At 39.3% G+C, this 72,089-nt stretch overlaps 1 protein-coding gene across 2 annotated transcripts in view; it reads left to right on the top strand.

Annotated features, from left to right (window-relative positions):
* The first annotated feature begins 70,193 nt into the window (after positions 1 to 70,193).
* ARMCX2 (armadillo repeat containing X-linked 2) overlaps positions 70,194 to 72,089 on the top strand; it is a 10,043-nt gene continuing 8,147 nt past the window's right edge. The window contains exons 1-2 of one of the 2 annotated variants that reach the window (XM_032620644.1): positions 70,462 to 70,584; positions 70,930 to 71,031. The gene's annotated coding sequence lies outside the window, so the exon portion shown is untranslated. Of the gene's footprint in view, positions 71,032 to 72,089 lie in introns of both variants that reach the window. The other variant, XM_032620643.1, reaches the window with a different exon arrangement.

The following is a 72,089-nucleotide window of genomic DNA, read 5'->3' as shown; positions in this document are numbered from 1 at the left end:
AAGTTTATCCATTTCTTCCAGGTTGTCTATTTTATTCGCATATAGTTGCTTGTAGTAGTACTTCATGATCTTTTGTATTTCTAGGGTGTCAGTTGTTACTTCTCCTTTTTCATTTCTAATTTTGTTGATTTGAGTCTTCTCCCTTGTTTTCCTGATGTGCCTTGCTAAAGGATTATCAATTCTGTTTATCGTCTAAAAGAACCAGCTTTTAGTTTTATTGATCTTTACTGTCGTTTCCTTCATTTCTTTTTCATTTATTTCTGATCTGATCTTTATGATTTCTTTCCTTCTGCTCTCTTTGGGGGCTTTTTGTTCTTCTTTCTCTAATTGCTTTAGGTGTAAGGTTAGGTTGCTTATTTGAGATGTTTCTTGTTTCTTGAAGTAGGATTGTATTGCTTTAAATTTCCCTCTTAGAACTTTGTTTGCTGCATCCCATAGGTTTTGGGCCATCGTGCTTTATTGTCATTTGTTTCTAGGTATTTTTTGATTCCTTCTTTGATTTCTTCAGTGATCTCTTGGTTATTAAGTAATGTATTGTTTAGCATCCCTGTGTTTGTATTTTTATAGTTTTTTCCCCTGTAATTGATATCTAGTCTCAAAGGGTTGTCATCAGAAAAGATACTTCATATGATTTCAATTTTCTTACATTTACCAAGGCTTGATTTGTGACCCAAGATATGATCTATCCTGGAGAATGTTCCATGAGCACTTGAGAAGAAAGTGTATTCTGTTGTTTTTGGATGGAATGTCCTATAAATATCAATTAAGTCCATCTTGTTTAATGTATCACTTAAAGTTTGTGTTTCCTTATTTATTCTCATTTTGAATGATCCACCCATTGTTGCAAGTGGGCTGTTAATGTCCCATACTATTATTGTGTTACTGTCATATTCCCCTTTTATGGCTGTTAGCATTTGCCTTATGTATTGAGGTGCTCCTATATTGGGTGTATAAATATTTTAAACTGTTATATCGTCTTCTTGGATTGATCCCTTGATCATTATGTAGTGTCCTACTTTGTCTCTTGTAATAGTCTTTTTTTAAGTCTATTTTGTCTGTTATGAGAATTGCTACTCCAGCTTTGTTTTGATTTCTATTTGCATGGAATATATTTTTCCATCCCCTCACTTTCAGTCTGTATGTGTCCCAAGGTCTGAAGTGGGTCTCTTGTAGACAGCATATATACAGGTCTTGTTTTTGTATCCATTCAGCCAATCTATGTATCTTGGTAGGAGCATTTAATCCATTTACATTTAAGGTAATTATCAATATATATGTTGCTATTACAATTTTCTTAATTGTTTTAGGTTCATTATTATAGATCATTTCCTTCTCTTGTGTTTCCTACCTAGAGAAGTTCCTTTAGCTTATGTTCTAAAGCTGGTTTGGTGGTGCTGAATTCTCTTATCTTTTGCTTGTCTGTAAAAGTTTTAATTTCTCCATCGTATCTGAATAAGATCCTCACTGGGTAGAGTAATCTTGGTGGTAGGTTTTACCCTTTCATCACTTTAAATGTGCCCTGCCACTCCCTTCTGGCTTGCAGAGTTTCTGCTGAATGATCAGCTGTTAACCTTATTGGGATTCACTTGTATGTTATTTGTTGAATTTCCCTTGCTGCTTTTAATATTTTTTTCTTTGTATTTAGTTTTTGATAGTTTGATTAATATGTGTCTTGGCGTGTTTCTCCTTGGATTTATTCTGTATGGGACTCTCTGCACTTACTGGACTTTACTATTTCCTTTCCCATATTAAGGAATTTTTCAACTATAATCTCTTCAAATATTTTCTCAGTCCCTTTCTTTACCTCTTCTTCTTCTGGGTCCCCTATGATTCGAATGTTGGTGCATTTATTGTTGTCCCAGAGGTCTCTGAAACTGTTCCTCAATTATTTTCATTCTTTTTTCTTTATTCTGTTCTGTGGTAGTTATTTCCACTATTTTATCTTCCCAGTTGCTTATTCGTTCTTCTGCCTCAGTTCTTCCGCTATTGATACCTTCTAGAGAATTTTAAATTTTATTTAGTGTGTTTTTCACCATTGTTTGTTTACTCTTAATTCTTCTAGGTCCTTTTTAAATGTTACTTGTATTTTGTCCATTTTATATCCAAGATTTTGCATCATCTATGCTATCATTACTCTGAATTCTTTTCCAGGTAGAATGCCTATTTCCTCTTCATTTGTTTGGTCTTGTGAGTTTTTACCTTGCTCCTTCATCTGCTGTGCATTTTTCTGTCTACTCATTTTGCTTGACTTACTGTCATTTGGGGTCTCCTTTTCACAGCCTGCTGGTTCATGATTCCCATTGTTTTTGGTGTCTGCCTCCAGTGGGTAAGGTTGGTTCAGTGGGTTGTGTAGGCTTCCTGGTGGAGGGGACCGGTTCCTGTGTTTTGGTGAACGAGGCTGGATCTTGTCTTTCTGGTGCACAGGATCACATCCAGCGGTGTGTTTTGGGGTGTCTGTTACCTTATTATGATTTTACATAATAAGGTGCGTCGGGTGTGTTCCTGTCTTGCTAGTTGTTTGGCGTAGGGTGTCCATCACTGTAGCTTGCTGGTTATTGAGTGGAGCTGGATCTTAGTGTTGAGATGGAGATCTCTGGGAGAGCTGTCACTGTTTGATATTACATGGAGCAAGAAGGTCTCTGGTGGACCAATGTCCTGAACTTGGCTCTCCCACCTCAGAGGCTCAAGCCTGACACCAGGCTGGAGCACCAAGACCCTTTCAGCCATACGGCACAGAAGAAAAGGGAGAAAAAAAAGAAATATTCGAAAAAATAATAAAATAAAATAAAGTTGTTAAAATAAAAAATTAGGGGCTTCCCTGGTGGCGCAGTGGTTGACAGTCCGCCTGCCGATGCAGGGGACACGGGTTCGTGCCCCGGTCCGGGAAGATCCCACATGCCGCGGAGCGGCTGGGCCCGTGAGCCATGGCCGCTGAGCCTGCGCATCCATAGCCTGTGCTCCGCAACGGGAGAGGCCACAACAGTGAGAGGCCCGCGTACCGCAAAAAAACAAAATAAAAAAAAAAAATAAATAAAAAATTAGAAATATATTAAAATGAAAATTAAAAATATTAATAAAAAAGAAGAGAGCAACAAAACGAAAAAACAAATCCACCAATGATAACAACCACTAAAAACTATAGTTAAAAGAAAGAACCCTAGGACAAATGGTAAAAGCAAAGCTATACAGACAAATCACACAAAGAAGCATACACATACACACTCACAAAAAGAGCAAAAGGAAAGAAAATAACTAAATATATATATATATATATATATATATATATATATATGGAAGAGAGCAACCAAATCAATAAACAAATCTACAAATGATAATAAGCTCTAAATACTAAACTAAGATAAACATAAAACGAGAAACAAATTAGATGCAGAAAGCAAAACACAAGTCTACAGTTGCTCCCAAAGTCCACCGCCTCAATTTTGGGATGATTCATTGTCTATTCAGGTATTCCATAGATGCAGGGTACATCAAGTTGATTGTGGAGATTTAATCCACTGCTCCTGAGGTTGCTGGGAGAAATTTCCCTTTCTCTTCTTTGTTCGCACAGCTCCTGGGGTTCAGCTTTGGATATGGCCCCTCCTCTCCATGTAGGTCACCTTATGGCATCTTTTCCCCACCCTGACAGGACGGGCTTAAAGTAGCAGCTGATTAGGGGGCTCTGGCTCACTCAGGTTGGGGTACGGAGGGGTACATAATGCGGGGCAAGCCTGCGGCAGCAGTGCCTAGTGTAACATTGCACCAGCCTGAGGCATGCCATGTGTTCTCCCAGATAAGTTGTCCCTGGATCACAGGACCCTGGCAGTGGCAGGCTGCACAGGCTCCCGGGAGAGGAAGTGTGGATAGTGACTTCGGCTTGCACACAGGCTTCTTAGTGCCTGCAGCAGCAGCCTTAGAGTCTCATGCCCATCTCTGCTGTCCGCGCTGATAGCCGTGGCTCGCGCTTGTCTCTGGAGCTCTAAATCCCCTTTCCTCATGCACCCTGAAACAATGGTCTCTTGCCTCTTAGGCAGTTCCAGGCTTTTTCCTGGACTCCCTCCCGGCTAGCTGTGGTGCACTAGCCCCTTCTGGCTGTGTTCATGCAGCCAACCCCAGTCCTCTCCCTGGGATCTGATCTCCAAAGCCCGAACCTCAGCTCCCAGCCCCCGCCCGCCCCAGGGGGTGAGCAGACAAGCCTCTCAGGCTGTTGCGTGATGGTCAGCACCGATTCTCTGTGCAGGAATCTCTCCGATTGGCCCTCCGTACCCTTGTTGCTGCACTCTCCTCTGTGGCTCCGAAGCTTACCCCTCACCCACCCCCCATCCCCACCAGTGAAGGTGCTTCCTAGTGTGTGGAAACTTTTCCTCCTTCACAACGCCCTCCCAGAGGTGTTAGGTCCCATCCCTATTCTTTTGCCTCTGTTTTTTCTTTTGCCCTACCCAGGTACTTGGGGATTTTCTTGCCTTTTGGGAAATCTGAGGTTTTCTGCCAGCGTTCAGTAGGTGTTCTGTAGGAGCTGTTCCACGTGTAGATGTATTTCTGATGTATTTGTGGGGAGGAAGGTGATCTCCACATTTTATTCCTCTGCCATTTGAAGGTCCCTCAGACAAAATACTCTTAAACATTCATAAATGTTGTGGAGATCAATGAGATTCCCATTTTTGCAAGCAGTCTGAGTTCTCATAATGGAAGGAAGAAGTTCTCTTATGTACAAGGAATCAATTTGAGAAGAATTATCTGTAAGAAAATTGAAACTCTAAAGAGTTGTCACCCAATAAATGTCTTCTATTAATTTTATATTTTAAATGCCTCTTGTGTTTGGCAAGGAGTCTGGTAGAATTCGGAGACCACTCAAAACACATGAAACCTGCCCATTAGGGAACAAGCTAAAGGAACTATCATTATGATAAATTCTTTACATTGCCAACTCATTTAATTATGTCAGCAAGCCTCTCAGATAAATTGTTCTGGAAGGAGGATTGTTTGGAGACAGTAGTGTTCTATAAGGACACATATACAAATATACATGTGTTGTTTGTATCTCTTCTCCTGTCTATAGCTATTTTCTACATGCCTTTCTGAACTTTCATTGCTGCCCTCTTGTTGGGGATTCTCTTTTTATCTCTAAATGTGAGCTTTTATCAAATGGTTTAAGCTCACTTTTAGATGAATGTGAACTGGGTTCTCTGACAGTTCTGGCTACACTGACCCTGATGCCAGACCTTTGCTAACAGAGGAGTGGATCTGCTGAATGTTAATGGATGTTATTGCGACTGTCTGGAACAACTGTACATTCCATTCTAGATATGTAATCACGACAAAAAGGTGTTCAAACAACCAATATTCAGAATCCTTCCTGTCTATTAAAATGATATGGTATATTTTTCTTATTTTAAGATTTATTTCCTTTTCTTCTGCCTCCCTTCTTTCCTGTAACAAATTGAATTGTATCAGTAGCTCAAGTAAAGCCTTTTTCACTGGATTTTGTAGTGAGGGTCTGTTGGTGATTATGGAATACTTCAGCACCCCTTAGACATTGATCAAATTCTCCCTTCCAAAATGAAAGAAATCAATCCAGGATATGAAATAATCAGAGAGAAAGAGACCATTTTATTCCTTTCTGTTTCAAAATAAAGGGACAATTCTTACCACTCTTCATAAAAATACAAACACAAACAAAAAGCAATCAGAAGGCACTGTGTGCATACGTTAGGCTCTAAAAGTCATTAACTATGTGGTAGCATCTCTATGCAACCCCCTGTTTTAAAATTTTTTGAATTATAGTTTGAAGCTTGTGTCTCTCTTTTCTGAGAGACCACTGTATAGGAAAGGCCCTTTCATGGGGTGGGCCAGAGAGTCACGGTTAATCAGATCTTGAGCCTTCAAAAACATATAATCTCATTAGCACTTCTGAATGCTTCAGAGAGGAAGACTCCAGGAATCTGTCTCTTAGTGTCCTGCATTGGAAAGCTCCATTTTTCTACCTGCCAGAATCATTCTTTCAGGATGAGTCCACCCTTCTACCCATCCTAGACTTCATCCATCCAGCCGTCCCTGAGCTGGGTCATTGTGTTGTGGATAAAGAGGTGAATAAGGTAGACCCATGTGTTTGAGGAATGTATTTTCATAGTTAAGAAAATTAAAGAAGTAAACACACCTTCACAGTAAGGTGAGGCTTATATAGAGACCATTATTAATTTCTGTGGGGTCTCCGAAAATAATACCTAACCCAACCAGAGACGGGAGTAGAAAGTCACTGAAGGCGAGGAGAACACATGGCACACCTCAGGCTGTTGCAACGTGACACTGGCCTCTGCTGCCACAGTCTCACCCTGCATTGCATACCCTTCCCTCCCCACGACCTGTGTAGGAGAGAGCCACCTAATAAGTCGATATTTTAACCCCCTCCTGTCTGGGTGAAGAACAGATGCCAGAGGGCAACCTACATGCAGGGGGGGCCAAATCCAAAGCTGAACCCCAGGAGCTGTGCGGAAAAGGAAGAAAAAGGGAAATTTCTCTGTGCAGCCTCAGGAGCAGTGGATTAAATCTGCACAATCAACTTGATGTACCCTGCATCTGTGGAATACCTGAATAGACAACGAATCATCCCAAAACTGATGCAGTGGCCTTTGGGAGCAACTGTAGACTTGGGGTTTGCTGTATGCAAGTGACTAGTTTCTGATATATATATATATATATATATATATATATATATATATATCTTAGTTTAGCGTTTAGTGATTGCTATCATGGGTGGATTTGTTTCTTGATTTGGTTGCTCTCTTCTTCATTTTTTATTAATATTTTTATTTTTTATTTTAGTAATTTTTTTAAGTTTTTACTTTAATAACTTTATTTTATTTTTTTTCTATTCTTTCTTTTTTTCTCCCTTTTCTTCTGAGCTGTGTGGCTGAAAGGGTCTTGGTGCTCCAGCCAGGTGTCAGGCCTGAGCCTCTGAGGTGGGAGAGTCAAGTTCAGGACACTGGCCCACCAGAGACCTCCTGGCTCCACATAATATCAAACGGTGAAAGCTCTCCCAAATATTTCCATCTCAATGCTAAGACCCAGCTCCACTCAATGACCAGCAAGCTACAGTGCTGGACACCCTATGCCAAACAACTAATAAGACAGGAGCACAAGCCCACCCATTAGGAGAGAGGCTATGTAAAATCATAATAAGGTCACAGACACCCCAAAACACACCACTGGATGTGATTCTGCCTGCCAGAAATACAAGATCCAGCCTCATTAACCAAAGCACAGGCACCACAGCCCTCCACCAGGAAGCCTACACAACCCACTGAACCAACCTTTCCCCCTGGAGGCAGACACCAAAAACAAGGAAATTATGAAGCTGCAGCCTGCAAAAAGGAGACCCCAAACACAGTAAGTCAAGCAAAATAGGAAGACAGAAAAATGCACAGCAGATGAAGGAGAAAGGTAAAAACGCACAAGACCAAACAAATGAAGAAGAAATAGGCAGTCTACCTGAAAAAAAATTCAGAGTAATGATAGTAAAGATGATCCAAAATCTTGGATATGGAATGGAGAAAATAAAAGAAACGTTTAAAAAGGACCTAGAAGAATTAAGAGCAAACAAACAATGATAAACAGCACAATAAATAAAATTTAAAATTCTCTAGAAGGAGTCAATAGCAGAATAACTGAGGCAGAAGAACAAATAAGTGACCTGGAAGATAAAATAGTGGAAATAACTAACACAGAGCAGAATAAAGGAAAAAGAATGAAAAGAATTGAGGACATTTGGTAGTGTATATATGACCACGCCACTCTCTCACTATGTTCCAGCTTACACATTCCCTTCCCTGTGTCCTCAAGTCCATTCTCCAGTAGGTCTGCATCTTTATTCCCATCCTACCCCTAGGTTCTTCATGACTTTTTTTTTTTAGATTCCATATATATGTGTTAACATACGGTAATTATTTTCCTCTTTCTGACTTACTTCACACTGTATGACAGACTCTACCTCCATCCACCTCATTGCAAATAACTCAATTTCGTTTCTTTTTAGGGCTGAGTAATATTCCACTGTATATATGTGCCACATCTGCTTTATTCATTCATCTGTCGATGGACACTTAGCTTTTCTCCATGTCCTGGCTATAGGAAATAGACTGCAGTGAACATTGTCATACATGACTCTTTTTGAATTATGGTTTTCTCAGGGTATATGCCCAGTAGTGGGATTAATGGGTCGATAGCTAGAGGGAAGCAGCCGCATAGCACAGGGAGATCAACTCAGTGCTTTGTGACCCCCTAGAGGTTTGGACTGGGGGGGTGGGAGGGAGACATAAGAAGGAGGAGACATGGGGACATATGTATATATAAGGCTGATTCACTTTGTTATAAAGCAGAAACTAACACACTATTGTAATGCACTTATACTCCAATAGAGATGGTAAAAAGAAAGAAAGAAAATACATGGTATTTAAAAAAATAATAATAAAAAAAGATTAAAAAAAAAAAGAATTCAGGACAGTCTCAGAGACCTCTGCATCAACATTAAAAGCACCAACATTCGAATCATAGGGGTTTCAGAAGAAGAAGAGGGAAAGAAAAGGGACTGAGAAAATATTTGAAGAGATTATAGTTGAAAACTTCCCTAATATGGGAAAGGAAATAGTCAATAAAGTCCAGTAAGTGCAGAGAGTCCCATACAGGATAAATCCAAGGAGAAACACGCCAAAACACATATTAATCAAACTACAAAAAATTAAATATAAAGAAAAAATATATATAAATAAAAAAGAAAAAATATTAAAAGCAGCAAGGGAAAAGCAGCACATAACATACAAGGAAATCCCCAGAAGGTTAACAGCTGTTCTTTCAGCAGAAACTCTGCAAGCCAGAAGGGACTGGCAGGACATATTTAAAGTTATGAAGGAGAAAAACCTGCAACCAAGATTACACTACCCAGCAAGGATCACATTCAGATTTGATGGAGAAATTAAAACCTTTACAGATAATCAAAAGCTAAGTGAATTCAGCACCACAAAAACGAGCATCAGAACCTATGCTAAAGGAACTTCTTTAGGCAGGAAACACAAGAGAAGGAAAAGACCTACAATAACAATCCTGAAGCAATTAACAAAATGGTAAGAGGAACATACATATTGATAATTACCTTAAATGTAAATGGATTAAATGCTCCAGCCAAGAGACATAGACTCGCTGAATGGATACAAAAACAAGACCCATATATATGCTATCTGTAAGAGACCCACTTCAGACCTAGGGACACATACAGACTGAAAGAGAGAGGATGGAAACAGATATTCCATGCAATGGAAATCAAAAGAAAGCTGGATTAACAATTCCCATATCAGACAAAAGAGACTTTAAAACAAAGACTATTACAAGTGACAAAGTAGGACACTACATAATGATCAAGGGATCAATCCAAGAACAAGATATAACAATTGTAAATATTTATGCACCCAACATAGGATCACTTCAATACATAAGGTAAATACTAACAGCCATAAAAGGGGAAATCGACAGTAACACAATCATAGTATGGGACTTTAACACCCCACTTTCACCAATGGACAGATCATCCAAAATTAAAATAAATAAGGAAACACAAGCTTTAAATGATACATTAAACAAGATGGACTTAATTGATATTTATAGGACATTCCATCCAAAAACAACAGAATACACTTTCTTCTCAAGTGCTCATGGAACATTCTCCAGGATAGATTATATCTTGGGTCACAAATCAAGCCTTGGTAAATGTAAGAAAATTCAAATCGTATCAAGTATCTTTTCCACCACAACACTATGAGACTAGATATCAATTAAAGGGAAAAAATCTGTAAAAACACAAACACATGGAGGCTAAACAATACACTACTAAATAACCAAGAGATCACTGAAGAAATCAAAGAGCAAATCAAAAAATACCTTAAAAAAAATGACAATGAAAACACCACGACCCAAAACCTATGGGATGCAGCAAAAGCAGTTCAAAGAGGGAGGTTTACTGTAATACAATCCACCCTCAAAAAACAAGAGACTTCTCAAATAAACAACCTAACCTTACACCTAAAGCAATTAGAGAAAGAAGAACCAAAAAAAAAAACCCAAAATTAGCAGAAGGAAAGAAAACATAAAGATCAGATCAGAAATAAATGAAAAAGAAATAAAGGAAATGATAGCAAATATCAATAAAACTAAAAGCTGGTTCTTTTAGAAGGTAAACTAATTTGATAAACCTTTAGTCAGACTCATCAGGAAAAAAAGGGAGTAGAATCAAATCAACAGAATTAGAAATGAAAATGGAGAAGTAACAACTGACACTGCAGAAATACAAAGCATCATGAGAGATTACTACAAGCAGCTATATGGGAATAAAATGGACAATGTTGAAGAAATGGACAAATTCTTAAAAAAGCACAACCTTCCAAGACTGCACCAGGAAGAATAGAAAATATAAACAGACCAATCACAAGCACTGAAATTGAAGCTGTGATTAAAAATCTTCCAACAAACAGAAGTCCAGGACTAGATGGCTTTACAGGCGAATTCTATCAATCTTTTAGAGAAGATTTAACACCTATCCTTCTCAAACTCTTCCAAAATATAGCAGAGGGAGGAACACTCCCAAACTCATTCTACGAGGCAACTCTCACCCTAATACCAAAACCAGACAAAGATGTCACAAAAAAAGAAAACTACAGGCCAATATCACTGATGAACATAGATGCAAAAATCCTCAACAAAATACTAGCAAACAGAATCCAACAGCACATTAATATGATCATACACCATGATCAAGTGAAGTTTATTCCAGGAATGCAAGGATTCTTCAATGTACACAAATCAATCAATGTGATAGACCATATTAACAAACTGAAGGATAAAAACCATATGATCATCTCAATAGATGCAGAAAAAGCTTTCGACAAAATTCAACACCCATTTATGATAAAAACCCTCCAGAAAGTAGGCATAGAGGGAACTTTTCTCAACATAATAAAGGCCATATATGAGAAACCCACAGCCAGCATCGTTCTCAATGGTGAAAAACTGAAACCATTTCCTCTAAGATCAGGAACAAGACAAGGTTATCCACTCTCACCACTATCATTCACATAGTTTTGGAAGTTTTATCTACAGGAATCAGAAGAAAAAGAAAGAAAGGAATCCATATTGGAAAAGAAGAAGTAAAGCTGTCACTGTTTGCAGATGACATGATACGATACATAGAGGATCCTAAAGATATTACCAGAAAACTACTAGAGCTAATCAATGAATTTGATAAAGTAGCAGGATACAAAATTAATGCACAGAAATCTCTTGCATTCCTATATACTAATGATGGAAATTCTGAAACAAAAATTAAGGAAACACTCCCATTTACCATTGCAACAAGAAGAATAAAATACCTAGGAATAAACCTACCTACAGAGACAAAATACCTATATGCAGAAAACTATAAGACATGGATGAAAGCAATTAAAATTGATGGGGAGATATACCATATTTTTGGATTGGAAGAATCAACATTGTGAAAATGACTGTACTACACAAAGCAATCTACAGATTCAATGCAATCCCTATCAAATTAACAATGGCATTTTTCACAGAACTAGAACAAAAAATTTCACAATTTTTATGAAAACACAAAAGACTCCGAAGAGCCAAAGCAATCTTGAGAAAGAAAAATGGAGCTGGAGGAATAAGGCTCCCTGACTTCAGACTATACTACAAAGCTGCAGTAATCAAGACTCTATGGTACTGGCACAAAAACAGAAATATAGATCAATGGAACAGGATAGAAAGCCAAGAGATTAACCCACGCACATATGGTCACCTTATCTTTGATAAAGGAGGCAAGAATATACAATGGAGAAAAGACAGTCTCTTCAATAAGAGGTGCTAGGAAAACTGGACAGCTACATGTAAAAGAATGAAATTAGAACACTCCCTAATGCCATACACAAAAATAAACTCAAAATGGATTAAAGACCTAAAAATAAGGACAGACACTATAAAACTCGTAGAGGAAAACATAGGCCGAACACTGTATGACATAAATCACAGCAAGATCCTTTTCAACCCACATCCTAGAAAAATCGAAATAAAACCAAAAATAAACAAATGGAACCTAATGAAACGTAAAAACTTTTGCACAGCAAAGGAAAGCATAAGAGAATAAGACAATCCTCAGAATGGGAGAAAATATTTGCTAAAAAAGCAACTGACAAAGGATTAATCTTCACAATTTACAAACAGCTCATGTAGCTCAATATTGAAAAACAAACAGCCCAATCCAGAAATGGGCAGGAGACCTAAATAGACATTCATCCAAAGGAGATATACAGATTGCCAACAAACACAGGAAACGATGCTCAGCATCACTAATAATTAGAGAAATGCAAATCAAATCTACAATGGGGCTTCCCTGGTGGCACAGTGGTTGAGAGTCTGCCTGCTGATGCAGGGGACATGGGTTCATGCCCGGTCCGGAAGATCCCACATGCCAGAGAGCGGCTGGGCCTATAAGCCATGGTCACTGAGCCTGCAAATCCGGAGCCTGTGCTCCACAACGGGAGAGGCCACAACAGTGAGAGACCCGCGTACCGCCAAAAAAAAAAAAAACAAAAAACAAACAAAAATAACTACAATGAAGTATCACCTCACACCAGTCAGAATGGCCATCATCAAAAAATCTACAAATAGAACTACCATATGACCCAGCAATCCCACTACTGGGAATATACCCTGAGAAAACCATAGTTCAAAAAGAGTCATGTACCAAAATGTTCATTGCAGCTCTATTTACATTAGGCAGGAGATGGAAACAACCTAAGTGTCCATCAACGGATGAATGGATAAAGAAGTTGTGGCACATATATACAATGGAATATTACTCAGACATAAAAATAAATGAAATTGAGCTATTTATAATGAGGTGGATGGACCTCGAGTCTGTCATGCAGAGTGAAGTAAGTCCGAAAGAGAAAGACAAATACCATATGCTAACACATATATATGGAATTTAAGAAAAAAAATATCATGAAGAACCTAGGGGTAAGACAGGAATAAAGACACAGACCTACTAGAGAATGGACTTGAGGATATGGGGAGCAGGAAGGGTAAGCTGTGAGAAAGTGAGAGAGTGGCATGGACATATATACACTACCAAATGTAAAATAGATAGCTAGTGGGAAGCAGCCACATAGCACAGGGAGATCAGCTTGGTGCTTTGGGACCACATAGAGGGGTGGAATAGGGAGGATGGGAGGGAGGGAGACGCAAGAGGGAAGAGATATGGGAACATATGTATATGTATAACTGATTCACTTTGTTATAAGGCAGAAACTAACACACCATTGTAAAGCAATTATATTCCAATAAAGAGGTAAAAAAAAAACTAAAAATAGAACTACCGTATGACCCAGCAATCCAACTACTGTGCATATACCCCGAGAAAACCATAATTTAAATAGAGTCATGTACCACAATGTTCATTGCAGCTCTATTTACAATAGTCATCCATGGAAGTAACCTAAGTTTACATCGACAGATGAATGGATAAAGAAGATGTGGCACATATATACAATGGATATTACTCAGCCATAAAAAGAAACGAAATTGAGTTATTTGTAGTGAGGTGGATGGACCTAGAGTCTGTCATACAGAGTGAAGTAAGTCAGAAAGAGAAAAACAAATACTGTATGCTAACACATATATATGGAGCCAAAAAAAAAAAAGTTTATGAAGAACCTAGCAGCAGGACAGGAATAAAGACGCAGACATAGGGAATGGACTTGAGGACACAGGGAGGGGTACAGGTAAGCTGGGACGAAGTGAGAGAGTGGCATGGACTTATATATACTACCAAATGTAAAATAGATAGCTAGTGGGAAGTAGCCTCATAACACAGGGAGATCAGCTCAGTGCTTTGTGACCACCTAGAGGAGTGGGATGGGAGGGTGGGAGGGAGATGCAAGAGGGAGGAGATATGGGGATGTATGTATATGTATAGCTGATTCACTTTGTTATAAAGCAGAAACTAACACACCATTGTAAAGCAATTTTACTCCAATAAAGATGTTTTAAAAAATAGAAGGAAAGAAAGCACATAAAATTGGTGTCTCTGCTATACTAAAAGGTCCAGAAAGACTATGGGAGCAGAAAGCTACAGTGATAGCTCTGCCAGGCAGGATGCTGGAGAGAGGGTCAGGAGAGCTGCCTGGGTCCCATGACTGGAAGCATCATGATGAGAGGACCTTGGCTGAGTCACTTCCCCTTTGCCAGCTTAGACTGATCACTAGATACTGCTGATTAGACAAGACACCAGTAGATACTGATCACCAGAATAAAATTGAGGAACCTACCCAGACATTGTGGAGTGTTGTGGAATCCTATGAATCCTAAGCTGGGCAAGCACTCTTGGTCCTCAGCTGGGAAAATCTGTTAAGGCCAAGGAATTGTTTTATCAGAAAGTAATTTGCAGGAATAACAGAAAAGAACACATTAGTTGCTCAAATGGCAATTATTTATGAAATGTCAACAAACACTTGTAAAACACAAATGACACCTGGATGGGCTTCCGGGAAGATGGCGGAAGAGTAAGACGCAGAGATCACCTTCCTCCCCACAGATACATCAGAAATACATCTACACGTGGAACTGCTCCTACAGAACACCTACTGAACACTGGCAGAATACCTCAGACCACCCAAAAGGCAAGAAACTCCCCACGTACCTGGGTGGGGCAAAAGAATAAACAGAGACAAAAGGATAGGGACAGGACCTGCACCAATGGGAGGCAGCTGTGAAGGAGGAAAGGTTTCCACACGCTACGAAGCCCCTTCGCGGGCAGAGACTGCATGCAGGTGGTGGAAGGGGAAAGCTTCAGAGTCGCGGAGGAGAGCACAGCAACAGGGGTGTGGAGAGCAAAGCGGAGACATTCCCGCACAGTGGATCGGTGCCCACTCACCAGCCAGAGAGGCTTGTCTGCTCACACGCCGGGGTGGGCGGGGCTGGGAGCTGAGGCTCGGGCTTCGGTCAGAGCACCGGGAGAGGACTGGGGTTGACAGCGTGAACACAGCCTGCAGGGAGTTAGTACACCACGGCTAGCCGGGAGGGAATCCGAGGAAAAGTCTGGACCTGCCAAAGAGGCAAGAGACTTTTTCTTCCCTCTTTGTTTCCTGGTGCGCGAGGAGAGGGGATTAAGAGCACTGCTTAAAGGAGCTCCACAGACGGGCGCAAGCCGCGGCTAAAAGCACGGACCCCAGAGACGAGCATGAGACGCTAAGGCTGCTGCTGCCGCCACCAAGAAGCCTGTGGGCGAGCACAGGTCACTATCCACACCCCCTTCAGGGAGCCTGTACAGCCTGCCACTGCCAGGTCCTGGGATCCAGGGACAACTACCCTGGGAGAACGCATGGCGCACCTCAGGCTGGTGCAACGTCACGCCAGCCTCTGCCGCCACAGGCTCGCCCCGCACTCCATACCCCTCCCTCCCCCTGGCCTGAGTGAGCCAGAGACCCCGAAGAAGCTGCACCTTTAACCCCGTCCTGTCTGAGCGAAGAACAGATGCCTCCGGCGACCTAAACATAGAGGCAGGGCCTAATCCAAAGCTGAGCCCCAGGAACTGTGAGAACAAAGAAGAGAAATCTCTCCCAGCAGCCTCAGAAGCAGCGGATTAAAGCTCCACAATCAACTTGATGTACCCTGCATCTGTGGAATACATGAATAGACAACGAATCATCCCAAATGAGAAGGTGGACTTTGAGAGCAAGATATATGATTTTTGCCCCTTTCCCTCTTTTTGTGAGTGTGTATGTGTATGCTTCTGTGTGAGATTTTGTCTGTATAGCTTTGCTTCCACCATTTGTCCTAGGGTTCTATCTGTCCGTTTTTGTTGTTGTTGTTGCTTTTATTTTGTTTTTTTCTTAATAATTATTTTTTATTTTAATAACATTATTTTATTTTATCTTACTTTATTTTATTTTACTTTATCTTCCTTTCTTTTTTTCCTTCCTTCCCTCCTTCCTTCCATCCTCCCTCCCTCCCTCTCTTCCTCCATCGCTCCCTCCTTTCTTTCTTCCTTTCTTTCTTTCTTTCTTTCTTTCTACTTCAACTAATTCTTTCTTTCTACTTTTTCTCCCTTTTATTCTGAGCCGTGGGGACGAAAGGCTTTTGGTGCTGCAGCCAGGGGTCAGTGCTGTGCCTGTGAGGTGGGAGAGCCAACTTCAGGACACTGGTCCACAAGAGACCTCCCAGCTCCACATAATATCAAATGGCGAAAATATCCCAGAGACATCATCTCAACACCAGCAGCCAGCTTAACTCAACGACGAGCAAGCTACAGTGCTAGACACCCTATGCCAAACAACTAGCAAGACAGGAACACAACAACACCCATTAGCAGAGAGGCTGCCTAAAATCACAATAAGTCCACAGACACCCCAAAACACAACAACAAACGTGGACCTGCCCACCAGAAAGACAAGATCCAGCCTCATCCACCACAACACATGCAGTAGTCCCCTCCACCAGGAAGCCTACACAACCCACTGAAACAACCTTAGCCACTGGGAACAGACACCAAAACCAACGGGTACTACGAACCTGCAGCCTGCAAAAAGGAGACCCCAAACACAATAAGATAAGCAAAATGAGAAGACAGAAAAACACACAGCAGTTGAAGGAGCAAGATAAAAACCCACCAGACCTAACAAATGAAGAGGAAATAGGCAGTCTACCTGAGAAAGAAATCAGAATAATGATAGTAAAGATGATCCAAAATCTTGGAAATAGAATAGACAAAATGCAAGAAACATTTAACAAGGACCTAGAAGAACTAAGCATGAAACAAGCATCGATGAACAACACAATAAATGAAATTAAAAATACTCTGTAAGGGATCAATAGCAGAATAACTGAGGGAGAAGAACAATAAGGGACCTGGAAGATAAAATACTGGAAATAACAACTGCAGAGCAGAATAAAGAAAAAAGAATGAAAAAAACTGAGGACAGTCTCAGAGACCTCTGGGACAACATTAAACGCACCAACATTCAAATTATAGGGGTTCAACAAGAAGAAGAGAAAAAGAAAGGGACTGAGAAAATATTTGAAGAGATTATAGTTGAAAACTTCCCTAATATGGGAAAGGAAATAGTTAATCAAGTCCATGAAGCACAGAGAGTCCCATACAGGATAAATCCAAGGAGAAATATGCCAGAGACACATATTAATCAAACTGTCAAAAATTAAATACAAAGAAAACATATTAAAAGCAGCAAGGGAAAAACAACAAGTAACACACAAGGGAATCCCCATAAGGTTAACAGCTGATCTTTCAGCAGAAACTCTGCAAGCCAGAAGGGAGTGGCAGGACATATTTAAACTGATGAAGGAGAAAAACCTGCAACCAAGATTACTCTACCCAGCAAGGATCTCATTCAGATTTGATGGAGAAATTAAAACCTTTACAGACAAGCAAAAGCTGAGAGAGTTCAGCACCACCAAACCAGCTTTACAAAAAATGCTAAAGGAACTTCTCTAGGCAAGAAACACAAGAGAAGGAAAAGACCTACAATAACGAACCCAAAATAATTAAGAAAATGGGAATAGGAACATACATATCGATAATTACCTTAAATGTAAATGGACTAAATGCTCCCACCAAAAGACACAGATTGGCTGAATGGATACAAAAACAAGACCCTTATATATGCTGTCTACAAGAGACCCACTTCAGACCTAGAGACACATACAGACTGAAAGTAAGGGGATGGAAAAAGATATTCCATGCAAATGGAAACCAAAAGAAAGCTGGAGTAGCAATTCTCATATCAGACAAAATAGACTTTAAAATAAGGACTGTTAAAAGGGACAAAGAAGGACACTACATAATGATCAAGGGATCGATCCAAGAAGAAGATATAACAATTGTAAATATTTATGCACCCAACATAGGAGCACCTCAATACATAAGGCAAATACTAACAACCATAAAAGGGGAGATCAACAGTAACACATTCATAGTAGGGGACTTTAACACCCCACTTTCACCCATGGACAGATCATCCAAAATGAGAATAAATAAGGAAACACAAGCTTTAAATGATACATTAAACAAGATGGACTTAATTGATATTTATAGGACACTCTATCCAAAAACAACAGAATACACATTTTTCTCAAGTGCTCATGGAACATTCTCCAGGATAGATCATATCTTGGGTCACAAATCAAGCCTTGGTAAATTTAAGAAAACTGAAATTGTATCAAGTATCTTTTCTGACCACAACGCCATGAGACTAGATATCAATTACAGGAAAAGATCTGTAAAAAATACAAACACATGGAGGCTAAACAATACACTACTTAATAATGAAGTGATCACTGAAGAAATCAAAGAGGAAATCAAAAAATACCTGGAAACAAATGACAATGAAAACACGACGACCCAAAACCTATGGGATGCAGCAAAAGCAGTTCAAAGAGGGAAGTTTATAGCAATACAATCCTATCTTAAGAGACAGGAAACATCTCAAATAAACAACCTAACCTTGCACCTAAAGCAATTAGAGAAAGAAGGACAAACCCCAATGTTAGCAGAAGGAAAAATCATAAAAATCATATCAGAAATAAATGAAGGAAATGACAACAAAGATCAATAAAACTAAAAGCTGGTTCTTTGAGAAGATAAACAAAACTGTTAAACCATTAGCCAGACTCATCAAGAAAAAAAGGGCGAAGACTCAAATCAATAGAATTAGAAATGAAAAAGGATAAGTAACAACTGACACTGCAGAAATACAAAGCATCATGAGAGATTACTGCAAGCAGCTCTATGCGAATAAAATGGACAACCTGGAAGAAACGGACAAATTCTTAGAAATGCACAATGTGCCAAGACTGAATCAGGAAGAAATAGAAAATATAAACAGGCCAATCACAAGCACTGAAATTGAAACTGTGATTAAAAATCTTCCAACAAACAAAGCCCGGGACCAGATGGCTTCACAGGCGAATTCTATCAAACATTTAGAGAAGAACTAACACCTATCCTTCTCAAACTCTTCCAAAATATAGCAGAGAGAGGAGCACTCCCAAACTCATTCTATGAGGCCACCATCACCCTGATACCACAACCAGACAAGGATGTCACAAAGAAAGAAAACTACAGGCCAATATCACTGATGAACATAGATGCAAAAATCCTCAACAAAATACTAGCAAACAGAATCCAACAGCACATTAAAAGGGTCATACACCATGATCAAGTGGGGTTTATTCCAGGAATGCAAGGGTTCTTCAATATACGCAAATCTATCAATGTGATAAACCATATTAACAAATTGAAGGAGAAAAACCGTATGATCATCTCAACAGATGCAGAGAAAGCTTTTGACAAAATTCAACACCCATTTATGCTAAAAACCTGGAAGAAAGTAGGCATACAGGGAACTTTCCTCAACATAATAAAGGCCATATATGACAAACCCACAGCCAACATCGTCCGCAATGGTGAAAAACTGAAAGAATTTCCACTAAGATCAGGAAAAAGACAAGGTTGCCCACTCTCACTGCTCTTATTTTTTTTTTTTTTAAACATCTTTATTGGGGTATAATTGCTTTACAATGGTGTGTTAGTTTCTGCTTTATAACAAAGTGAATCAGCTATACATATACATATGTTCCCATATGTCTTCCCTCTTGCGTCTCCCTCCCTCCCACTCTCCCCATCCCACCCTTCCAGGCTGTCACAAAGCACCGAGCTAATATCCCTGTGCCTTGCGGCTGCTTCCCCCCAGCTATCTACCTTACTACGTTTGTTAGTGTGTATATGTCCATGACTCTCTCTCGCCCTGTCAAAACTCACCCTTCCCCCTCCCCATATCCTCAAGTCCATTCTCCAGTAGGTCTGCGTCTTTATTCCTGTCTTACCCCTAGGTTCTTCTTGACATGTTTTTCCCTTAAATTCCATATATATGTGTTAGCATACGGTATTTGTCTTTTTCTTTCTGACTTACTTCACTCTGTATGACAGACTCTAGGTCTATCCATCTCATTACAAATAGCTCAATTTCATTTCTTTTTAAGGCTGAGTAATATTCCATTGTGTATATGTGCCACATCTTCTTTATCCATTCATCCGATGACGGGCGCTTAGGTTGTTTCCATCTCCGGGCTATTGTAAATAGAGCTGCAATGAACATTTTGGTACATGACTCTTTTTGAATTTTGGTTTTCTCAGGGTATATGCCCAGTAGTGGGATTGCTGGGTCATATGGTAATTCTATTTGTAGTTTTTTAAGGAACCTCCATACTGTTCTCCACAGTGGCTGAACCAATTCACATTCCCACCAGCAGTGCAAGAGTGTCCCCTTTTCTCCACACCCTCTCCAGCATTTATTGTTTCTAGATTTTTTGATGATGGCCATTCTGACCGGTGTGAGATGATATCTCATTGTAGTTTTGATTTGCATTTCTCTAATGATTAATGATGTTGAGCATTCTTTCATGTGTTTGTTGGCATTCTGTATACCTTCTTTGGAGAAATGTCTATTTAGGTCTTCTGCCCATTTTTGGATGGGGTTGTTTGTTTTTTTGTTATTGAGCTGCATGAGCTGCTTCTAAATTTTGGAGATTAATCCTTTGTCAGTTGCTTCATTTGCAAATGTTTTCTCCCATTCTGAGGGTTGTCTTTTGGTCTTGGTTATGGTTTCCTTTGCTGTGCAAAAGCTTTGAAGTTTCATTAGGTCCCATTTGTTTATTTTTGTTTTTATTTCCATTACTCTAGGAGGTGGGTCAGAAAGGATCTTGCTGTGATTTATGTCATAGAGTGTTCTTCCTATGTTTTCTTCTAAGAGTTTGATAGTTTCTGGCCTTACATTTAGGTCTTTAATCCATTTTGAGCTTATTTTTGTGTATGGTGTTAGGGAGTGATCTAATCTCATACTTTTACATGTACCTGTCCAGTTTTCCCAGCACCATTTATTGAAGAGGCTGTCCTTTCTCCACTGTACATTCCTGCCTCCTTTATCAAAGATAAGGTGTCCATATGTGCGTGGGTTTATCTCTGGGCTTTCTATCCTGTTCCACTGATCTATCTTTCTGTTTTTGTGCCAGTACCATACTGTCTTGATTACTGTTGCTTTGTAATATAGTCTGAAGTCAGGGAGCCTGATTCCTCCAGCTCCTTTTTTTGTTCTCAAGATTGCTTTGGCTATTCGGGGTCTTTTGTGTTTCCATACAAATTGCGAAATTTTTTGTTCTAGCTCTGTGAAAAATGCCAGTGGTAGTTTGATAGTGATTGCATTGAATCTGTAGATTGCTTTGGGTAGTAGAGTCATTTTCACAATGTTGAGTCTTCCCATCCAAGAACATGGTATATCTCTCCATCTATTTGTATCATCTTTAATTTCTTTCATCAGTGTCTTATAATTTTCTGCATACAGGTCTTTCATCTCCTTAGGTAGGTTTATTCCTAGATATTTTATTCTTTTTGTTGCAATGGTAACTGGGAGTGTTTTCTTGATTTCACTTTCAGATTTTTCATCATTAGTATATAGGAATGCCAGAGATTTCTGTGCATTAATTTTGTATCCTGCTACTTTTCCAAGCTCATTGATTAGTCCTAGTAGTTTTCTGGTAGCATCTTTAGGATTCTCTATGTATAGTATCATGTCATCTGCAAACAGTGACAGCTTTACTTCTTCTTTTCCGATTTGGATTCCTTTTATTTCCTTTTCTTCTCTGATTGCTGTGGCTAAAACTTCCAAAACTATGTTGAATAAGAGTGGTGAGAGTGGGCAACCTTGTCTTGTTCCTGATCTTAGTGGAAATGCTTTCAGTTTTTCACCATTGAGGATGATGTTTGCTGTGGGCTTCTCATATATGGCCTTTATTATGTTGAGGAAAGTTCCCTCTATGCCTACTTTCTGGAGGGTTTTTATCATAAATGGGTGTTGAATTTTGTCGAAAGCTTTCTCTGCAACTATTGAGATGATCATATGGTTTTTCTCCTTCAATTTGTTAATATGGTTTATCACATTGATAGATTTGCGTATATTGAAGAATCCTTGCATTCCTGGAATAAACCCCACTTGATCATGGTGTATGATCCTTTTAATGTGCTGTTGGATTCTGTTTGCTAGTATTTTGTTGAGGATTTTTGCATCTATGTTCATCAGTGATATTGGCATATAGTTTTCTTTCTCTGTGACATCCTTGTCTGGTTTTGGTATCAAGGTGATGGTGGCCTCGTAGAAGGAATTTGGGAGTGTTCCTCCCTCTGCTATATTTTGGAAGAGTTCGAGAAGGATAGGTGTTAGCTCTTCTCTAAATATTTGATAGAATTCACCTGTGAAGCCATCTGGTCCTGGGCTTTTGTTTGTTGGAAGGTTTTTAATCACAGTTTCAATTTCAGTGCTTGTGATTGGTCTGTTCATATTTTCTATTTCTTCCTGATTAAGTCTTGGCAGGTTGTGCATTTCTAAGAATTTGTCCATTTCTTCCAGATTGTCCATTTTATTGGCATAGAGTTGCTTGTAGTAATCTCTCATGATTTTTTTTATTTCTGCCGTGTCAGTTGTTACTTCTCCTTTTTCATTTCTAATTCTATTGATTTGAGTCTTCTCCCTTTTTTTCTTGATGAGTCTGGCTAGTGGTTTATCTATTTTGTTTATCTTCTCAAAGAACCAGCTTTTAGTTTTATTGATCTTTGCTATCGTCTCCTTCATTTCTTTTTCATTTATTTCTGATCTGATTTTTATGATTTCTTTCCTTCTGCTAGCTTTGGGGGTTTTTTGTTCTTCTTTCTCTAATTGCTTGAGGTGCAAGGTTAGGTTGTTTATTCGAGATGTTTCCTGCTTCTTAAGGTGGGCTTGTATTGCTATAAACTTCCCCCTTAGAACTGCTTTTGCTGCATCCCATAGGTTTTGGGTCGTTGTGTCTCCATTGTCATTTGTTTCTAGGTATTTTTTGATTTCCTCTTTGATTTCTTCAGTGATCACTTCATTATTAAGTAGTGTATTGTTTAGCCTCCATGTGTTTGTATTTTTTACAGATCTTTTCCTGTAATTGATATCTAGTCTCATGGCGTTGTGGTCAGAAAAGATACTTGATACAATTTCAGTTTTCTTAAATTTACCAAGGCTTGATTTGTGACCCAAGATATGATCTATCCTGGAGAATGTTCCATGAGCACTTGAGAAAAATGTGTATTCTGTTGTTTTTGGATGGAGTGTCCTATAAATATCAATTAAGTCCATCTTGTTTAATGTATCATTTAAAGCTTGTGTTTCCTTATTTATTCTCATTTTGGATGATCTGTCCATGGGTGAAAGTGGGGTGTTAAAGTCCCCTACTATGAATGTGTTACTGTTGATCTCCCCTTTTATGGTTGTTAGTATTTGCCTTATGTATTGAGGTGCTCCTATGTTGGGTGCATAAATATTTACAATTGTTATATCTTCTTCTTGGATCGATCCCTTGATCATTATGTAGTGTCCTTCTTTGTCCCTTTTAACAGTCCTTATTTTAAAGTCTATTTTGTCTGATATGAGAATTGCTACTCCAGCTTTCTTTTGGTTTCCATTTGCATGGAATATCTTTTTCCATCCCCTTACTTTCAGTCTGTATGTGTCTCTAGGTCTGAAGCGGGTCTCTTGTAGACAGCATATATAAGGGTCTTGTTTTTGTATCCATTCAGCCAATCTGTGTCTTTTGGTGGGAGCATTTAGTCCATTTACATTTAAGGTAATTATCGATATGTATGTTCCTATTCCCATTTTCTATATTGTTTTGGGTTCGCTACTATAGGTCGTTTCCTTCTCTTGTGTTTCGTGTCTAGAGAAGTTCCTTTAGCATTTGTTGTAAAGCTGGTTTGGTGGTGCTGAACTCTCTCAGCTTTTGCTTGTCTGTAAAGGTTTTAATTTCTCCATCAAATGTGAATGAGATCCTTGCTGGGTAGAGTAGTCTTGGTTGCAGGCTTTTCTCCTTCATCACTTTCAGTATGTCCTGCCACTCCCTTCTGGCTTGTAGGGTTTCTGCTGAGAGATCAGCTGTTAACCTTATGGGGATTCCCTTGTGTGTTATTTGTTGTTTTTCCCTTGCTGCTTTTAATATGCTTTCTTTGTATTTAATTTTTGACAGTTTGATTAATATGTGTCTTGGCGTGTTTCTCCTTGTATTTATCCTGTATGGGACTCTCTGTGCTTCCTGGACTTGATTAACTATTTCCTTTCCCATATTAGGGAAGTTTTCAACTATAATCTCTTCAAATATTTTCTCAGTCCCTTTCTTTCTTTCTTCTTCTTCTGGAACCCCTATAATTCGAATGTTGGTGCGTTTCATGTTGTCCCAGAGGTCTCTGAGACTGTCCTCAGTTCTTTTCATTCTTTTTTCTTTATTCTGCTCTGCAGTAGTTATTTCCACTATTTTATCTTCCAGGTCACTTATCCGTTTTTCTGCCTCAGTTATTCTGCTATTGATCCTTTCTAGAGTGGTTTTAATTTCATTTATTGCATTGTTCATCGTTGCTTGTTTCATCTTTAGTTCTTGTAGGTCCTTGTTAACTGTTTCTTGCATTTTGTCCATTCTACTTCCAAGATTTCGGATCATCCTTACTATCATTATTCTGAATTCTTTTTCAGGTAGATTGCCTATTTCCTCTTCATTTGTTAGGTCTGGTGGGTTTTTATCTTGCTCCTTCATCTGCTGTGTGTTTTTCTGTCTTCTCATTTTGCTTATCTTACTGTGTTTGGGGTCTCCTTTTTGCAGGCTGCAGGTTCGTAGTTCCCGTTGTTTTTGATGTCTGTCTCCAGTGGCTAAGGTTGTTTCAGTGGGTTGTGTAGGCTTCCTGGTGGAGGGGACTAGTGCCTGTGTTGTGCTGGATGAGGCTGGATCTTGTCTCTCTAGTGGGCAGGTTCACGTCTGGTGGTGTCTTTTGGGGTGTCTGTGGCCTTATTATGATTTTAGGCAGCCTCTCTGCTAATGGGTGGGGTTGTGTTCCTGTTTTGCTAGTTGTTTGGCATAGGTTGTCCAGCACTGTGGCTTGCTGGTCGTTGAGTGAAGCTGGGTGCTGGTGTTAAGATGGAGGTCTCTGGGATATTTCCACCGTTTAATATTATGTGGAGCTGGGAGGTCTCTTGTTGACCAGTGTCCTGAAGTTGGCTCTCCTACCTCAGAGGCAGAGCCCTGACTCCTGGGCTGGAGCACCAAGAGCCTTTCAACCACACGGCTCAGAATAAAAGGGAGAAAAAGTAGAGAGAATTAGTAGAAGTATGAGTAAAGAAAGAAGGAAAGGAGGGAAGGAAGGAAGAAAGAAGCAAAGAAGGAAAGAAAGGAGGGAGGGAGGGAGGGAGGGAGGAAGGAAGGAAGGAGGGAAAGAAGGAAAAAAGACAGAAAGAAAGATGATACAGTAAAAATAAAATAAAGTATAATATTGTTATTGAATTAAAAAATATTTAGAAAAAAAAAAAAGGGACGGATAGAACCTTAGGAGAAATGTTGGAAGCAAAGCTATACAGAGAAAATCTTACACAGAAGCATACACATACACCTTCACAAAAAGAGGTAAAGGGGGAAAAATCATAAATCTTGCTCTCAGAGACCACCTCCTCAATTTGGGGTGATTCGTTGTCTAAAGGAGGGAAGGAAGGAAGGAAAGAAAGAAAGAACGAAGGTAAAGTATAATAAAGTTATTACAATTAAACTTAATTATTAAGAAAAAGAATTTTTAAAAAAAAATCATGGACGGATAGAGCCCTAGGACAAATGGTGGAAGCAAGAGTATACAGACAAGATCTCACACAGAAGCATACACGTACACATTCACAAAAAGAGGAAAAGGGAAAAAAAATCATAGATCTCGCTCCTGAATTCCCCCTCTTCAATTTGGGATCATTCCTTGTCTATTCAGGTATTCCACAGATGCAGGGTATATCAAGTTGATTGTGGAGCTTTAATCCGCTACTTCTGTGGCTGCTGGGAGAGATTTCCCTTTCTCTTCTTTGTTCTCACAGCTCACAGGAGCTCAGCTTTGGATTTGGCCCTGCCTCTGTGTGTAGGTCGCTGGAGGGCGTCTGTTTTTTCGCTCAGACAGGACGGGGTTAAAGGAGCCGCTGATTCGGGGCCTCCGGCTCACTCAGGCCGGGGGTTGGGGGATGGGGGAAGGAGGGGCACTGCGTGCGGGGCGGGCCTGCGGCGGCAGAGGCCGGCGTGACGTTGCACCAGCCTGAGGCCCGCCGTGCGTTGTCCCGGGGAAGTTGTCCCTGGATCCCGGGAACCTGGCAGTGGCGGGCTGCACAGGCTCCGCGGAAGAGGGGTGTGGAGAGTGACCTGTGCTCGCACACAGGCCCCTTGGTGGCGGCAGCAGCAGCCCCAGCGTCTCCCGCCCGTCTCTGGGGTCCGCGGTTTTAGCCGCGGCTCGCGCCCATCTCTGGGGTTCGCGCTTTTAGCCGCGGCTCGCGCCCGTCTCTGGAGATCCTTTAAGCAGCGCTCTTAAACCCCTCTCCTCGCGCACCAGGAAACAAAGAGGGAAGAAAAAGTCTCTTGCCTCTTCGGCAGGTGCAGGCTTTTCCCCGAACTCCCTCCCGGCTAGTCGTGGTGCACTAACCCCTTCAGGCTATGTTCAAGCCGCCAACCCCAGTCCTCTCCCTGAGCTCCGTCCAAAACCGAAACCCGAGCCTCAGCTCGCAGCCCCGCCCGCCCCGGCGGGTGAGCAGACAAGCCTCTCGGGTTGGTGAGTGCTGTTCGGCACCGATCGTCTGTGCAGGAATCTCCCCGCTTTGCCCTCCGCACCCATCGCTGTGCACTACTCCACGGTCCCGAAACTCCCCCCTCCGCCTCCCGCAGTCTCCGCCCGCGGAGGGGCTTCCTAGTGTGTGGAAACTTTTCCTCCTTCACAGCTCCCTCCCACTGGTGCAGGTGCCGTCCTTATTCTTTTGTCTCTGTTTTTTCTTTTTTCTTTTGCCCTACCCAGGTACGTGGGGAGTTTCTTGCCTTTTGGGAGGTCTGAGGTCTTCTGCCAGCCTTCAGTAGGAGTTCTGTAGGAGTTGTTCCACGTGTGGATGTATTTCTGGTGTATCCGTGGGGAGGAAGGCGATCTCCGCGTCTTACTCTTCTGCCATCTTCAAGGTCCCCCCCCTCACTGCTCTTAATCAACATAGTTTTGGAAGTTTTAGCCACAGCAATCAGAGAAGAAAGGAAATAAAAGGAATCCAAATCGGAAAAGAAGAAATAAAGCTGTCACTGTTTGCAGATGTCATGATACTATACATAGAGAATCCTAAAGATGCTACCAGAAAACTACTAGGACTAATCAATGAGCTTGGAAAAGTAGCAGGATACAAAATGAATGCACAGAAATCTCTAGCATTCCTATACACTAAGGATGAAAAGTCTGAAAGTGAAATCAAGAAAACACTCCCAGTTACCATTGCAACAAAAAGAATAAAATATCTAGGAATAAACCTACCTAAGGAGACAAAAGACCTGTATGCAGAAAATTATAAGACACTGGTGAAAGAAATTAAAGATGATACAAATAGATGGAGAGATATACCATGTTCTTGGATTGGAAGAATCAACATTGTGAAAATGACTCTACTACCCAAAGCAATCTACAGATTCAATGCAATCCCTATCAAACTATCACTGGCATTTTTCACAGAACTAGATCAAAAAATGTCACAATTTGTATGGAAACAGACAAGCCCCCGAATAGCCAAAGCAGTCTTGAAGGGAAAATACAGAGCTGGAGGAATCAGGCTCCCTGACTTCAGACTATACTACAAAGCTACAGTAATCAAGACAGTATGGTACTGGCACAAAAACAGAAAGATAGATCAATGGAACAGGATAGAAAGCCCAGAGATAAACCCACGCACATATGGTCACCTTATCTTTGATAAAGGAGGCAGGAATATACAGTGGAGAAAGGACAGCCTCTTCAATAAATGGTGCTGGGAAAACTGGACAGGTACATGTAAAAGTATGAGATTAGATCACTCCCTAACACCACACACAAAAATAAGCTCAAAATGGGTTAAAGACCTAAATGTGAGGTCAGAAACTATCAAACTCTTAGAGGAAAACATAGGCAGAATACTCTATGACATAAATCACAGCAAGATCCTTTTTGACCCACCTCCTAGAGAAATGGAAATAAAAACAAAAATAAACAAATGGGACCTAATGAAACGTCAAAGCTTTTGCACAGCAAAAGAAACCATAAACAAGACCAAAAGGCAACCCTCAGAATGGGAGAAAATATTTGCAAATGAAGCAACTGACAAAGGATTAATCTCCAAAATTTAGAGGCAGTTCATGCAGCTCAATAACAAAAAAACAAACAACCCAATCCAAAAGTGGGCAGAAGACCTAAATAGACATTTCTCAAAAGAAGATATACAGACTGCCAACAAACACATAAAAGAATGCTCAACATCATTAATCATTAGAGAAATGCAAATCAAAACTACAATGAGATATTATCTTACACCAGTCAGAATGGCCATCATCAGAAAATCTAGAAAAAATAAAAGCTGGAGAGGGTGTGGAGAAAAGGGAACACTCTTGCACTGCTGGTGGGAATGTGAATTGGTTCAGCCACTATGGAAAACAGTATGGAGGTTCCTTAAAAAAATACATATAGAACTACCATATGACCCAGCAATCCCACTACAGGGCATATACCCTGAGAAAACCATAATTCAAAAAATCTTGTGCCAAAATGTTCATTGCAGCTCTATTTACAATCGCCTGGATATGGAATCAACCTAAGTGTCCATCATTGGATGAATGGATAATGAAGATGTGGCCCATATATACAATGGAATATTACTCAGCCATAAAAAAAACGAAATTGAGCTATTTGTAATGAGGTGGATAGACCTAGAGTCTGTCATACAGAGTGAAGTAAGTCAGAAAGAGAAAGACAAATACTGTATGCTAACACATATGTATGGAATTTAAGAAAAATAAATGTCATGAAGAACCTAGGGGTAAGACAGGAATAAAGACACAGACCTACTAAAGAATGGACTTGAGGATATGGGGAGCGGGAAGGGTAAGCTGTGACAAAGCGAGAGAGTGGCATGGACATATATACACTACCAAACGTAAAATAGATAGCTAGTGGGAAGCAGCCACATAGCATAGGGTGATCAGCTCGGTGCTTTTTGACCACCTGGAAGGGTGGGATAGCGAGGGTGGGAGGGAGGGAGATGCAAAAGGGAAGAGATGTGGGAACATATGTATATGTATAGCTGATTCACTTTGTTATAAAGCAGAAACTAACACACCATTGTAAAGCAATTATACTCCAATAAAGATGTAAAAATTAAAAAATAAAAAAATAGAAAATATATAACAAAGAAAAAAAACAGAAAAAAAAATGACACCTGGATAAACATGGATACTGCCCTCTACAAAACTAGGGAAACTCAATGTGAATTGTACCTGCTAGTGTGCTATGAGCTTTCCACGCACTGTCTCCTTTAATACTTAAAGTAAGCCTATGAGGCAGCATTTAGTATTTCAATTTTTCAGATGACTATTTTTACATTTCATTAATTCAGTCTTAACTATGTAAATAGCAGAGCCCAGAATTCACATCTGGCCTTTCTATTTCCCCAGTCTGTGCTCTTTCCTCTCCAGTACATTGGTATGGGGCTAATCAAGTTCCTGGTGTGTCGAGTCCTAGGCCTTTTATCCCAATGACAAGCATGGCATGTCTGTTACCAACACCACCAAGCAATCAAGAATATGATTGTGGGCTTCCCTGGTGGCGCAGTGGATGAGAGTCCGCCTGCCGATGCAGGGGACACGGGTTCGTGCCCCAGTCCAGGAAGATCCCACATGCCGCGGAGCGGCTGGGCCCGTCAGCCATGGCTGCTGAGCCTGCGCGTCTGGAGCCTGTGCTCCGCAACGGGAGAGGCCACAACAGTGAGAGGCCCGAATATGAATAAGAAAGAATATGATTGAGTGCGTGCTTGTGGTATATGACACAGCATGCAGATGGAACAACGTGAACAAAAACATGGAATTCAAGGGACTGTTTGGTTTGAGAATTGGAACTGGACTGGACACGGCAGAAAGGAGTTCTTCAGGCTAGAATGGTCTCATCAGTCAAAAACCCAACTGTATATTTCAAGCAACAGTATAGCACAACTGGAAGCCAAATGAGTTATAAAAATTATGTGAGACTTAATGTTCTTCCCTATCAGTTTCACATTCATAAATTAGTTCAAATCTTAAAATGAAATTTTAACAGAACTGGAATGAAGTATTGGGGTCCTTATATCTGCCTAGAGCAGATGGGCAAACTTTGGAGGAAATAGCATTCTCTTTGTTGTTATCTCTAGCTCAAATTGCAGATTGAATTTTGTCATCAGAATTGTGGACCATGTCCTCCTTGTTCCTCATCAACCTCCCCTGGGTTAATAATGGACTGGGAGATGAAAGCCTCATCCGTGGTATGGTACGGGGTATGCTTGTTTCTGCAGCTGTCCAAAGTAAGTCCTGCTGTTATTTCTCTGTGTGTGTGTGAATGTGTCTATGTTTGTGTGCTTCTGTCTAGAGCAGTTCGGTGTCTTTTTCTTTGTTGTTGCCAGTTTCTCAAAGTTCCTCTTTTGTTCTCTAATTCAGGTCTTTGCCAAAGATATTAATTCAAAATTTAAGTGAGTAGAGATATCATACTTGGCCTGGCTTCCTTGGCATTTCTGTGTAATATGTCCTTGATGTCAATCTTTGCTGACTGAGTGGACCCACAAAATGTTGATAGACCTTATAGTGACAAGCTAGGGCATCTGCCAGATGACACGTAACATTCTAGAAATATAAGTCCAAGAATAAAAGGGAGCTTTATGGTCAAGAGAGTGGAGTTTCCAGACAGCCAATATTTGAATTCTGACTCTTTATTTAAGAAAAATGGACCATTTGTTTGTTTGTTTTTCCTAATGCAGAGCATCCTCCATTATTCATTCATTTATTTCTTTATTCATTCTTATATTATTCCCAACTCTGAGAGTATCTAGTGTTCAGTACTTTACACTGGAGGTTCTGCTGACATTTTGCTCATGTATTTAAGTTGCTACAACAGCCCTTCTATCTTGGTATCATTTTTCTTTAACAGATGCAAGGAAAGAGTCCAAAATATAAAATGGTCAGTGAGAGAAAGAGGCCTTTTCATCTCATTTATTTTCCAAACTCATTCCTACAAACAAACAATGTCTCAGAACAATCCTGGCAGTCAGAGACATCGTTTGCAGACATTAAGCTCCAGACCCACCACCTGTCCCTGCTGTGACTCATAATATAAACATAGACCCTCTGTGTAGCGTGTTTCCTAGAACTTTAACATATAACTCACAGCTGGTGTCTCCCCTTATGAGAGGCCCCTGTGTATGAGAGGCCCTTTCATGGAGTGGGCCAGAGAGTTCATGGTCCAGCAAAGCCTTGCATGAATTTCCAATCTTAAGAGACTTCACAAACTTATGCTTTTCTCCGAGTACATTAGTACAATCTGAAGCACCAGCACTCCCAGATCCCTACAATGTCCTATAGAACATCTCCATCATCCATTTCAAGCTTCTGCCACAAAGATCCCACCCCTTCTCCTCACCTACATTCAGAAGTCATGCTTTCTTTTCTCTTAGACTTGTGTATTCTGTTGAGGAGTCTTCAGGCCTCAGTCATCCATATCTGTGAATTTGATGCCACTTGACACAATGACAGAATGGTCAAATTCAATTGCCTCTCATCCAGGTTTGATAGTGTGTATTTTTGTTTACTTTTAAAATAGTCTTTAGACAGAAGTAAAAGTTATATAAATTTCTTAATCATATTGTCCCTAGGAAGACTGTAGCTCATTAAGAATGAATATACTGTAACCTAGGGTAGTCATCAGTTACATCCATTAAAGTATAACTTGCTTAATAAATAATGAACTGCAACCTGCCTTCACTGATCAAGCTGCATTTAATTGTTTTTACAAAAACTTGCATGTCCGCCAAGTGTCACATAGCCTAAACAATAAAATGTTTGCCCCAGTTGTTTTTCAGGAACTTGAAGTCAGCTGTGTCCAGTTTGAGCTCGGGCCAGTTAAGACTGGTTGGGACTACCAACCCTCCAACTGGCCATGCACGAATGTCCATTCAGTGACCTCTTGACATCAGAGGGCCAAAAATTCCACCCTCAGAACATGCTAATGCCACAATTTTCTGAACATGTGTCCCATGAAGAAGCCTGTAGCTTAGTTGTGCCTGTGCAGAAGGACGATTACCTCACCTTTTTCTTATCTTCAGTCACATTTCCCCATACTCCCCCAGCTTTACCCCATAAATATTCCAAGCCCCTCACCTTTGGGGAGTGGATTTGAGATGTGTTCTCTTGTCTCCTCTCTTGGCTGCCTCATCAATAAACTTTCTTTGCTGCAGACCTCAGTGTCTCAGCCTTTGGCTTGCTGCACAACAGGCAAAGGAACCTGGTTTAGTAACAAGATGAGTCCCCAGGTTTGTGAATTCTAGAAATATAGAGAATGGGCAACAAGAGCAGAAGACCCAATACAGAATTTGGCAGGCTGATCATGAGATGGACCTGCTGAAAGAACGATATTTGTTATTCTGTATCTGTGTTGACCATCTAGCCCAGGGGTTGGTAAACATTTTTGTTCAGTAAAGAACCAGATAGTAAATATTTCGGCCTTTGGGGGCCATATAGTCTCTGTCTCAACTATTCAACCCTGCTGTTGTAGTGTTAATGCATTGTGGGTGTGTTCCAGTAAGACTTTATTTGATTTGGCCCACAGGCCACAGTTTACAAACCCCTTTTCTAGCAGATGGTATAGTCCGTGCCTGCTTGTACCTGAATATCCAAGCAATCAATAAGCAAATCTTAAGTGTTGGTTAAGAGGTAGTGCTTCTATTCTTCAATCCAGTGCCTATCAGCTCACTGATTCATGTTATAAATGGATACTTACCATTGGTAAGCATTTTTTATTGGAGTTGATGCTGAGTTCCATGGGTACTTGTAAATCGCTACAATATCCCATGGAAGCTGGAATCATTATCTCTTCATACGTGGAGAGAAAGGGTTCATGATACTAAAAGGTAACAGGGAAAAAAGAGTTTTTATTTCCTAACACTTGGCACCAGTCTTATAAATAAATCTTCAGTGTAGTAACAACACTCAGAAGTAATATTCCAGACCATCCACCTGTTTCTTCTGCTACTGCAAAATGCAAACATAAATAACCTTTAGATTCATTTTCTAGTTGGCAGTACTCATCTCCTTTTAAACTATGAGTAATAGTATGGTAGTGTTGGAATAGAACCTCAAATTTTGAATGTCGAATGAAGACTAAAATAAAGGGCTTCCCTGGTGGCGCGGTGGTTGAGAGTCCGCCTGCCGACGTGGGTTCGTGCCCTGGTCCGGGGGGGATCCCACATGCCACGGAGCGGCTGGGCCCGTGAGCCATGGCCGCTGGGCCTGCGCGTCCCAAGCCTGTGCTCCACAGCGGGAGAGGTCGCAGCGGTGAGGGGCCCGCGTACCGCAAAAAAAAAAAAAAAAAAGACTAAAATAAAATTAAGAGATAATAATGAGGAGTATAATATACAACATGATAAAGATAATTAACACTACTGTATGTTATAAGTGGAAGTTGTTGAGAGAGTAAATCCTAAGAGTTCTCAGCACAAGGATAAAATAATTTTTCTATTTCTTTAATGTAGTATCTATATGAAATGACAGATGTTTACTAAACCTATTGTGGTAATCATTTCATGATGTATGTAAATCAGATCGTTATGTTGCACACCTTAAGCTTATACAGTGCTGTATGTCAATTACATCTGGAAAAAAATTATTTTAAAAAATATAAAAAAGGAGATAATAATGATAATTTTTTTCTTTTTTGTTCCTTCCATTTATTTCAAGATTTATACCTAATCATGCTGCTATAATTTTTGCTCTTGAGTTAGGGAATCCTACCTTTGACATTTAAACCCACTGGCCACTTTTTACATACATATTTTGTGGTTTTGCTTCCCTTTCGGAGGTTGATTTTACTTCTAAGTTAGAGGGAAGGGATATGCTTTAACATTCACTCAGAGAGATGTTATCCCCCTTTCTTTTCTTAAGCAGATCTTATTTCTGTCTTGAGTATCCATTGATTAACTTTCAGTTTGATCGTGTTCCCCATATTGGGCCAGATGGATACAAAGTTCTCTTACATCACTTTGTCTTAATTTTCTGGAGCTGGGCCTAAATTCTGCAGTGTGGAGTCTTATATAGTATGAAAATATTGTTATGAGGAACCTTCTGGTCTCTGAAGCTCTTGTCCAAGAAGGTATCTGCTGAGATGTCTCTATTCTATCTGTTGCTTGGTTATCTATCTATACCAGTGACCCCATAGATATTAGAATCAATCATCTGAAATATAATACATAGTTCTTTGCAACAAAGTTCAGCCTACTGTCTCTGTACCGGGCTTCCTCTGATTACCTTGTGGTCTTTCTCACTATAGTCCTGCATTTATCCACAAAGATGTTATATAGGCTGGTGGTTCACTGTGGCCATTTTCCCTTGCAGACACCCTTTCCTTAAAGGCCAGAGATCCAGCATATCTTAGATACGTTTGGGTCATTTTACATCTCCTTTTCCTCTTCTTGAATCCTTCTTAAGTTCTGCCACATCATGAGTTATACTTATGCCATCCATTCCTTGGTTTTCTTTAAAAAATATCTTTCTACATTTTCCCTAGGACTGCTGATGGCTGTTTTTTTTTTGCGGGGGGGGGGGGTTTTGTTTTTTATTTTTGCGGTATGCGGGCCTCTCACTGTTGTGGCCTCTCCCGTTGTGGAGCACAGGCTCCGGACACGCAGGCTCAGCGGCCATGGCTCACGGGCTCAGCCGCTCCGCGGCATGTGGGATCCTCCCGGACCGGGGCACGAACCCGTGTCCCCTGCATCGGCAGGTGGACTCTCAACCACTGAGCCACCAGGGAAGCCCTGACGTCTGTTTTTTAACCCAAGCCTCCTAACGTGTCTCCTGGACACAACTTAAATTTTGCTCAATAAATGTAAGTTCATTTCAGCTCTGCCACCATAGGATTACTGCCATTTCTCCTTGGTTGGAGGAGTAGTACACAAATTCTTCAGTAATACATGTAGTGTTTATCTCCATCTTTAGTCTCAGAGTTGGATAACAACCAACACTGCCAGTAGATGATTATTCTTAAACTCTCAGGTTGTATGCTTTTTTTCCAAGTTATCTTGGGGTTTGGGAAAGTACCCCAATGTAGCTCTCATGTATTTATATTGATCTCTTTATTTTGTGTCTTCTTTTAAAAAAGAGATAATCGATGACAAGTATATGACCAGTTCCATCAAACTGGTTGAAGAAATGGTCACATTTTTCCAGTCACTAGAGGCAGAGTTTGGGCAAGTACTATTCTAACAACCTGGTAGGTTTTCTTATTACAGGTCTCTGTTCAATCCCAAGTATCTCAGAGCATGCTCATTGCCATTGTTCATGCCAGTTTCCCTTTCAGAGACCCTTTCTCTCAGACGAAAGCAGGACATTTTGACAAGGCTTATTTAATGCAGCTGTCTTGCCAGAGTTGCTTCAAAATGTCAGTGCTGAATATCAAAGACTGTTTTTAATTAACAAGCTATGTATATAACAGCCATCCCTGACCCTCACCCTATCCGTGACCTTTTCTTCCAGAGAACAGACTGGCTTTTCTCTTAACATTTTCCACTTTCAACATCTATGGTCAGTAAGTCTCTGTGGGATCTGGGGCTATTTTTCAAACACTCTTTATCTAGTCAGCTTCTCAGTGGAAAGTCTTACATGATATTTCCCCCATCATTTGCATTTTGATGAGACCACTGGCATTTCTACTGCATCTGATTTACATAGCCTAGGAGATTCACACTTTTCTTTTTTTTTTGGACACATTATTATTATTCCTTAGATTTTACCTAATGTTTCTCTGTTCCAGGATTCCATCCATGATACCACATTACATTCAGATGACATAATCTCTTAGGCTTCTCTACACTGCAACAGTTTCTCAGACTTTCCCTGTTTTTGATGACTTTAAGAGTTTTGAGGACTTCTAGAGAGACGTTTTGTAGGATATTTATGAATTGGGATTTCTTTTTTCCTTATGAGTAAACTGCAGTTATGCGTTTTTGAGAAAAAGGTCACAAAGGTAAGGAACCATTCACATCAGAAAGCAAGAATTCATGCTACCAACATGACGTCAATGTGGATATAAACCATGATCACCTGGCTGAGGTAGTGTTTCTCAGATTTCTCTAATCTAAACTTACTCTTTTTCCTTCTTTCCATAAAGTACTCTTGGAAGGAAGTCACACTTAAGGGATGGAGAGTTATGCCCACTTCCCTTACCTTGAAAAGGAAGTAATTATATAAATTATTTGCAATTCTTCTGCAGAGGAAATATGGCTATTCTCTATTTATTTATTTACTGAAGAAGTTATTTATATAAGTATGGGCTTATGATATAATTTTTATACTTTGTTATAATGCAACACTATGTTATTTATTTTACTCCTCAAATTGTTTTAGCCTTGGCCATTGGGCGCTCTTTCAGTTGGCTTATGTGCCCTTTGGCATATTACCATAATTGTGTATGGCATTTTGTTTTATTCTGTTTAGTTTCATATTTATATATAGACTTCTAGTTGTTCTAGCACCATTGATTGGAAAGACAATCCTTTCTCCATTTTAAAAATTAAATGTATTTAAACTAAAAAAAACCCACAGAAACAGTTCATCCATTTCTCCTACCCTCACCCCTTGCCTCTGGAAATCACCAATCTGTTCTCTGTATCTGTGAGCATGGAGACATATATATATATATAATAGTCCACACATAAGAGAGATTATATGGTATTTGTCTTTCTCTGTCTGACTTACTTCATTTAGCATAATGCCATTGAAGTCCATCCATGTCAAAAATGGCAAAATTTCATTTTTTCATGGCTGAATAATATTTCATTGTATATATGTACATATATACTGTAATTTCCTTATCCATTCATCCACTGATGGACACTTACGTTGTTTCCATGTCTTGGCTATTGTAAATAATGCTGCAGTGAGCATGGGGATGCATATATAACTTTTCAAATTAGTGTTTTTGTTTTCTTTGGAAAAATATGCAGAAGTGGAATTGCTGGATCATATGGTAGTTTTGTTTTTAATTTTTGAGGAATCACCATACTGTTTTCCATAGCGGCTGAACCAATTTACATTCCCACCAACACTGTACAAGGGCTCCCCTTTCTCCACATCCTCACCAGCATTTACTAACTGTTGTCTTTTTGATGATAGCCATTCTAACAGGCATTAGGTGATAATTCATTGTGGTTTTGATTTGCATTTTCCTAATTATTATTGATGTGGAGTATCTTTTTATGTGTCTGTTGACCATCTATGTCTTCTTTGAAAAAGTGTTTATTCAGATCTTCTGTCCATTATTTAATTGGATTGTTTGTTTTTTTGCTATTGAGTTGTGTTAGTTCTTTGTATATTTTGGTTATTAGCCTCTTATCTGATGTATGATTTGCAAATATTTTCTCCCATTTAGTAAGTTGCCTTTTCATTTTGTTGATGGTTTCCTTTGTTGTGCAGAAACATTTTAGTTTGGTGTAGTTCCGCTTGTTTTTTGCTTTTGTTGCTTTTGCTTTTGATGAGAGATTCCAAATATCATTGCCAAAACCTATGCCAAGAATCTTACCATTGATGTTTTCTTTTAAGAGCTTTATGATTTCGGGTCTTACGTTCAAGTCTTTAATCTATTTTGAGTTGATTTTTGTATATGGTGTAAGATAGAGGTCCAGTTTTACTCTTTTGCATGTGGCTGTCCAATTTTCCCAGCACCATTTATTGAAGAGACTGCACTTTCCTCATTATATACTCTTGGCTCCTTTGTCTTAAATTAGTTGGCATATATGTGTGGGTTTATTTCTGGGCTCTCTGTTCTGTTCCATTGATATGTGTGTCTGTTTTTATGCCAAACTTATACTGTGTAATTACTACAGCTTTGTAATATAGCTTGAAATCAGGGAGCATGATGCCTCCAGCTTTGATCTTCTTTCTCTAGATGTTTTTGGCTGTTTGGGAATTTACACTTTCTTATTTATCTTTTGTCTTTTATTTTCTGAAGTAATGTCAATTCCTGAAAATGGCTTTGAATACACTTTATATTGTCATCAAGGTGTGGCCTCACCCTTTTAAAATTTCACATATAATTTCTCTGAAATTATACCCTCATCTATTGATATATTGCATAGAGCCAAAAAAAGAATTTAGAGCAAGTTAAATTTAATGGACATTATATAACCTAGGCTTCCATTAATAAACCCTAATAATTTCTGTTGAAAGTATATTTTCATTCTTTAATTTTTTATTACACAAAGTATACATTTTCATTATAGAAAATTTAGAAATACATAAAGGCAAAAAGGGAAAGATCACTTTTTGCCACTTCCTGATTAAAAACATTATTAACATTTTATGTATATGTTTCATTAATTTGAGGGTGTATGTATGCATTTACACATTTTTTTACAAAATAATTACAATATTGTTGTGAGATATTTTCCCACTTTATCTTGGATATGTTATTGTCAATACAAATAAATCTTCTTTATTTTCTTTATATCTGGAATATTTTATTGTTTGAATATAATAAACTCAAATATAATTATCCTTTCTCCCATTTATAGAGATTTAGTCATTTCCGGTTTTTCACTGTTTTTTCCTTGTGTTTTACTCTTCTAATTTTTCAATATTATAAATATTGCTGCAATTAATTTTTGTACATACATGTTTGTATATTTAAAAGAGGACTTTTGTAAGCTAAATTCCTAAAGGTGGAATTTCTGAATATTGTAGTAGATAGTGCCAAATTATCTTATGAAAAAAATGCAGTAATTTACACACCATCCACACAGTATAAAAATGCCTCTTTTGTCACATCTTACATAGTGCTGGCTGTTATTTACATTTTTCATCTTTGTCAGCGTGATAGGCACAAATGGTAATTTTATTTTCCTTTACAATTTTTGAGTTATTAATGTTATTGAGCATCTCTTTAAATTGATTTTTTCTTGAAATCTCTTGTTCATTTCCTTTGAATAGCTCTCTGTTGGAAGATGTAAGAGATACTTATATATTAAATATATTAGCCCTCTGCCTGCAGTATGTAATGCAAATGGTTTATTACTGTTATTCATATACATTTCAATAGTGGTTTAGGCAATACAAAAAGTATTTATTTATTAACTATAAAACACACCTCATTGTAAAATACTTAACAATATATTGACATATATTCAAGAGAAGTGTTACCAATCTATAGATTTTGTAGTGCCTTGACAATCCCTATATAAAAGTGAGACTAGATCCAAAACTGGAGGTGACCAGAATGAGGACTGCACTAAACTTCTGACAGTCTGTGGGTGAATATCAGCCCATTGAGCTTCAGAACCATATTTGATATTAATTCCCTGTTCAGTCACTTTCAAGCTGCATGGTCTAAATCAAGGGCCTTAACTTTTTAAGGCCTTAATGTCTTCATCTTCATAATGGAGATAATAACACTTACCTCAAAAATCGCTGTGAGAAGAAGTAAAATTTAGATGCGTCATACATGTTAGTTTCCTTTCCTCCGTGCCATCTTCTCTCCTTCCTAAGGCCATTTACCTGTCTGATGACCATGCTGACTAGAGACCATCTAATCTGTGTGGCTCACAGAATCAAGTTTCTTAGTCCAAGGGGCAGAGTTGCAAATCCACCTTTGATATCAAGAGATTCATTCATTCAACAAATATTTATTGAGCACCTACTATGTGCCAAGCATCATTCTAGGTGCAGGATTTATAGCAGTGAACAAAATGGCAAAGCATCTGACCTCTCAGAGCTATATTCTAACTGGGAAAAACATACAATAAACAAATACCTATTTAATAATATGTTAGAAAGTAAAGCACTTTAATGTAGTAGTTAAGAGTGCAAATTATAGTTTGTGGGTTCAAATTTTTCAGAGGGTTAAGTATAGCCCAAAAAAATATGACTCAATAAGTAAACAGAGTTGTTTGGGAAGTGTCTGGACAGATGAAACTATTAAAGAATATCTATATACTTCTCTTATTTTTACACTTTCTATGAGTATTAATCCATTCATGCATTCAAAAATATCTATTTAGTGCATACCATGTAGTAGGCACTGTTTTAAGCACAGAAGATATACAGAAGGGATCAAGATATACATAGTCCTCACCCTTCTCTATGTTATTGTCTAGCTTTTGGGTTAGGGACATAAAGCAAAACAAATTTAACTAGATAGAAATCAGTAAGTACTATGAGGAATATGAAACAGGAATACTATAAAACTCCTAGAAAAAAAAATAGGCAGAACACTTTTCAACATAAATCACAGAAATATTTTTTGGATCCATCTCCTAATGTAATGGAAACAAAAGCAAAACTAAACAGAAGAGACCTAATTTAACTTAAAAGCTTTTGCACAGCAAAGGAAACCATAAACAAAAAAACAACCTACAGAATGGGAGAAAATATTTGCAAACTATGAAACCGACAAGGGATTAATTTCCAAAATATACGAACAGCCCATACAGCTCAATATCAAACAAACAACCCACCCAATAAAAAATTGGCTGAAGACCTAAATAGTCATTTCTCCAAATAAGACATACAGATGGCCAAGAGATACATGAAAAGATGCTCAACATTGCTAATTATTAGAGAAATGCAAATCAAAACTACAATAAGGTTTCACCTCACACTGGTCAGAATGGCCATCATGAAAAAGTCTACAAATAATAAATACCGAAGAGGGTGTGGAGAAGGGAACCTTCCTACAGTGTTGGTGGGAATGTAAATTGGTGCAGCCACTATGGAAAACAGTATGGAGGTTCCTTAAAAACTAAAAATAGAGTTACCATATGATCCAGCAATCCCATCCTGGCCAAATATCCGGAAAAGACAAAATCTCTAATTCAAAAAGACATATGCACCCCAGTGTTCATAGAAGCACTATTTACAATAGCCAGGACATGGAAGCAACCTAAATGTCCATGGACAGATGAATGGATAAAGAAGATGTGATATGTGTGTGTATGTATGTATATAATGGAATATTACTCAGAGATAAAAAAGAGAGATACAAAGAATAAAATAATGCCATTTGCAGCAACGTGGATGGACTAGAGATTATCATACTAAGTGAAGTAAGTCAAACAGAGAAAAACAAATATAATATGATATCACTTATATGTGTATTCTAAAAATAATGTTACAAAGGAATTTATTTACAAAACAGAAATAAACTCACAGACAGAGAAAACAAACTTATGGTTGCCACAGGGGAAAGTCGGGGAGGGATAAATTAGGGATTGAGGATTAATAGATACACATTGCTATATATAAAATAAACAACAAGGTCTTACTGTATAGCACAGGAAACTATATTCAATATCTTGTGATAACCTATAATGGAAAAGAGTCTGAAAAATAATCTATCTATCTATCTATCTATCTATATATATATATATATATATCTGAATCACTTTGCTGTACACCTGAAACACTGTAAATCAACTATACTTAAAATAAAAAAAATTAGGGCTTCCCTGGTGGCGCAGTGGTTGAGAGTCTGCCTGCCGATGCAGGGGACACGGGTTCGTGCCCCAGGCCGGGAAGATCCCACATGCCGCGGAGTGGCTAGGCCCGTGAGCCATGGCCGCTGAGTCTGCGCGTCCGGAGCCTGTGCTCCACAACAGGAGAGGCCACAACAGTGAGAGGCCCGTGTACCGCAAAAAAAAAAAAATTGTTTTCTTGATTTCATTTTTGGATTGTTCATTGCTGGTGTATTAAAATACAAATGATTTTTGCATATTGATCTTTTAGCCTGGAAACCTTTCTGAACTTGTTTACTAATTCTAATAGTTTATTTGTGGATTCCTAAGGATTTTCTATGTACAAGATCATGTCATCTGGAAACAGAGATCGTTTTATTTCTTTTCTTATTTGGACAACTTTTTTTTTCTTCCTAATTTCCCTGGCAAGAACATCCAGTACACTGTTGAATAGAAGTGGCAAAATGAGGATCCTTGCTTTGTTCTTGATTTTAGTTTCTTCATCTAATCTTGCTCCTGATTCATTCTGCATCTAGAGCAATCATTTAAAAAGTTAAATTATTCCATGTGGCTACCCTTCCTAAAAGCTCCAGTGTATTCTTGTCATACTTAGAATACCCAAATTATTTTTCTTGGCCCTTCATGGTCTCCTTCTCCAATCTTATTTCGTATTACACTTTTTACTCTCTGCACACTAGCCACATAAACCATTAAAGGATCTAAAAATGCATGATGTTTTATCCTGCCACAAGCCCTACACACATGCTACCCCTTTCTTTGGACAAATAAATTTCTTTAACTCTCTTGCCTCTTTGTGCTAATTTGAAACCACCTGGAAAACCCCCATACATGGATGAACAATCCAGTTTCCATCCTTTTGTTCTTAATATTGTTTCTGAGTGCTGCTGGGAAAAATTATGTAACATCAAGATTTGGTCTCAAAGTTTTTGTCTCTTATTCATTTTCACAGTGTCAAGACTTTTTCCACTCTTCTTAAACCTCTAAACCTTCCCCACTATCTCATGCTTTTCTTGTTTAGTGCTAAGCCCTTCACTTTTGTTTTGGATCTGCTTCATCTGTGAACTTACTCCATCAATTATTCTCAATTTCTTCTGTAGTTTCAACCTTTCACCCAGCTCCTTTCCCAATAAATTTTAAATATACTCAAATTGTTCCCAGTAAAAAGACAAACAAATCAACCAAACAAAACCCTGCTTTGTCCCTACACCCCGCTCTAGCTATTGCCCTCTCTCTCTTTCCTGCTCTTCCCAGACAAAGTACTACAAAGAATTGTATACGCTCTCCATTTCCACTTTTTCTAGTCTGGTTTGTAGCACTATCTTTCCCATGAAATTGCTCTTCATGAATGACTTCATTGTTACAGAATCAAATGGGTAACACTCAGTCTTTACATACAAGTGATCTCTTGCTAGCTTTTGGTCACCAGCTCTTTTTCTAAATTACTTTTCTTTTTCTATATACAAGACAACTTTATAATGCCTTTTTAAAAATCTAGACATTTTAGAAATATACAATAAAAAAATAAAGAGCCCTGTAATCCCATCCTGCAACAATCAGGACTGTTAGATCAGTGTTTATTCTTTCAGACATTTTTTCTGTACCAAAATTAATATACTGTATGTAATAATTATCTTTGGTAAAAAAAAGAGCTTATATTACTCACAGTTGTTTTGCAACCTCATTTTTTAACTTATATCTTGGACCATTTTCAAGATTAGTCCATATTATAGTTCTGCCTCACTCCTTTTAATTGATTCATCATGTTTCCATGGCAAGCATTTACTTAATTAATGGAACTCTACTATATTGATGGATGTTTGTTTATAAAAGTTTGCAATTACACACAATGCGGTAATAAACATTCTTGTAAATTATGTGTTTCTGTGGGACAAAAGTGTAAAGCTAAAATGAAACTGTGTTAATGATGTAGGAGGATAATTTTTATTTTATTACAAATATGAGGTTATTTTAAAACTTTAGGCAGTCTATCAAGGTTTAAAGAAAATAAAAAGTATTACTATCTCCTATTCATGGACGATCAATTTTATCTACCATTTAGTGTGTGTCTACACTGGTATTATGCTGTCATTTTGTATACATTAGCTCATTTAACCCCTATGACAGTCCTGAAGGGTCAACATTATTATATCTAATTTTATAGATGAAGAACCTAAGTCTTGGAGGGGATGAGAAAACTTATTGATGGTCACACAACTAGTGAGTAATAGCATTCTGGTCAAAGCACTGTGCTAGTGTCCCTACATGTGCAATACATGGAACTATTATCTCCATTCTCTAGATTGGAAAACTGAGGCTTAGAGAAAGTTTAGGCATCTTGCCCTGGGTCAACAATAACTAACTGACATGGTTGAGTTTCCAACCCAACTCTCCCTTCAAAGCCTTTGTATTTTCTTCTAGATTACTTTTTCCATGTCTTTTTACTATTAATATTTTTATGGATTTTAATGATTATGAAAGTAATTTACTCTCATTTGTGAAACTATAAAAACCATTCTCAAGTTTAGACCAAAAAATATACATAAAAAATCATCCTATCGCCCACTAAAAACTACTATTTTGGTATATTTCCTTCCTTTATTTTCTATAAACACAGGCTTTTCCTTTCCTGTCTTGTGACCTTTGCATATTCGTTCCTTTTGTTTTCTCTCTTCTTCCAGATCTTAACGTGGCTGATTCCTTGTCATTCAGGGCTTAGTTTAAATGTCGCCCTCTCAGAGAATGCTTTCTTGACCACCTAATCTAAATGAATCTAAAGTTACTTTCTACTCCTTGCCTTGTTCTGTATTCTTCTTTTAATTTTTATTTTTTTATTTTTTTATTTTTTATTTTTATTTTTTTGCGGTACGCGGGCCTCTCACTGCTGTTGAGATATGGTCACTGTTGAGATATGGTCATCTCAACAGATGCAAAAGAGAGAAAAGACAAAATTTCAATAATAATCTTGATTATTTATTAATAATTAGTAAACTAAAATACCCAATACTACTGATATAATACTACGATTTGTAATACTAATAAAACCTGACAGAATTTCAATTTTTAAAAGATGAGAAAAGGCTTTGAATAGATATTTCCTCAAAGAAGATATACTAATAGCCAATAAGCATATGAAAAGCTACTCAAAATCATTAATCATTAGGAAAATGCATATCAAAACCACAATGAGATACTACTCAGCACCCACTAGACTAGCTATAATCAAGCAATCCCACTATTGGGCATATACCCTGAGAAAACCATAATTCAAAGAGTCATGTACCACAATGTTCATTGCAGCTCTATTTATAATAGCCAGGACATGGAAGCAACCTGAGTGTCCATCGACAGATGAATGGATAAAGAAGATGTGGCACAAATATACAATGAAATATTACTCAGCCATAAAAAGAAACGAAACTGAGTTATTTGTAGTGAGGTGGATGGACCTAGAGTCTGTCATACAGAGTGAAGTCAGAAAGAGAAAAACAAATACCGTATGCTAACACATATATATGGAATCTAAAAAAAAAATGGTCATGAAGAACCTAGGGGCAGGACAGGAATAAAGACGCAGACCTACTAGAAAATGGACTTGAGGACACGGAGAGGGGGAAGGGTAAGCTGAGACAAAGTGAGAGAGTGGCATGGACATATATACACTACCAATGTAAAACCGATAGCTAGTGGGAAGCAGCCGCATGGCACAGGGAGATCAGCTCGGTGCTTTGTGACCACCTAGAGGGGTGGGATAGGGAGGGTGAGAGGGAGGGAGATGCAAGAAGGAAGAGATACGGGGATATATGTATATGTATAGCTGATTTACTTTGTTATAAAGCAGAAACTAACACACCATTATAAAGCAATTATACTCCAATAAAGATGTTAAAAAACACTTGATTGGGCAATTTAAAATTTATTTTATGATGTGTGAATTATATCTCAGTAAAAAGGAAGGAAGGAAAGAAAGGGAAGGGAAGGAGGGAGGGTGGGAGTGAGGGAGGAAAGGAAAAAGAAGTGAATTTGGTTAGAACTAAGGATAGAGAAAAGTGAGCCTTTGTTCTCTGCGATTTCTCAGCTAATTGAAAAATTCCAGCTATGTACATTTTCCCCATTCATTTTAGACATCTTAGAAGGGGAAATTACTGCTTGTTTTTTTCTAAAACCAGAAAAAGAAACATTGAATTTGCATTCTGAATTCTACACTCTTCTCTATGTCCATTGTGTTATCAAAATAGTTAAGATTTGCATGTGACCACGTGTCTACTAGTATTTCCAAAACCTAAAAAGAATTTCTAAATTGTTTTATCAATTATTTTGGAAAAAATTTTTTTTTCAAAAATGTTATTACAACACTTGCTCTTTTTTTCTCCGTTTACTCTGAGACTTTCCTTATTAATGGCATCAGTTTTCAAAAAATGAAAGTCAGTGTCTTTTGCTTATTTAATATGCAAAAAGTAAAGGCTAAATGTTAAGAATTGTATGAAATAGATAAATTCAGTGTTTCTATGTGGATGGTAACATAATTTGGCTGTGTTTCATATTCCTGGAAGTTCATGTAATAAATGGCATTTACTCTGAAATATATGGATAAAGAAAGTAATTTAGGAGGCCTTATAGCAGTTTAGCTAAGAAAACATGTTAGTTTGGACTAGTGCGCTAGCAGTGGAGTTGGAGGGAGACAGAGATCTTGAAAATACATTTAGGAGATAGAATCAACAGGACTTGGGAGAAACTAGGGGTGAAGGTGACACAGAGTTAGGAGTCACAGTTTCTGGTTTGTAAAAATGGATGATGTTACCTACCATTCACTGAGATAAAGAAAGGTAAGGGAGGACCGTATTGGAGGATGAGAGAGAGCAGAAATGATTAGATTAACCTTGGACATCGTGAGTTTGAGATGTTAAGGTGAGAAGCAGGTTGCTTAATACAGGTCTGAAACTCAGAGGAGATTTTGGACAAGAGATAAACTTGGGAATTATAAGCATATAAATAAAGCCTTTGGCTTTATAATATATGTATCCTTTCATCCAGCAATCCCACTTCCAGGAGTTCAACCTAAGAAAATAGTTCAGGATATGCATAAGGATAAAGCTCAGGAATGTTCATCTCTGTAAATCCCTAGTTTCAGTATTTGGGCAAGGACAAGAATTTAGAGAAGGAGTAATTGCCACATGGGAAGAGTGTCAAAGAAGGTTCAAAAGGAAAAACAGTTTTAGGCAGTTGCAAACATTAGCAGAAACACAAACACATCATTACTATCAGCAACACCACCAATACCACTGACAACAGCAATGGTCATATTCTCTTCTCCAAATTCTAAGATTTACATGTGTGATTTTGCTGGAGGGGCAAACCTAGTTTAGAATATCTTTATGATATATGGTGTTCTAGAGGGTGTGTAAAAGTTGTCATTCTCATACATTTTTGGTGTGACTATAAATTGCTTCAGACTTTTGAAGACAAATTTCAAATGTGCTTGCTCTTTGAGACAGTAATTTCAGTCTTAAGAATTTATAACACAAATATAATGGGTGCACTTGGAATTCCCTGGCCGTCCAGTCGTTGGGAACCTGTGCTTCCACTGCTGGGGGCCCGGGTTTGATCCCTGGTCTGGGAACTAGGATCCCACAAGCCTCGAGGTACAGCCAAAAACAAAATGGGTGCACTTAAGTGACAACCACAAATCTATTCTATATATATATATATATATATATATATATATATATATATATATATGAGAAATGTCCACTTCAGCGTGATTTGTAATAGTGAACCTAAAGGGCATTTATAGCTTATGGGTTAAATTAAAATTTGTACATTCTTACAATGGAATCCTCTGACTGGGTTAAAGGAAATTAGGTGGAGCTATATCAAATGTAGTGGAAAGATGTCAAATATATATATTTAAGTGAAAATAACCCAACAAGTTGTTACACGATATACTCAATATGATCTCATTTTGTGCAAAAGAATGTGTGTGTGTGTGTGTGTGTGTGTGTGTGTGTGACACAGAGAGAGAGAGAAGGAGGGAGGGAGGCAGAGAGAGAGAGACTGGCATTTTGCAAAGAAATAACTGGAAGAATAGATACCAATAGCTACCTTGACAGAGGAAAGTAGATATACAGGGAAATTTCATTTCCTAATTTATGCAATTTGTATCCTTTGAATTTTTGCTGCAAGCATATATAATTTATAATCAGAAAAAATCCTAAACTTGGAAGCTATCTTATTGAATAATGAGTGATTCATAAAATGATGTAGAAATAGGCACTTCCCTGGTGGCACAGTGGTTAAGAATCTGCCTGCCAATGCAGGGGACACGGGTTCGAGCCCTGGTCCGGGAAGATCCCACATGCTGCGGAGCAACTAAGCCCCTGCGCCACAACTACTGAGCCTGCACTCTAGAGCCCACAAGCCACAACTACTGAAGCCCACGCGCCTAGAGCCTGTGCTCTGCAACAAGAGAAGCCACCAAAATGAGAAGCCTGAGCACTGCAACAAAGAGTAGCCCCCACTCACTCCAACTAGAGAAAGTCCGCACACAGCAATGAAGATGCAATGCAGCCAAAAATAGATTAATTCATTTATTTAAAAAAATGATGTAGAAATATATTTATTGACCTGAAATATATTCAGAGTTTATTGCTAAGTGAAAAGTGCAGCCTGCAAACATTGTAAGCATGTGATAGATTTAGAAAAATACAGGCAGAATAATAACTATGTTTTTAGTATTGTCTCACTTTTGCAATGAAATATATTTGTGTATCCCCAAAGAAAATTCTCTGAAGGAATGTTCTCAAAGCTATAAACAGGGAATATTTCCACAGATTTGACAGGTGAAGGAGATGCAAGACAATTTCATTATCTCTGTTATACATTTGTATTTTATTTGATCTTTATAAGGATATTTTACTTTTGAAATTGGAAGAATAGAGATTAAAGTTTAAAACTTGAAAAGTTTTATTTTAAAGTGATTTATAAAATAAAGTACAAATCTATTTATTGACACTGAAAGATATTCGCAAAACATGGTTAAATTTAAAATGGTGGTTACAAATTGTATGTACATATATATTTGTGCATAGGAAAATTCTAAACTCTACAAACGTACAAAAACACAAGAGAACACCTGAATTTAGGAGTCTAGGTAACATATATTTTCTTCTTTACGCTTTTCTGAATTCTACAGATTTTTCTTTATGGGCAAGTATAACTTTCATAATCAGAAAAAAGCTGCAAACGAGATCCTATTGTTATTTTAAATCTATGCATGTGTGTGTGTGTGTGTGTGCGCGCACACACACACACACAGCTTCTCTTCAGCTGAGAGTGGAAGATTCCATAGGACTGAGATGGCTTCCTGCCTGCTCTGAACAGGCCTTGGCTATTGTTCCCACCCTGATTTGTGTATGTTGTAGGAGGAGGAAGCTGATGAGGAAGAGAGGGGAGAAGGAAGAGGAGGGGGAGGAGAAGGAGGGGAAGGAAGGAGAGGAGGGGGAGAGAGAGGAGGAGAGAAAAGAGGAGGAAGGGAAGGAGGGGAGGAGGAGAAGCAGAAAGCACAGTAGGGGCCTTGCTGACTTGCTTGGAGAAAATCTCAGCAGAGACTGCCTGTCCCTGATGTGTTTCCTATGCCACGCAAATTTCTGGAAAGCTCTGTCTGGTCGTTAGAGCAGTAGTCCCTCCTTCCTTTACTCCCTCCTTCCTACCTTGTCTCCCAGCATTCCTGCTCTGTGATGTTCAAGCTGCAGTTCTGACTTTGAGCTCCAAGTGGCACTCAGTTGTATTTTCTAAATATTTCCCAATTCACATGTATCATTAGTACAAGGGGAAAAAAGCAATGAAAGTCATTTTCTAAGCAGTCTATGAGCCAATATGTACAGAAATTATCCATTTTTCTTTAAATAGATATAGTTAGAAAAAACTGGAAAGATAAACATTGCTCAGTTGATTGATAGGAGTTGAAAAGAAAACAAAACCAATGATACAGTGTCTAGCAGATATTTGTCACTTGGCTAAGAGTAATACCCTTCACTATTGTCCTGAGTTCTTCCCATCCAAAGCAGCTAATCTGTTAATCAACAAAGCTTACTATGTCATGGCAAGCCTTCAAAAGGTAACAGCAAAAAAAAGGTACAACAAAAAGGAAAAGACCCACTATCATCTAGATTATGTAAAAATGTCAGTGTTATTTCTATAATTTAGGGTGTTGTCTAATGGAGTAGACTGGGGGAAATTCCTTACCTCTTTCCCATTGAGTCAGGGTGACTTTCTGTTCCCTTTAGGAAATACACATGAACTGGATGTCAGTGTTGTCATTGAACCCTAGAATATTAAGACACTATAGGGCCGCAAAGCACAATCACGATCTGATGGACAGGATATTGGCATGAGACTCAGAGGATATAGCTAGGTGTGTGAGTCCTTGGGAACATCACTACTACCTTACTGCTAAAATTATTTCATGTTGAAATTTTTTCCTATAATTCATTCTACTACCCTCTCTTTACACAGCATCTTTTTGCAATTAAAAGGCATACTTCTGGTGCTTGAAAGAATAAAGTGACTTACACCACATTACAGAAAATCAATTGAGTCTACAAAGCAGCCGACGTGACAAGGATTCCCGACACCCAGGCAATGGCCTGCTTCTCAAGCATTATTTGTTAGCCATGTTAATGACTAGGTAACCATGACAACCATCAGGACTCTGACAAGAAACCCACACTCTTCACCGCTAGTTTATGCTGCATCTTAATGTACTTGTCTAGGAAGTCCCCACCAGCAGGCTCTAGCAGACAGAACTGCACCAACAGCCTGGAAGGGGAGGGGAAAAAAGAAACTGCCTCCTCAAAAGAGGAGGAACAGCAAGAGCGCTCAAATACAGCCCAAAGAATACAAGGAGAGGAAAAGGATGACACACCCTTCCCCAGGCCACTCCACCTCCAGATACATAGATACACATGAAACGGCGTTGACTCACAGTCAAAATGGAAACGTGTATTTTCCTTCTTCTCTCCACATGCTCTCCAGATCATGCTGCCCCTCAAATATATTCACATCTGTAGTTCACACTCTCTTGCCCCCTCCACTACTAGTAGGGTAAAGCTCCACCAGATTCCTGACTCTCAGCAGATCTGTCCTCAAAAATTGTGAGTCCCTCTTCCTTTTTCCTTTGAATGTATGGCTCGGCTTCCGTCTTCACAGGCCCATTGAGGCTGGAAGGGAATGGGACCAAGGCCCTAAGTCAGACAGTGACTGTACCATCCTCACATTCCCAGGGTGCTGGATGCCTCCTGATGAGCATCTTTCTGATCCCGGTGGATCACTCCAGGAGAGCAGGGAGGTGGCAGGATCCTCCTTTGGAAGAAGGCTGTTTCTAGGCAAGAATTATAACTCAGAGGTTGTATTCAGTTCCAGCAGTTTTAGACATGGAGAGAGTCACAGCATAAGGTTGTTCATGTGGTAGATTCTTTTAAAGGAATTAATTTAGGCCTCCTGGCAAAGTGAAGGGACCTGCCTCTGATGAGAGCCAGGCAAAGGGCTTCTGAGAAATGACCTCCTGTCCCTGAGACTAATTGGGGAGGAGGGTGGATGAGGTCTTTCCTTGAGGGCCCTGGGGGACAAAGAACCCCATGTCTAGCATAATCCACCCAAAACAAGAGTAAGGATTTATAGGGAAGCCCAGAAGGAGATAACTACATGTGACAAACAGTGGCTGGACAATTTTGATGAGTGCTACAACATTTCTTTTCCCACCCCATATACTGGCAGAAAAGAATCACAAGTCATTTTTTCAGTACAAAATGGGAAACACCAAATAAATTAGTCAGTGAATAAAGTTTCTAGGAAAACTAGCAGTAGCTCCTCCACCCAAGGCTGAACTGGCAACCAAGACTCTGATAAGCAGCTCTGCATGCTAGGGTAATAATGGAAGTTTCAGAGGAGAAAAAAGAGGCAGGTAATAATGGAGTCACCCCGTTGCCAGGTCAACAGACACTGAACTGCTCTGGCCAGCCTCCCTTTAAGCCTCTTGCCCACATCACCCATCACTGTGAACTTAGTCTGAGTGAAAGAGGAGACGACAACCCAAGAGTTTGTGACTGTGGGACAGCTCCTCTTCCAACACTTTAAAATTATGGACTCCTTGCTGTTGGCAGAGTGAAGAGAGGGGCTTCTCTGAGTGAAAATCTGTCCGTCACAATGGGTGGTTGGTCAGACATGGTTCCCTATCACTTTTTCATGTTGCAGCTGGTTCTCTCTCTTCTGCTCCTCATCACATTAGCGTCCCACAGGGCTTTTCAAATGTGGAAACAACTTCGGACAACTTAACTCCAGGAGATTCAGCCTCTCTAAGATGAAAGATTCTCAAACTCCATTGGTGTCTGCAGCTCTCAGAAGAAAAGAACAAAGAACAGGCTGAAAGAGAAGATCATGTAGTCCATTACCATCACCTTTTGGTATTGAATAGCTGGCTCTGGCTTTGCTCAAAGAACCATGGATCTCCACGCCATGTGACATAAGAGCAGAAAATATAAAGATCAGCAAATATGCCTCTGTATATTTTTGTTATTATCTCCTGAAGTTTCTCATTTTGTACAGGTTTTGTAAGTAGCCTTTACTGTAAATACCCTATACTATGTGACAGGGATTGTGTTAAGTGCTCTACTTGCGTCATCTAATCCTCAGCACAAGTCTCTGAGGTAGGTACCACTTTTATACCTGTTTTACTGAAGAGGAAGTAGAGGCTGAAGGGGTTTGTCTGCAGAACCAGATAATTATAAGTGGCAAGGCTGGGACTCAAACCCACACCATATGATCCCCAGACACTCACTCCCAACCACTGTTATGTTCCCTTCTGGGCAGAGTGTGTGACAGTCTTCTGTGGTCCTGGGTGTACAACTTTGTGAGATGGGATGATTTCTCCTGGTTACTTCACATTTCTCCTAGCTTAAAATGAACCCCTTATAGCCTGGTGGAGAGCCAAGACAACCAAGCCTCTTAACATTTCATAAGTAGCCTGATGACATACTTGTATAGAGTAGAGGAATCCTTTACACATCAGAAAATAATGCTTTTCTTTTATTTTGTTTAGGATATTTTTCTTTGAAATACACTTCTTAGCAAATTCATGTTAGGGGTGAAAGATAACAAAATGCGGTTTCCTTGGAATTTACTATGTAGGCAATCATGTCTTCTGCAAATAGCAAGTTTTCTTTCTTTCTGATCAGTATGCCTTTATTTCCTTTTCTTGCCTTATCACAATGATTAGAACTTCCAGCACTGTGCTGTATAAGAGTGGCAAGAGCAGAAATCTTTCCTTGCTCCTGATCTTAGGGGGAAAAGCATTCATTCATTCACGATTAAATAGTGTTAGCTGTAATCCTTTGTAGATATTCTGTATCAAACCAAGGAATTTCCCTCTCTATTCCTAACTCGTTGAGAGTTTTTGTTATGAATAGGTGTTGAATTTTGTCAAATTCTTTTTTTTTTTTTTTTTTTTTTTTTTTTTTTTTGCAGCACATGGGCCTCTCACTGTTATGGCCTCTCCCATTGTGGAGCACAGGCTCCGGACACGCAGGCTCAGCGACCCTGGCTCACGGGCCCAGCCGCTCCACGGCATGTGGGATCTTCCCAGACCGGGGCACGAACCCCTGTCCCCTGCATCGGCAGGTGGACTCTCAACCACTGCGCCACCAGGGAAGTCCTGTCAAATTCTTTATCTCTGTTTACTGATCTATTATTTTTCTCCTTTAGACTCTCCATATGGTGGATTATACTGGTTGGTTTTTGAATGTTGAACCAGACTTGCATCCCTGAAATAAACCACACTTGATCATGGTGTATATTTCTTTATATATATTGCTGAATTCTATTTGTTAATATTTTGGTAAAGGTTTTTGTCCTTATATTCATGAAGGATATTGGTCTCTTGGTTTTTTTCTCTTTGTACTGTCTTTGTACTGGTTCTGGTATCAGGATAATACTAGCTTCATAAAATGGAAGTACTCCTTCCTCTTCTATTTTCCGGAATCAGTGTTAATTCTCCTTTAAACACTCGGCAGATTCTTTTATGAAGCCATCTGGGAAATTAGTGTGATTCGGCCCAGTTTTGTTTTTAATGATCTTTGCTTCAGTATCCATCGCTGAGGTTCCTTCTTCCATTTTTTTCATCCTTCAAATGGGCATTTTATTGTAATTTTACATTCACTCCAAAGCTTAAGGTGTTTCAATTAGTGGGACTGTACATCTGGCACTTTCCTCTTCAGAACTACTGGGAGCTACATCCATAACCCCATGCCCTGCTAGAGGACCTACAGCAAGAGAAAGAGCTGGGAGTCTCTCTGAGATGCTGTAAGGGCTCAAGTCTTGTCTTGGCCCCCTCCCTCATGGCTGCCTGGAGAGCGCTGGGCTTTGTACTCCCTGTCACAGGCTAGTCCACACAGAGAAACAGACACTACAGAAAAGGCAATCAGTCTGAAACTTAGAAACGTGAGACTTGGGAGAAGAGGTGGTGCAGGGAACCAAACTCAGGAATGTAAAATTGCCATGGGACAACTTCCTCCTGCACTTACCAAGGTGTATTCAGAATATAAAACATAGTGCTTGGTTGGGTATTGGTTTTATACTTGGAAAAAGTCAGGGGAAAAATCCAAAAGAAACTTAATTTATACTGGCAATCTTTATTGTTTTTTTAAAAAATTCTCCCTTTAAAAAAGAACATTGATTATCAATGTTTTCCTTTGTTATTGTTTCAAATCCCAAAAGTAATCATTGTGGTAAAAATTCAACAGTGTAAAAGCATATAATGTAAAAGGTGAATTTCTTCCCTCCCCTTTTTGCTGCCCTTTCTCTTCTATTTTTCCAACCCTTCTCAGATTTCAACTTCGTTCTGAGCTTGCCCACATTCCCATTTCCTTGCTCTTCTTCCCCATCCCTTTGCATAAGAGTTCTAAACAATTTTCAAAGTAAGCCAAGGTTTTCAAAAAGCCAAGGCTACTTGTGTTTGCATAAAGCACTGACTAGCAACCTCTTATTACACACACTGCCTTGATGTATTACCCACCCTCTTCCCGTGCAGATGTCCCTGCCAGCAAAAGCTGTACAGGCACCTACTTCCAGGATCTGGCTGAGCCACGCCATTTTCACGCTAACCTAACCACATAGAACTATTTCTGGCGAAATCTCTAATATCTTGATTAAAAAAATATATTCTTAGCACTTGTTGAGTTATGATTTGAGATGGACAATTACTGTGTGGAAGACTGCTAATAATATGGCTTTGGCAGTGAACTCTGAGGAAGAAGACTTTTCTGACTTTACTCCCTCCCCAATAGCTGGTACTTAAAGCAGGATAGCTCTGAATGGTCAATCATCTGAGGAAGGCATTCCTTTGTTCTTTTACTTCCTGGTTAAAGGAGTTGGGATATTTCTGTTAAGCAAACATGCCTCAGGCTTTGGAGTTGGTTACAGCCCTCCTGTTAGTCAAGTACACTAAGTAGCAAAGGTGAAGTGGTTCCACTTGTGGATTCTGGAGCCATACTCCCTGCCTGCCTGCCAGTCTGCCTGCCTAGCTTTTAAATCCCAGAACTACCATTTACTACCTGTGTGGTATTGGATAAGGTAGCTAACCTCAGTGTGCATCAACTTGCTCATCAGTGAAATGGTGACGATTATGGCAGTATATACTTCCACAGGGGTGTTGTAAGGATTACATGAGTTAATATATGGAAAGTACTTAGAACAGGGCCTGGCACACAGTAAGTCCCATACAAGTATTAACTCTTATAGTGATTACATAGAAAATATCTGGTAACTTATATTTGGCAGAAGGACCAAAGAATCTGTGTGGTCATGGCTTATATGGAATATAAAAGTATGAGACAGTCATTCACTGAGCAGGAAAAAAATCAGAGACCATCATTCCCATACACTCAGGAAAAAGGGTAAAGGTTGTAGCAATTACTAATTTCTTTGGTGTCTCCTGATAATATTTCATTAACTCTTCCCACCCTTATTCCACTTGATCCTTTGCATGGCTATAGTGAAGACAGAATTCCTGGCAGTGGAAGTGATAAAAACAGGCCTAACAGGTTATTTATGGTAACTTTTCTCTGAGGCTACTTGCGTTGGGAGTAGACTTCACTTCTATAGCCTGGAAGGATGCTATATTGACAGTAAATAGGATTTGCTTGCCAACAGTCTCTCTCTTTCTTAATTTATATTACCCAAAAGCGCTAGAAGCCACAGATACCCCTTAAGGAAGTATCCTACAACCCATCTCCAATGCTTTCTCTTCAGTATGTTCTCCCATTAATTCAACATGCCTGCAGGTACTTCCTATCTTGCTTTAATCTTGATTCAGTGAGAATTCATGGGTAATTGTCCTCTCAATAGTACCATCAATTCTCTGAGCTCATAATGATTTTAATCCACATTCCTCTGCCACTCACTAGTCCTGAATCAGTTTTCTCTGCTGCTGCTCCAAGGGGCTTCCAGACTCCACTACTGCTGCAGTTGCTACCACTGGAGAAAATCCTGACGACAAGGTGCTCAGGGACTTCAGTTATACATTCATGAGCCCAACGTTCAGCTGGGCTCTTTGTCCCATCCTACAGCCATTTTAATTAGTCCTAGTCATTTCTCCATGCTGTGGTCTATGGAAGCACAGAGCACTTGGGGTTTTACAAATGAAAAACCTCTCCCTCTTATGACTGCATCGTGATGATTTGTATAAGTTGATCCAAGTGCTGTGCTACTGAATCAGATGCCCCCTCACTGATGTTAACAACATGCATTATTTTGCATGCATTCCTCTACCTTAGCTGTGTGGGAAATAATATTTTTGAGACATTAACCTATATTCTTGTGGCTCCTCTGGGCATTTAACTCTTTTGCCTTCCTGTCATTCATGCAGATATCCGTGAAAGTTTGTAGCAGGGTTTCCCGGTTTTTGTGTTTCTATAAAAACCTGAGCCCATTATTCTAGGAGCCTCTGAAGCAAAAAACAAGAATAATAGGGAGGAGGATTTTTTTCCCAGATTAGAGAAAGGGCCCTCCCCCAACCCAGTGGAGAGGAGAGAGAAGGAAAGGAAGTGATAAGAGCAGAGATTCCAGGAAGGAAATGAATGCAAGTTATGTAGAGGTGCATGAGGCCCTGGGCAAACTTACAGAGTTCCTGTGCCTTGGTATAGAGAGGAAGCATCTGACAGAGGTTTTAGAGTTGAAGGGGCCATCAGACAGGAATGAGGGACTTTCAGCAGCAATCTCCAAGGATCGATGACCCAGACCTGTGTGACGTATGGCTCAGGACCAGATGTCCACCTCCAACCAATATCTTTGCTCCCATCTCCTTTTTGCACTGGAATTTAAACACAACCCTGCAAAAAGGGAAGAATTCAAACCACATGGGAGTTAAATTTCTGCCATCCCAGGGGAGTGATAGGCTCAAAATAGAAATTAGGTTGAATCAGTTTTTTAAAGTTTTGTTTCTTGCTAATTAAATTAGATTCTTAAAACATAATGTTTGCAGACCTGAGTGTGTGAAAGGCTTGCACACCCAAGTTTGTGAACACTACTTTTTCACAGAGCTTTCTCTCCACTGCTAATATTTTTAATATAATACTGGCAGCCATGTAAAATAGTGGCTTTCCAACTGTGTTCTAAAGAGCTCTGGGTTTCAGGCAAGTTTCTTATGGACCTGGGTAGAGATTGAGGGGATAGCAAGTTGGCAGGAGTCTGGTCATCCCCCAGCACAGCTTTTTCCAGATTACTTTCCCTATTATCTATTTAGTATGAAGCTTATTATAACATTCCCTTTAAATAGAAGATTCAGCAGCTCAGAAAGTTAGAAAGTCATTTATGTAAAGTATAAAATAACTCATAGTTATACTATGAAATATATCTATACAGGCATAACCATGTTTTTTGTTTTCATTTTGACTTGCTTTGTTTTGCCTGTATAACTTTGGAACCAGTTCTGAAAGCAATTCCCAATGTATTTTAAGCAAAGACAACAGAGGCAAATGGCTCCTTTCAAAGGTAACTATTTTGAAGGTCAGTACTTGTTTGCATTTTAAGTTCTCATGTTTGTTAAAGAAGAAAGTCAGTCTCTTGATCAGCGTCATATGCCACATTTTCACCGTCAGTACAGTTCTGATAAAACAGGATTAATATTTCTGTTCCTTAAAATGCAAGGGCAGAGCTATGAATAAGTTATGTTTTAGTAGGAGCTACTGGATGGAATATTCTTTGGCAGTTGAGTTTATTAGTTCCACTGCAATAATCTTTCCCATTTCACAATCAAATGACTCTCCTGTAACAATATAGGAAATGGTTTTCTCTTTCCAAGTTTCAAGGAAGAATACTTGGAAATGAGTAATATTTTTCTCCATCACGTCTTACTCTCTTAATCCAATGCTAACATACTGGGTATTTCTTCCTTCCTAAGACTATGCAGAACTTTTCGTAGGGGAAACTCCTTGGGCTCTGGGCTGTAGCAGGAGCCCTCCAGCAGAGGAATAACTGCTGGAGAAGAAACAATCTCTGTCTAGATCATTGGTCTGTACTCAGCTTTCTCTTGGACACCACAGTCTGAGAGCATCTGGTTTTGGTTTGCTGTTAAGGAGTGTAGCTCACACAACAGGTAGCTGCTGCCGGTTGGAAGATTCAAAAGTCTTATTTTACTTCATAAAACCCTTGGTACTGACTAGGCTGGTAAAGAGTAAAAGCAGAAAGCCTCTAGGAAAGAGGAGGGGAAATTCCATTCAGAATGCCTTGCTGACACTTAGTGGATAGAACAAATCAGAACTGATTAAAGGACACTAGGGATAATATACGAGGGCGGTTAGTCATTCTTAGGTAGAGCAAGATGCATGTGTTTTAACGAAGAGTAGTGCCATCTCTGGTTTCTGTTGCGCTCTCTCTTTTCTCAGCAAGTCAGGTCTCTAAACATCTATTTATCATGTGGGATTTTATTTCCCAAATGGTTTTGAATTTAATTGATTTCCAAATTAAATGCAGAGAAGCATTCCTCTTAGTCTTCTCTGAATGAAACCTGAGACGATAATAAAAGGTACATGGAAATGGTTTGAGCTCATTGGTTTCAGTGAGTCAATGAAGTATAAAATCTCAAAAGGACTAAATATTCAACATCCTTAGCCTGAATATTAGAAACTTACTGCAGTCTCTGTAAACCTACATTTCTATCTTGGATAGGAATAGCAAAGAAGTTACAAATAAACAAAAGATCACTTAGCATGAAAAAGTTAATTGTGTCACACTGGATTTAAGTGATAAATCTGTCATAAATGAATAATAAAATTTTAAATTGAGAAGATAGTTTTACTGAACAAAACTGTTCAGTGTATTTAGCTAAAAATTTTTGAATGTTTGAATTTCTTTTCCTTGTAATCTTTGAATAAAATAGCGTAAGAAGTCAGAAAAAAACAAGATAAATTAGAAGTTGTGAGTAAATACCTCCAACTCTGCAATGAGATGCAGCTACTAATAAGTATTAAACTATTTCTTTTACAAAGACCCATAATTTTTATTTCAGAAAATTACAGTTATACTTGCAGAGTATTTTGCATTTTTTCCTTTAAACTTAAAATAAATTATTTTAAAGTTAATCAATATTGTGAAAATAATTTGTGGCTCAAAACTCACCTTTAATATTTGAAAAAAATCCAATGGCTCCAATCAAGAATTATACACTCAAAATTTTCATCATTCTTCAAAAAGTCACAAAATTAGAACAAATGACTTAAGCATTTTAGTATCAAAATCTCCTTCTACAAAGAAACCCTTCCTTTGTGTAATCCAAATTACTCAGAAAAACTATTTCAACTTTTTCAAATCATGCTCATTTGTTCTACTTTCTTACCATCCTTTCATTACTTCAGTGGAGCAGGAAAGGAAAAAAGGAAGGTGAATTTTTTCTTAAGTAAACTTAGTGGTGTCATAAAAAGTCTTACCATTGTCCCTGTTCTAAAAGAAAACAGACTTAAACTTCTAACCTCATAAAACAAATCATGTGTGAACTCTAAAGGTTGTTCTTTCCACCGCTGCTCTTTTCTCATTATTCAAAATGGTAATTTTTTTTCAGTTACACAATTACTGGAATTGCTCAAGAGAAAGGGAATTTACCTTTCAAAATGTGCATTAGATCACACAATCTTCCCACTCTGTCACTCAATATTTGGCATCCTGTATTTTATTTGGCAACACTATCAGTTACCAAATTCTCTCTCTCCTTTTATTGAAGTGTCTTTTACTTACAAAACAGCGCCTCCAATTCCAGCATTCTCACCTCTTCCTCTTTGTAGCAGGCCTTCTTCATTCATGCCTGTACCATTACAAATGACTTCCAGACTGTTTTCCTGTCTCCAGTCTCTCTCTTCTACACATTGCTGCCAGGATAGTTTTTTACTAAGCCACTTCCCAGATTAGAACTTCAATGGTTCTTTAAGAAGCAGATAATTCCCATGTTATTTAAACTATTCAAAGCATGAAGAAAATTTTAAAACTTTCATTTTCTTTTTTATAATGCTAGCAATAATTATAAAAGTTATAATATTTTCCCAATACAACTTCCAAAATCGAACACTTGGACTCTTTAGGAATAACAATGCAAAAATCTTGTATATAAAATAGAGAAGCAACAAGGACTTACTGTATAGCACAGGGAACTACATTCAATATCTTATAATAATCTATAATGGAAAAGAACCTGAAAGACAATATATACATATTTATAACAGAATCACTTTGCTGTACACTTGAAACTAACACAGGATTGTAAATAACTATACTTCAATAAAAAAATTAAAAATGCAAAAATCTCAAATAAAATATTAGCAAATAGTACCCGACATTACATTAAAAATAATACTCTTTGTTAAGTTTCATCTCAGTAGGGTAAACCTGTGACAATATTAAGAAATCTGTTGCTATCATTAATTAAAATAATAGTTATAGGAGGAAAACCATATGATCATTCTTAAAGATGCAGAAAAGGAATGTGCCAATATTTATCACCTAATCCTGGCTTTTAAAAAGAATTTATAAAATTGATAAATATATTTTCAGTCAAAGCCACAGTCATTAATGAGGAAACACCACAGAAGCATTTTCAGCAAAATCAAAAACAAGGTAACAGTGCTTTCATCATTATATTTTTACATGGTTCTGGAAGTACCAGCCCAGTGCAATCAGAAAAAAAAAAGGATATATAAATACTGGAAAGGAAGAAGCAAATTTTATCTTTATTTATAGATGATATGATTTAATACCTGGAAAAATCCAAGAAAAAAACTGGAAAGCCATTAGAAGCAATGAACCAGTTCAGTAAGTTACCATTTACAAGATTACTACATAAAAATTAATAGCTTTCCTGTGACTAAATAAAAACCAGCTAGAAAACAAGGAAAAGGAAGTTTTTATTACTGCAGTTCCTAAAAAACCCACTAAGTCTCTGTTGCTGGAATATGTGAAAATCAGTCATTTTCTTGGGGATTAAGAAGGAATATTGTAACCTGATGTGATGAACTGGCATCCAGTTGAGGCTCAATAAAGGCTATTTCCTTCCTTCTAGAAGCTCTGACTTCAACCTCCACACATCCAAATTGGAACTTAACCCTGAACTAAAGCCCCAGTAAGACCTGCAGTAGGCCTTTTATGGAACGGGTGTTTTCCTTGGTGCCTGTGGATGAATGAACTGTTAAGAACATGGCTGGGGTGGGGACTCTTTATATCTGCACCTCCTTAGCAACTCACCGACAGCAGTCCTTAAAAGTAGAGTAGCTGTCTCCATGCCCAGATCAGAAGCAGGGAAAAGAGCAGCCCAGAACACTGATCTCAAAACTCATAGTTCCTGGTTCTGGGTAGTGGTCTTCAAACATTTATCACCTCACCATTACCCCTCTTATAACTTGCCTTCCCACACACACACACACACACACACACACACACATTGATAAAGTTATAAATGACTGCAAGTGTAATGTCTGGTCTCTGCTCTACCCAACCAGAAGCCCAGGAAGTTTCCAGTTAAAGAGAAACTAAGACTGTTTATACAGAATGTTTTCAACTACATAAAAAAGTCTCTAGATTGTAGCAGAGTAACATGGAATTAATTTCTTCTTCTTTATACTCAGTTATACTTCCTAAACTGCCTTAGTATCCTATTGCCTTTTCACTGGATTGAGTCATTGAGGCTGGTGTCTAAGCAAATGGGAACCAGAATAGATCTAAATATTCAAGTTCAAAGCTGTAGGTAAAAAGAAAAACAAAAGGAAGTCCAAGAGAATATCTGTAAGATTTTCCTTGAGGCAGGATGACAGAGTATGGGAGCCTCAGATAGAGAAGCAAACCTACTGTTCCTGAATGGAGAGAAAGCTGTGGAGGACACAGCTGGATTGCTATCTGGGGTGTGAACCAGGAGTCTTCTTGAAGGTTATAAAGATTTTCAGTGTCCTAATAGGACAGGACTTAGCAGTAGACCTGGCACCCAGACAAAACCCAATTTGCCTGTACTCCCTTTCCCTTGAATTTCTGTCCTCATCCCTTCCCTCCAAATCCTATACCCTGGATTAGGATTCAATCTTAATTTACTGCTCTGTTTGAGACTTGCAGTCAGCTAGAGTCATGGTTCTATTTTTTTATGTTCAAGGTGATGTTCCAAAAACTCGTTGAAGCTATGCAGAGATGTCCAGACTATTCTTCATCTACAGTTGCATAGAGAGCAGGAGACATTGGAGACTACTTTATGGACTGACTATCATTGGCCATCAGTGCCAATGCCTGTTATTTCTGATGCAGGGCCCTGGTTTTCTACTACTTCCTACTTGGTGGACTTGCTCTTAGGCAATTCCATGACACCTGTTCCTAGCTACATTTTCCCTCTCTCCACAGATCAACATGTGGACAGAAAGTGTAATCATACAAGGTGATAGAAAAAGGAAGAGTGAGAGAGACTGAAGCAGCCCCTCCCCTGAAAGAAAACTAGACAAATATTGAGCATTAAATGTTTGAGGGAAGGACAAATACTTGCAGTTCTTTATTCATGGCCATGCTTGTCAAGCTGTTCCCACTTGGAAGTCTATTCCTTTTGTGGCTCCCCTACCACTCTCTCCCTTCTAAAATCTCACTTACAAGAAACACACCCCCCATCAGCACAGTACAATCAGGGGTGTGTGGAGGGAGACTGATTGAAAATAGGAAAATAATCAAAGAGTGGGAGACAAGATTGGGTATCCAGACTTTGATCTGGTCCTTACTCCCTGGGCAGATAAACAAACCGAAAGTAGGGCAGCAGAGACTGCAGAGGTATTCAGAAGAGATAAATAAGTAGCACAGAGTGCAAGAGGTCATGGCTGCCCCAGGATCCCAGCTGGCCTCAGTCATTCCCACTCTGAAGACACACAAAAGTGGAGAATTGAGTACTCAATGAGTATCCAAGTACTCAATCAGCTCCAGGACACGATTCTTAATATCAATCTTTACTGATTGAAACATCCCACTTCAAGATCTATCCACTGTGTCCCCAAATTCCACTCCAAGCTCCACTGTTACCAGCCACTTCCCTAGAAAGTCTTTAAATATTTAAATTCATAATTTTTAAGGTAATCATGGTATTTTAACTAGGTATTGACAAGGCACAGACCCAAGTTTTAGGATAAAGAAAACTATACAGCATGAACTTAACTATAGTTTCTCTCTCTCTCTCTCCTCTCTCTCTCTCTCATTCTCATTCTCTCTTCCACTCTTTTTCTTTTCCTCTCTTAATATCGAGTTTTTTCTTGATAAATATGGCCTTGAGCCATCCATAAATCTGAAAGAGGCAGTATGATTGATGAACTAAGGTACATCCTGAAGACAGGGTTTCCTGGTTGCCAGAGAATCCTGACATTGTGATACACTGAAGCACAGGATAAGGGAAGTAGTTTAAATAGCAGTAGTAGTAGTCTGTGCTTCCAACACCTCATCCTGTGGCCCACCTTCATTCACCCCCTCCTGTGAGCTGGCTGCCCAGAGAAGCTTTATAATGATGTGATTATTCTAACTCAATTAGCAGGGAATGAAAGGAACAAAGGAAACCTATTTTGCAGCTGGCTGGTCATTCAAAAGCATCCTAACTTAAAATGTCAGCTAATTAGGACATGGTAGGAGGGAGAGATTTTGCTTGAGTACTTAGACCTTATTAACAGACCTCACTGTGATTATTAATATTATACTTCAATAAAATAAACCAAATACATATCCAATTTTATTTGAAGGGTGAATTTCTATTGCTCTCACCCCAGACAGACATTAGATTCATAATGTCCCAAATCATAGGAACAATTAATTCCTATATTAGTGTTTTCTCCATTAAGCACTGGCCAGTTCTTTTTAATTCCTTTTTGGTCTTTGAAGCTGTAATAATCTTTGGATATATTTAACTCTCAATTTATAAATGGGAGAGAAGCTGAGAGAGTAAGGTATGTTTGAAAAAATACAATTGGAGTAGACCTAATGGCTACAGACTCTAAAATGCAGAGAGAGTAACTGTTCTGTTCTCTGAGAAGGAAAGGCATATGCAAGAGAAAGCAGCATTGAGGATGACAATTTTAGTTAAATTTACTGAGCACTTACTATGTACCAGGCTCTGCTCTAAACATTCTACACTCAATTATACCCTGTGAGAAAGGATGTTTGTTATCCTAATTTTTCACATAAGGAAAAAACACAAAGAAGTTAAATGACTTGTTTAAAGTGATACATATAGCAATAAAAAAAAAGATTTGTACCTAGGCAGTCTGACTGGAGAGTCCAAATTCATAACTATTATGCAATTCTGATAAAAATATAAAACCACAGATATTATTGGGCATCAATAAAGATGAATAATGAGAAAGTATGCTAGAGGATTAAAGGAATGCATGACTAGAGACAAAGGGCTAAACTCAGTCTCTAGCAATAAATTATTAAATCATCCTGTAACCAAGGTTTTTTTTTTTTTTTAAGGAGGGAAATATAGACACACACACATACATACACACACTGAAGAGCTTAGAAATGAGGTTTCCATCTGAAAGCTAAACAAGTAAACCCAGCCACAGTGGATTTGAAGAGCGGACTGTAAGACACAATCAAAGGACTGCCTGCCCAGGTACAACATTAGAACATGCACACACCCAACATGCCAGTCAAGGTTAAGTGAGGACCAGCCAGATGAAAGTGAAGAAAGAGCGTGTTCCAGGCAAAAGGGACAACATGTGCCAAAGCTAGGAGATGAGAGACAGCATGGTGCATTCAGAGAACATGAAAAGGTTCAGTATGGCCAAAGCAGTGAAGAAGGAAGAGTAGACAGGGGCAGGGCTGTGGAAAGCTTAGCTGTTTGGAACTTATCCCCAGTGCAGTGGGAAGCCAGCCATTGAGGTGTTTGAGAGACATGGAGGAACACAGATTGGAGGGAGATCTCTGTCTGCAGGGTATGTTGGAGCTCTCCCCACCCCACCCCATAGCAGAGGCGGGTAGACCAGTTAGGAGCTGCTGTAGTCATCCAGTAGAGAGATGGCCAGGCAAGGTTGGCAGAAGTGGTGACTGGGAAGAGAGGGATGATGGGAAATATTTCAGAAGTAGATAGATGGGGTGTGGGGGTGAGGCAGAGGAGGGGGTCTGGTTTGAGCATCAGAGTGTGTTGTTGGTGCCCTTCACTGAGAGTGAGACCTTTCAGAAGAGGAGGAGGGGGAGGGAGAAGGGCAGGGCAGGGAGGAGGAACAGTTTGAGGAGGAAGTGGAGGAGCTCAGGTTGAGAAAAGTTGAGTTTTAGGAGTTGGTGAGTTGTCTAAATGGAGCTCTTCAGTGACCAGTTGATGATATGGGTCTGGAGTTGGGCTGTGACGTCCGTCCCGGAGATAAAGATGTAGGTATCATCAGCCTCAGACCCTGTGAGTCGATCAGCTGGCTAGAGGAAGGAGAAGGGAAATGGGAGCCAGGAGAAAACTGGAGGCTCAGACAGCACAAGCCAAATGGACATCACATAGTGTGGAAAAGAAGGACTTTTGTAATATCCCAAAGTCAGTATCATTTCTTTCCTCACTACTTTGTTTTCCTATTTACTGTGTATCTGTGTATCTGGAGGTGGGGTGGCCTGCGGAAGGGTGTGTCATCCTTTTCCTCTCTTTGAATTCTTTGGGCTGTATTTGAGGGCTCTTGGTGTTCCTCCTCTTTTGAGGAAGGCAGTTTCTTTTTTCTTTTTTCCCCTCCTCTTCCAGGCTGTTTGTGCAGTTCTCTCTGTCAGAGCCTGCTGGCAGGGACTTCCTGGACATGTACATTAAGATGCAGCATAAACTAGTAGTGAAGGGCATGGGTTTTGGAGACAGTTCAGACTCTAACTCCACTAATTTCTAGCTTTGTGTACATTATCAAAGTTGATTAACTTCTCTGAGTCTTTATTTCCTCATCTGTAAATTAATATCTATCCACAATGAGATTTTATAAAAATTGAAATAGATAACACATAGAAAGCTTTCATTGCATTTATCTTTATTATTATTATTACTATTTCTATTTTTATTATTCTTGCTCCAGGACAATCTGGAGCCTGCCATCCTAAGGCTTTTATGCCAGGCATCAGGAGGAAGAAAGAGTGCCCGACAAGCATATTGTATTCATGATCTATAATAAACTTTGTACTTTCTAGATGAAAAGAAAGCCAAGGGCTAGTTAGAGCCTGATGAGCAGTTCTGGGTGTTGATTCTGAAAGCCAAAGGTAAGGTTTCCCTTTCTCAAAATACCACCTCATCTACTACAACATATGATATGGGAAGTTCTCATATTCCAGCAGATTGGGTTGGAGTCCCAGCATCTTTCTTAATGAGATTTTGATTGGATGGTCAACCAGTAAACCAGTTCTACACTCACTCTTCAAAATAAAACTAAAATAGGTGAAACATGTTTCTCTGGATTTCTGATCCCTGGGGGGCCCTAGATGGAGATAACAGAAAGGCTCTTCTCCACTTAGTAGTCAGGATTGTCATGGTTACCAAATTGTTCACAAGACTCACAAGTACACCCTGCTCTCCTATGAAGCGGCATTTGCATTTCAAAGGAACCAACAGTTTCAAAATTCTCCTCTAAAAAACATTTGTTTCAGTGGGGAAAATGGAATTAAGTCTAGAAAACTTGATACTTGCAATAGCAAATTTATATTTGCTGCAGGAATTTCAATAATAAAGGTTTTATTAAAGGTACACGTGTATAGCTATAAAACATAGACTTCCAATGACAAATTCAGGTTTTGATTACATGGAGAATTTGTTCAGGAGTAATGGCTTTTCTTTTCCTTATCACCAAAATCTCTATCATTAACACAAACCTTCTTACACATTCTTATCAATTTTTATCACTTTTATCACCCACTGTTAGGATAAACAAAATTTAAAGGCATCTCAACCAAGTTGGCATGTTCTTTAAAAAAAATACAGGTGATAGTGGCTCCTGATTTTGATGGCGTTAATACCAACCACTCTTTACATAATGTAAGTTAGGTTTCCTAATTAATCAAAGACCTTATATCCGATTTGAATTACGAAAACATGGTTGTGAGAGAAATGCGCACACTGAATAAAAATAGGCCATTAGCTGGGACTTGGGAATCCTTGTCATGTAGGCATTGTAAACAGACTCTTACATAATATCCTACAGTGTGCTGTAGTATTTTATTATCTCACAACATTAAAAGCTATGACTTTTAATTATAAGCGAAACTGGTTAGGGATAGGAGAGGGAAATAAATTGAATTATAGTGCAATTTCTCAGTATTTAATTATTTTAACGAGATATATGTTTTTAAAATGAGAAAGAACTTATCCAATGACCCATCAGTATCTGTAGGGTCTTGCTTAATTTACTTACCTCCTCTTGACCTCATCTGTCAAGTTGAGCAAGATAACTTATGGTTTAAAGAGACAGGAATTTCTCCCTAGTCACACGCACACAAAAAAATTCCTCTGTTCTGGGAAAGGGTTAGTGAAAATGAAGAAATGAGGGACTCCTAAACAAGGAGACACCTGTGCCCTGCCCCAAGAGTGTCTCAGTGATGTGGCAAGTCTCGGATAGGACAGCCATGATGAGATGCTCAGCAATTCCAGCTTTGACAAAGATTTCTGGTCCTCTAGTATAGAGCAGAAGCACCAGAGCCTTGAAACCTCAAATGGATTTGCAATCTGGGACAATGTGTGTCTCAGCAGACTATGTGAATAGGCCTACCTTTCTGACACTTTGGTCCCAAATTTTGACAACACTCGAGGAGTAAGGGAACCACAAAAATAAATGAGGCTGCTTTTTTTTTTTCATATTAGCAAGATGAGGGCCCAAAGTTTAAATTCCTCCAAGGTACCTTCTATTCCCAGGAACCCAGGGCCATCACATAGATGTTAAATTAATGGGCAACCCATTTGTCAGGCTAACAAGGTCCCTTTGCCTTGACACCCTCCCACCTCTGCTTGGGTCATCTGGTCTAGGTGAATAGCACCTGCCCTTCCTCTAGTAACTTCTCGGCTGGTTTCAAGAATTTGGAAGAGAGTTGTATGGCAGTCAGTTTAACACCTGCCAAAGCCTGTTCTAAATGGGCCAGAGCCATACTTCCTATATCTAAACATCCCTCAACCTTTGTACTAGCCTACAAGCTCATAGGCAGAACACATTTTTGCAAGGTGCTAAACTACGTGCTACACAGCGCCCCTCCAAAATCTGTACATTGAAGGAGGAAATTTGATTCTTACTCAGGTTGTAGAGAGAAAATTAGCCTCTGAGGGAGAGTGTTTCTGAGACAACCACTAGAAGATTAGAGAAGTACAAGCACTCTCCTCTTTTTGTTTTGTTTATGGAGAAGCTGGGCATTTCCTGATAGACCGCACCCATGAAATAACTCCACAGCTAGTAATGCTGAAGTTAAGGCTTCCTGATGGGAAGATCACATGGATAGGAAGCACATTTTCATCACAAGAATGCAGAATGGTTGAATTGGGGGATTGAGATTGACATGTATACACTGATGTGTATAAAATTGACAACTAATAAGAACCTGCTTTATTAAAAAAATAAATAAAATAAAATTCAAAACTTTTTTTAAAAATTAAGGAAAAAAATAATATTATACAATAACAATGATAGGTTTATAAAAAATAATGCAGATTGGCTGGTTATAGTAGAATTAGTAGACACTATTGATGCCCTGTCCAGATTCCACTTACTGGGCTAGTACATCCATCCCCCTAAGCTGCTATGAACATTGGTTGCTAAAGATTCACAGTCACACCCTTGCCAGAGGATACCTTGGAGCTAAAACCCCTTTTCTCTCACTCCAACTCACCCATACACCAAGGCTTCCGGTCAGTGGATACAAAAGCCTGGCTCCTTTGTCTCACAATGGATCAGTTCTGTGGCGTCCTTCACATCCCAGATCTGCCCTGGGCTCAAGCTGAAGTTACACTTCAGCTGAACTACAGCTATGCCTAGGTTCTTCCCCTGTCCTATCCTGCTCTCCTCATCTCCATACACGTTTCATCTGAGAACACTCCCTCAATAAACTACTTTCAGAAGAATCCCCGCAGCAGGCTCTGCTTCTAGGGAACTCCACTTAAGACACAAGGCTATTAATTTATGTTTCATCTCTATGACTGTCTGTGTTCTCTGCTTTCCCTTTCTCAGTCCAGCCAGTTCTGTACTTCCTTGACTCAGAGAAAGTTTGTGGCAGGACTTCCCAGATTTTATTTCCTCCATACCCCAAATCCATTGTGAAAAATGAAGTTCAGGGAGTGAAGGATTTCCCTAACACTAAAAAGAAACCCCTTCCCTCACTCAATGGAAAAAGGGAGAGGTCTCTGAGTCCCTTGAATAGATGAGACCACTGGCCTGCTCCCTGACAGCCCAAAGAAAAGAGAAGGAACTCAAACCTGCTGGCCATATGATGCCCCTGGAAGTCTGGATCCTACCCAGGACTCCCAGGCTCACCAAATTCCTATGCTCTCTATGCCAAGCAGAAGCTGCCTAACTGGTCATTCTGGAATCTGGGATGATGGCTATCACAGCTATAACTAGTGTGGAAAGACATCCTCTTGTAAGTCTATGTAGATTTTCTCTATATACGGTTATTTTTTCAGAAAATCAAGATATCTAATATTTCTTTCCCATCTGAAAGGCCGACAAAAGGAGAAGATTATGATTATGCTGTTATTATGAAACAATCTGTTAAAAGACTTTATGAAGCATTTTCATTAACTAATAAAAGGCATACCCTGCAATGTAACCTGAAAAAAATAATTCCAGGATATCATAAACAGTGTAATTGCAGTAATGTTAAACACATCCACATTCTTACAAAGATAGAAAGACAAGGAATAGTAGTTGGTGGCTTATTTTTATTTTCTTCCTTACAGTTTTCTGTATTTTCTAAACTTTTTGTAGGCAGGATTAATGTCTTTTGCATCAGCTGGCCTCTTCTTATTCTGCTCTCCCAACGTCAGTCGGTATATGTAGTACCAGGAGCCAGCCCTGACCACCAGGCCTGTTGCCATCAAGCCCAAATTCTGAGCGCGGCCCATGCTGCAGCTGGAGCGAGGATCTCAGGGGACTCTCTCTCAGGCTAGTGAGAGCCGCTGGGACGCAGGAGTCTGAAACTGCAGTCAAGAGGGCGGGGGTGCTCGGGGCGGAGGAAGGAAGAAGGAAATGAGGCGTTGAGCTTCTTTTTCTTTTGCATCATCAACCCACTGATAGATGGACCAGCAGACAGGGACAGACCAAAGCCAGAACCAGACAGGAACAAACAGGAGACAATGAGGACTCTGCTCTGGTGAATGCGGTGAACGCACCAACATCCGAACGTGGGTTCAAACCCGGACCTTTCCTTCTCCGTCCAGGTGGTCAGGCCTGTCTCTCACCTCACAGTCCCCCATCGCTCCACTCCCCGATAACCGCCTCCTCCCCTCCCTTCCGCCCGCTCGAGTCACCCACGCCAACCATTTCAGCTGCCTTTTACAAGGCACAACACGAAAAAGAGGCTGGGTTCAGGTGTCTCCGCGGGGAAATAGAGAAGCGCCTCCAAAATCGAAAGTCGTGCTGCTACCCTCCACCCTCACTCCAAGAGTCTCCAATCAATACCCACCCTCACCGTGACCGGCAGGAATCAGGACGGGTTTCCTCTTGTCCTCCTCCTTCCTTGCCCACAGCCACGCCACCTCAAAAGAAATTGGGAGCTGGTTACCTGAGCAAGAACCGCTATCTGGACAGACCAGCACACAGGCTCCTAGTCACATGAAGTTACGTCACTGGTGAGTTCGGGGTCCCAAATTTCCCCTCCTATTATTGGCAAAGCAGAGGGTGACCCACCCCCTCCCAACCCCCCCCCCACCATTACCACACAGGACACTGTTGCTCTTTCTAGTCTTTGCACATCCAACAAACGTGTTGTCTTTGATTATTGGAAGGGGCAGTATTTTCTCCTGGGCTACTGGCCAATTCTACTGCTTCTCTGGGGAATGGCCCCGTCCTTTTCCGTGCTCCCTCCACCTTTTTTCTTTGGAATCCTTAATGTTCACCTCTGCAGTCCTGAAAATACCTGTAAATGGGGATGGTGGAAGGGGTGTCAGGAAAAGAAGCAGAGAGTAGGAATGGATTTGTTATTTTCTTTTATTTATTTATTTATTTATTTATGGTTGTGTTGGGTCTTCGTTTCTGTGCGTGGGCTTTCTCTAGTTGTGGCAAGCGGGGGCCACTCTTCATCGCGGTGCACGGGCCTCTCACTATCGCGGCCTCTGTTGTTGTGGAGCACAGGCTCCAGACACGCAGGCTCAGTAATTGCGGCTCACGGGCCCAGTTGCTCCGTGGCACGTGGGATCTTCCCAGACCAGGGCTCGAACCCGTGTCTCCTGCATTGGTAGGCAGATTCTCAACCACTGTGCCACCAGGGAAGCCCTGTTATTTTCTTGTTAGCACTATTCTGTTTCTTTTTTTTTGCCCAACTTTTATTATGGCAAAATAATGATAGAACTATTTTCATTTAAAAAAAAGATTATTTTTTTAAAAGGCATGTTTCATAAACAATCATTCTCACTGCATAATGAGTTTTATACATGCCACTCAAAGCAATCTTAATTAATGTCTTCCACATCTTGTCACGTGACAAGGCCCTGATTTAGCTAATCATTTATTTGAGAGTTAAAAAATCTGCTAATGCAGCAAAGCCAACTGGCTTTATTTCTGGACTGCAAGAGAGTCGTTGTAAGTGCAATGTTGGAAAGCCATTTCTTTATTCATTTGTTCAACATATTTACCAAGCACCTACTACATACCATGCATTGTTCTCCATGCTGTGGTTACAAGGGTGAAT

This window comes from Phocoena sinus, chromosome X (genome assembly GCF_008692025.1).
Source record: "Phocoena sinus isolate mPhoSin1 chromosome X, mPhoSin1.pri, whole genome shotgun sequence".
NCBI lineage: Eukaryota > Metazoa > Chordata > Mammalia > Artiodactyla > Phocoenidae > Phocoena > Phocoena sinus.
The sequence above is the reverse complement of the archived record's forward strand: the minus strand, read 5'-3'. Positions and strand labels throughout refer to the sequence as shown.